The sequence below is a fragment of the Elaeis guineensis genome, chromosome 5 (assembly GCF_000442705.2).
Source record: "Elaeis guineensis isolate ETL-2024a chromosome 5, EG11, whole genome shotgun sequence".
Taxonomy (NCBI): Eukaryota; Viridiplantae; Streptophyta; class Magnoliopsida; order Arecales; family Arecaceae; genus Elaeis; species Elaeis guineensis.
In genome coordinates, this window is record NC_025997.2 from 13,167,843 (window position 1) to 13,239,574 (window position 71,732).

The following is a 71,732-nucleotide window of genomic DNA, read 5'->3' on the forward strand; positions in this document are numbered from 1 at the left end:
ATATTATAAAAATAAATATTTTATAAAGTATATAATAAAATAAGTTATAAGCTCATCATACATGCATAAATCATGTATATTTCACAAACATGAATCATAAATTATTTTTGTCATGTATTCGTGTCATGTTTCAAAATATTGCTCACAGATATTCGTGCTAAGATCACTATTATACCCATGGCAGGGTCATGTTTCTTAATCGACAGAGTTCTTGTTTCATGTACCAACTTTATACCCATTAACGGGGTCATGTTTCGTATGGATGCTAGCTCCGGATGTCGATCTTTTTGAAGGGATTCGTTCATAGTTATCTGAGAGCCTTTGCAATCCTTACATCTTTTTCTTAAAACATATATATACATAAATAAAAAAAATAATGAAATTCATGCTTCATAATCATACTATTTTCATAAAATGTATTCATGAAATCAATACTCATAATAAAATATACTTTTTCATATCATATATGCTGATCCTTATTTTATAAAAAATATGATTTCATTAATAATAGTTCGTTGCATAAAAAATATGATTATTTAAAAATAAATAAGGAGAATAAGATCCACTTACCTCAATCATCCTAGACCTTTTAATCTTCTTTAAATGAGTCAGATAACCCTATTAAAAATATTAAATCATGATTAAATTTCATTCCATAATAAAAGAAGATGACTGACTTAATGATCAGTCCAATAAATCCCCCCCCTCGGACTCTAAATTGATTCGAGGTCATAGATCTTTAGGGGTGGAAAAGATGACCTCCTACGAGATCCATAGGTCTTCTTAGAAAGAAAAGAAAAGAAGAATTATAGAGAAAAAAAGTAGAGAGAGAAAGTTCAATTCTAGAGAGAGAAAATAATGGTTTAGACCAGAGAGAAAGAGAAGAGAGAGACTCTCTCTTCTTTTTTTTTCTTTTCATTTTCTTTTTTCATTTTCTTTTTCATTTTCTTTTCTTTTCTTTTCTTTTTCTTCCTTCTTCTTCCTGTGGTCTTCTTTGGCAAAACAGGGGACCGAACGGTCCCCCCTCCTTTTTGACCTGTCGATCAAGGCCGTAGCCGACACGACGGTGGCTGACGGCTAGAGGACGACCCACTCGAGGGTCGGAGGGACCAAGACCGGCGGTCAGTGGTGACCGCCGATGCCGGAAAATCGAAGAAAAGAGAGGGGTGGAACAAAGGACTTTTTCCCCGACAAAATCCGACAACACTAATCCCCGGCAATCGTGCTCACAGGTATGGAAAGAAAGGGAGAGAAGAGAGGAAGAGAAATTGTGCTTACCTCGAGCTCCAGTGATCTCTCCGATGAGAAATCGAAGCAAGCACGATAAAAGGAGGCTGCGGCTTCAATCGAAAAAAAATCGAGGAGAAGAAGAACGAGGAAGCCGGTGGAAGATCTTAGGGAGGAGGAAGGCCAATTTATAGAGTGCTTTGGGATCTCCGATGGTCCTAGAACTCCTAATCTCCTAATCCGAGCGGTCTCGTCGGAGAAGAAGACTCTTATCGGGAGTCTTCTTTTTTTTTTTTTTTTTTCGTTGGGCTTCTGGGCTAGGCTTAAGGCCCATGGACCGGATATTACACCATGGCACGTGGAACCAAGCCTTTTCACAACCTAAAAAGTGTACTTCATGTGTCTGGTCTGTGATCTTTGGCAATGTATATTACGACTGTTCATGATGTAGACCAAACACATCCAAGTTGCTGCCCATTTTGCTTTTCTTATAGTAACAGTGTCCATGTTCTTTCAAAATACTACTCTGTCCATTGATGTAGGCTTCACAATGGGGCATCACTTTTCCTTTGGACATGATGCCACACAAGAGCAGACAGAATGTTACACCTTAATACTGTGGATAATGGGCCACTCAAGAGCTGGCATGGAAAATATAATTCTGAACACTAAATCATGTACACTTTATCAACAGGTAGGTATGATGGTGTTTTCAAGGCAGGCTGTAAGCTGCAAATCCTCGTTCTTGTCTAATCATGACTAATTAGTAGGTTTGAGTACCAGCTGCTTCTTGGATCATTGACAAAGAAAGGTTAGCTGGTACTTAATGTTGCAAATTGCACACAGTTGCATAATGGGCATGGGAATCTTACACACTGTTGCCTATCTTCATTTGATAGAAAATTGTTATGAGGCCCAAAAGTTGGCACCAGAAGAAAATCTGCTCAGAACTAACCAACCATGCAACATGAGAAATTTAGCCTTCTTTGCGGCGATTGCATAATTTAGTATCGCATGGATCTCATGAATTGCACCAATCTCCTAATGCCATGTGGCCGACCAGAGGTGCAACATTCTTTTTTTGGTGCCAGGTCTGGGTGTGGTTGCATGGCTCTTCATACTTGCGCCAAATATTCCTGTGTACGCATCACTATGCGCATAAAGTTTGGTTTGCAAATCTAGATGCACCAATGAGCAGAAGGTAAGCCATTGTCCAAGAGAAGCAGTCTATGTCCAAGAATGGCCCTTGAGGTGACATGGCCAGCTGGCCTTCTTTGAAAGAGAACTTTTAAAATAACGAGCAACCGGCACGGACAATCCATCCAGAACAGGCTTACCGTCTAAAAAACTGTTGTGTAACCATGTTTATCAATGGTTTTGGGGGATTGTTTGTTTGTTTACAATTATTCTGTAAATACTTGCTTGGCACACCATTATGGAATTAGGGATCGTATCATTTTAATGAGATTCTCTATAGTTAGAATTTTGCACTTCAAAATATGGTACCATCGTGGATAGCCGCTACGTCATGCATCTTGGAGACAGACGGCCCTTATTCATCTTTGCAATATGATGTGTATCATATTCAGAAGTGCCATCTCTTCGGAATAAACGAGAGCCATCTGTCTTCGAAATGAATGACATGACAGTTATCCACGATGGTACCGAAATCTACAATATAAAAATTGCATCAAAAAGAATCCGTACTCTACACTTACGCATAGCAACACCAAAAATCACAACTTCCTACATAATCGATCTACCCATTCAATGTCGCACCTTTCTCTGCTTTGTGATGAAGAACCGCAGAACACATAGCACATGTGGTGTAATGCAAGAGCTAACAAGCTTGCAAGACCGAAAACCCTAAATTGCATCCAAAGTTTCTGAATCACTCGGCTATTTAATTTCCTTTCCCCAAGCCAGTAACAGAATGAGATTGGGCCATGCCAAGTCCAATTGCTAGGTTAATTAGTGTCAATAACACTAGTGGTCATTAGAGGACAACCATCAGCGTTGGCTCACTCCATCCATCCATCCATCTCAACAGAGCTAGTGGGATTCAATGTATGGGCACACCACACCACATAGTTGGCCGGAGATTCGTTTCTTCCACTGGACTGCACATGGGTTAGCCAAGTGGGTCGGCGTCAATATGGCCCATGTGTGCTCTTGCAAATAGTCTCGTGTCAGAGTGGAAGATAAGAATATGAAAAGAGTGGCCGGTGGTAGAAAAATACCGAGCATGGGATGGAATATAGTTTTGGGGGGAGACTGGAGAGAGAAGTCAAAGAACTGCAATCCGGAAGAAGAATAAGTTAGTGGGCTATGCTTTCCTTTTCGAACTGCTCTCATCTTTACCAAGTTGCCATGTGATCCCATGTGCAGCCTCTCTTGGACTGAGGCCGCTTCTGTTTTTTTATTAATGCTCATGGATAGATCGGTTTTCTTGGGCTTATTCATATCCAGAAGAACCATGCATCGAAAATATTCTATACGTTGGAAGTTAGTGTAACATGCAATACTTTCATGCGTGAGAACCACCAGTTCAGTATTCTTGGAACTTGGGACTAGATGATAAGGAATCTACAATTCATCATTCAAATAATATGAAATAACCACCGACTAAATTGTTGTTAGAAGACAAAAGGAAAAGAAGACACGCAACTATCATTGATGGTCTAAATTTTACACATATGCATCAGATCAGATTCTGTAGTCTTTCAGATCTTAGAATTAATATAGGGGGTAATGGAGAAGAATTCATATCTAATATCAGTGGTAAAAGGCTAAAAAGATTCCAAAGAAGATTTTATAGATCATAGTTGGACTATGCTATAGACATTAGAAGTGTCCCAACATATCAGATGGATGTGAAAGAAATGAAAATGGAAAGACAATATGTCGTCAAACAACAAAACAAATTGAGTAAATAACTATATTAAGAAAGAAATTACACTTAGGCACTGATGACACTGTGAAAAATGCACGAGACAATGTATATGCTATAAAGATCTCAGAAGACTCAGTTAAGTATTCGAGGCTCAAAATAAAAATTAAAAAAAAAAAAAAGAGAGAGAGAGAGATTACTGATAAAGAAGATCCAAATAACATGAATGATAGATAGCTGATACTGACAAAAGATGTAGTCTTTAGTAATAAAATTTGTTGGTTCAAATTATGGCATTCATATGTGTTCGGAATTATCACCTTTCTAAACTCAATGTTTCAACTAAAACCCTTGTACAGTAAGTATAAGTTAATTTCAACAATGTAATCTTAAAATTATTAGCAGCGGAGAATCGGGCATAAGTTGCTCACACTAAAGAATTGCACCGCCATCTCCCCTGCAAACTGTGGGTGACTCTTGGACTGGTTCTCTGATCATGACATTAATGAGCAATACTATTTATTATGTGATAGTAGAGATTGGTATTTATCTTAATCTCTAGTAACCTTCTGACCAAATGTTGGCATTTGAATGGTGGGTGACAACCAAGATTTGTTTATTTTTTGAACGGTTGTTATGGAAGTTGAACGGAGAAAGGTCTAAGTTTCTATTTAATATCTTCACCTTGGGAAAGGGAAGGAATCGCCCAAAACATGGTAACAGAGAAAAAGATATTAGAAGCTACGTAAATCATACATTGTGATATGAGCCAAAACTCAAAGCCCAATAAGAAATCCTAAATTAATATGATAAAGAAATGTCATCAAGAACTTTTGCAAAATGGTCAGTTAGATCACAAGGTCCTCAGTACTTAGGGTTCAATAAGCTGTAAAGTCTAAAGCTCCTACATACTTAATGTATCTGCTTCATGAACACGCACAGGATAATGAGAAGGATACAGCTAAGAGTTCAGAAAAAGAGAGGCACTAAATTGCCAAGAGAAGGGGAGGAGGAATTGTATGAGAAGCTATATCAAAAGGCTAGTTCTATTCTATTCCTTTTAATGGAACTTGGTTTGCCACATGCAGCACACTCAAATCAAACTTTTTAGATCCTGAATTTGAGCTTAGGAGGTTGTCTAATGATAATTTTTAAATTCTTAGCATGATTTTTTATTCCAGCAGTAGGTTCTAAAAGTCAAGACATCAATTCTCAACAGGGATGGCCTAAGGAACATAAATTAGGACTTGACATCAAAGTAGAAGCCTACAACCCATGTGCATGGAAGCATCAGATGGATATTAAATAAGAAGGCCCCCAAAGAAGTTTAATAGATAAAGCTAAATAGAATAGTTTCATACACAAACCGCGTACTTGTAAAGCTAGAAGCCAATTATTATGAACTACTGAACTGAGATTCTGTACTTAAATCAAAAGCCAAAACAGGATTGGGCATCATGGCTAACTGACTTTATAAGCCGTTCCTAATAAAGTTAAGAAAGTTTGGTATCATAACAATCAGTAAGCTGTCATCTTTTTGAAAGAGTTATAGGAAAAGATCAGAAAAATTCACCTTTTTTTTTTGACTTTTTATCATCTGACAAACAGCAGCCCAAAAAGAGGAATTACTAAGATGACTGCCTCTAGTCGGCTTTACACATTTTAAAGGTCTATGGTGTGCCAATGCTGTTCTCCAGAAGGTCCCCACAAGTGTTTGACAGCACCCAATTTTATCTGCAGAGGATAAGATTCATAGAATTTAGTTGGAAAAACGGAAAGGTTCAATTACTTTCTCTTATTTTATGTGTTACACTTTATCAACTCAATTAAATACAATTTAGTAAGTGAAGGACCTATTATTGTTCACCACTTTATTTACCCTCACACCAAATTTAGCTTAAAATGAACAGTAGATCATAGTCAGGATGGTGATGAAAGGCTACCTAAACAAGGCAAAAGAAATTTGTGTTTTCTATTATTGGAGTCTGAGCAATCTAGTTTCAGTTAGTTGTTAGGATACTGTTCTTCCACTGGTCAATTTGCTCTGCTTTATCTGTTCCTTTCCTTTCAGCTCCCTCCATCCATGTCTATAAATACACCTCTCCTTCCTCACACCTTCCTCATCCTCTCTCATTCTTTTCTTTTGGGAAGTTAGGCTCTCATTTCAACCCCTCTGTAAGCACAAGCTTCCACCCTGCTTTGCTCTAAAAGCCTCTACTTCTTTTAAATCCCCACTCATTTCTATGATGCCTTTTTTGCTGCAGGGAAATGGAGTTTATTGCCCTCTCCCTAGTTTCCCTTCTCACCATCTTCGGAGCCGTTCATGGATATGGTAGTGGGTGGTCTGATGCACATGCTACCTTTTATGGAGGTGGTGATGCTTCTGGGACAATGGGTAAGCGCAGAGTCCACCCAGTAAATTCCCAAATGCTATGACTACTTCTCTTCAACTCATTAACTCTTTCCTTTCCTCCAGGAGGGGCTTGTGGGTATGGAAATCTCTACAGTCAAGGATATGGGACAAACACAGCAGCATTGAGCACTGCTCTGTTCAACAGTGGACTGAGCTGTGGAGCTTGCTTCGAGATCAAATGTTCGAATGATGGGAGCTGGTGTCTCCCGGGATCTATAATTGTCACTGCAACAAACTTCTGCCCACCAAACAATGCTCTTCCAAACGATAATGGAGGGTGGTGCAACCCTCCCCTGCAGCACTTTGATCTCTCTCAGCCAGTTTTCCAGCGTATTGCTCAGTACAAAGCAGGCATTGTCCCTGTTCAATACAGAAGGTAAACACTTCCATCAGCAACTCGATCATCTTATAGCTCTGATTATACCGTTAAAAGTAACTCCTGGTGAAACGAAACAGGGGATTTATACTGCACCTTGGATCTGCAGACACATTATCCGTATTCCTCGTAGCTCTAGCTTCTTGCCTCCAATCTTTAGAAACTCCCACATCCAACAGAACCGGTTTCCTAAATATTTTTAAACTCAATACCACAAACTTTTCTAAGTTTGACTCCTTGCACCTAGAAGCCTTGTTCCCTTTGCTGCTCTTTCTCTGTCTTTTTTCTTTTAAAATGTTTTGATATCAGCTTGAATTACATAGCACAAATATGTTTTTCAATGGTTTCCTGCATCACTGGGACCCCAAAAGCAACTCGTAGAGAACCTTTCTGATTCCAGTAGCAGTGGCATCCAACTTAAGAGAACATTCAAAAGCAGAGGCTTGAAATGAAACATTATAATCTTCTTCCTTTTGAAAGAGATCCTTTATTAAAACAGAATCCCCTCTCCCTTTTCTTCAAACAAAAAGTCTTTATTTCATTATAGGCGAACACACTCCATATAAGTCACAAGCAACCTTCCTGTCGCTCTCTCTGGGATCTAAAATACTGAAGTTCTGAAACAAAAGGCAACCTTTTTTCATCTTGCAGGGTACCCTGTGTGAAGAACGGGGGAATCAGGTTCACCATTAATGGTCACTCTTACTTCAACCTGGTGCTGATCTCCAATGTAGGTGGGGCTGGGGACGTGACGGCAGTGTCTATAAAGGGATCCCAGACTGGGTGGCAGCCAATGAGCCGCAACTGGGGCCAGAACTGGCAGAGCAACAGCTACCTCAATGGCCAGTCCCTCTCCTTCCAAGTCACCACCAGCGATGGCCGCACTGTTACCTCCATGGACGTCGCCCCTAACAACTGGAGCTTCGGCCAGACCTACTCTGGTGGGCAGCTTTGAGCCTCTAATTAAGCCAACAACGAATTCCCTCTGACCTTAGTATCAGTCTGGTGGAGTGACTGAAGTCTACGTATACTATTGTCTCACGGTGGGGTTCTCTTTTGATATGGCCCTACTTTGTCCCGCTGAGTCTTTTCCTTTTTTATTTCTTGTTTTCTTATGATTGACCTTCTCTTCCTGGCCTTGTATATGGTGGCAGAGGAGGACACTATCCAAGGGGTGGTGTGAGAGGTCTTTCTAGCTCTTAGGGAGTCCCATGGGGTTGTGTTAATGGGGAGGACAAATGGCTGAGGTGAACCAAAGGTTGGTCACCCGCCCATGAATGCTTTTCTTTTCATGTACTTCTCTGTGACAGTGGGAAGCGAGATTGTAATCAGCTTTGCTGCTAAAATATTATAAGATATCGAATAGATATATAATTATATTTTGAAAGAGAGCTCATGAAATAGAGCACTATTACCAGATGAGGGATTTGAGAAGTTAATGTTTTATCGCCTTAGAAAAAGGTAGAAATCTCATGAAGAATAGAAAAAAATTCTACATGGCTTCAAATAAAGAGGTAACTTCCAACTCAGTACATGAAATCTATAAAACAGCATTGGCAGGATGAATCCAACCCACTACAAAGTACTAAAACAAGGAAATTTTGTATGGATCACTCTGACCCTCCCAGATCCTCCAGTGGCGGCAGCCTCATATACTTGGATACCTTTTTTTTAGTGGTTACTTGGCAGGTGGTTACTTGGCATATGCAAGAACTGTTCAAAGATATGGGGTGCCAAGGTTCCAATGCATAGGGCATTGAAAATCAAACATATAACACCTTTCTACACCAATCTCCTATACCATCATAGTAGTGTTTCTTTGCACTTTAGTCCTGGTACAAATCCTAGTGTGCCATATACGTTTATGCCAACTTCGGGGACTGCTTATTTCGTTGCAATAGTTTACATCATGCAAGACCTTCCATATTGCAACCAGCACTTTTAAAGGTAGATGCAATTTCTACAGGCTTGACTCGAGCTCCTATAAATCCAAAGAACATGAATTAAAGTCAAACATTAATGGAGGAATGAACAACCATTTACTTGGAAAACTAACATTGGTTCCTCTTTGCCACACAGCATCGAAGCCAAACAAGGGTCACCTGTGTTTGATACTAGTTTGCACATCTTCCTAATGTTGACAAATCAGTGGAACTCCCACTTAATTAGGAAGAAAAATGATTGAGGTTAGAAAAGCATGTGGCAATGAATGGTAATAAATGCAACAGATGATGTATGGCCTAAAAATAAAGCTAGTGCATACACAAAAAGATGTGAAATTTTTTGTTCCCTGTGGGAGGTGCACGGAAGGTGCAGAGTCGCATATACCATCCGTGATGATTGATTTCTACATGGAGCTGATGAAAAAAATATATATTTCTTTTGCACATCATATTCCAACTTCGCACATAAATCAATCACTACGAACGGTGCATGCGGTTTTGCATCACGGACAGTGCATAAAAAATTCTGCATAAAAAGATAAAGGTTCAAAAAAATATCAACTTAGAACGGAAAAATAAGTATGTATGATGTCACGACCATATATCCTTGCCATAGTCCACCAATGAAAGCCACTGATGATGTATGGATGTTAGACTATCGGTAGCTTTAGAAATGAAACATAAGAATCTAAGAAGCAGGAACTGTTCCATCACAAATCATGTAGAAATTTTAAGAATTAAGTGCCATCATCTTGCGTTTTACAAAAAAAAAAGAGTACATATTATATTTCTGACTCTCCATTTCTTTGGGACATGCAGATCCACATCCAGCTTCTTTACCCAGATTCAAAATAATCATACACTAAGATTCTATAAACATGGAAAGCTAAGCGAAGCTAGTATCACATTAGCAGTGGTGAAAATTGCAGTTACTCTCCATAGGCTTCATCAATTTAGATTGAATGATGCCACTACTTGTATGAAACAACAGGCAAACTGTGCTTTCCCAGCAGCCATAGAAATTACTGCAATCATCAAATGATACGACTGGAGGCCAAAATTCATTTTTAAGGAAGCATTAAGGATGTATACCACATACTTTCCAACAAAACAGTTAACTTTGGATGAGGAAACATAGCCATTACCTACAAAGATGAGAAGAAAGGATAATTAGTTTGCAAGCTTTCAGACACATTATGACCTACCTCTGGAAATCAATTTCCAGAAAACGTTAGCAGAATCAACAGATCCTGCATTAATCAAACTACCCTTAATTTAGTTAAAGAGATCCAAATTGGAAAATATTTATATCATTTCTATCTATTATAACGTGAAGAACAAGAAACCAAGAATGAACTTCTGGTAATGTAAAAATCATATATATACACTGAAACTGTGGAAAAAGAAACCAATCAATTCACATGTAAACATGCATTGAAATTGTTGAAAACTCTCAGATAATTTTCTTGTCATAGCTTGTAAAGTCTCTCTTGCACAACATAATTTAAGAAAGATGAAAAGTAAGTTCTCTTTTGATATTTTCCAAGTTCATTCTATGCTGCATATTTTACTCTCTTTTTTTTGGGGGGGTAAGAGAGAGAGAGAGTGGCACACCATAATTTCATCTCCCCTAAGCAATATATTATAAAATTTCATTTATCCCTACCGAATCCTGTTCCCCAAGGCTCCACCCACTCCCATCTCCAGTACCACCATCTCATTCCTCTCTCGTCCCTCGCAACCTCCACCATCGTAATTCAAAATTCGGATGCCATTTGGAATTACGATGTGATATTTTGAAGTGTTCGTGCTGCCTAACCGTAACTTACGATGTGATATCTTGCAACATGTCCCGTATATGCAAATTCTTGAAAACAGTCCTCAACCATCCAAGATTTACAATTTCCCAGCACAAAGATATCAAAATGGCCGGATCTTCCAAAACTGATGTCATGTGACAAAGGGGTGTAGGCGAATCTTTGGGCACCAAGGCATATATACAAAATAACAGGGTTCCTATTAAATCACAAGCTCCATCTCAAGTAGTTGCCTCAAGTATTGGGATTCATGCCTCAGATATGGGAATGGGATGGTGGCCCAAATCAAATGGATATTGGTGCTCTTGACACATGCTAGGATCCTTTGTTTGGGCCAAACCAACGCGGCCCACGTGAGCAACATGTGCTACATCAGAATCAGTTTTGCCCATGGAATCTGGTCTAGTTAACAAACTTGATTAGGCAGCAACTTGCTTTCATGTGTCGGCCTATCATGAGGCCAATTTATAAAAAACCATACTCCGAATTAGGGCTGAAAATGGGCTGGACCCGGCCGGCCTACACTCCTACTAGAGACAGGCCTGAAATATTTTTTCGAGCTTCAAGCTGGGCTTCGGTCCGAAAATATTTTAAAATTTAAAATCCAAGCCTAAATTTAAGTTGGCTCAAACCTAATCGGGCCAGCTCAAGACCCAGCCTAAACCCCCTTCTTCTCCCTTTGTTTATCTCTCCTTCCTCTCTCACTCTCTCTCTCTCTTGAAACTTCCATAGCTCCATCTCTCTTTCAGGTCACCTAGAAGTTGCCGCCGTGGAGGGCGATGTCATAGGCGACATCAATCAAGGGGTTGTTGTTGATGGAGTTGATCTCCTGCTCGATCGAGTGGTTCACCATTCAAATTACTTTGATCTGCCACCACAGCTAATGTGGGGATTGGGGAGGTCCAGAGAGCATAGCGGTCTTGCTTCAGTTTCTTCAATGGTTCCCTCTCATGTCGGAGCCGGGCCTCCTTCATGTAGTCGTTGTCGTCAAGGAGGTACTCTATGATAGCTACCGACTCAATCTGGTCTGGATGGTGATTGAACTCATGGGTCAGCAAGTTAGCAATTTTCGACTTCCCTTGCATTGCCTCGTAAAATATAGCTGACAAAATTACTAAGAGTGCAGCCAAAATATTGGTATTATAGCACATCGTTGCTACCACCACCATCTCGATAGTAGTGCCATTAACGATATCAAGCCCCTCCTTCACCTAGAGATTGAATGGTCGATCGATGCCAACATGTTTCAACACTTCAATGACAGTAGTTAGGCGATCCTAAGCTTGCAATTGGGCTTGGACTCGGGCTCAGACTTGCAGTTGAGCTCGATCTAGGCCAATAATAGGCCTGAGCCCAGCCCAAAAATGAAATGAGCTCTATATTTGAGTCCACCCACTTTGTAAAGTATTCGGTCGCGGTAATGATCCATATGTGACCCAACTTAAAGGCTTATTTTTTCTCCGATTAGGTCCAATCCCCAACATTGGAATGGCCAATAAGGTTTAATGGGATGGTTTGGTCGGCACATGCGACAGATGCGAGTGTATCTGACAGATTGGACATTTCTTGATATATTGCATGCAAGCGGTGACCATAGATGGTCAGTAGTACCCGATTCTCAACAACTATTTAGATCCGATCTAATTTTAATGGGACCTAGTCCAAAGCCTGATCCACAGTTGGGCAAGCCCAAGCTCATTTCCAGCCTTACCCAAAATGGTATGATCAAGCCTAGTTTCTCTAACGATACAAAGGACCTGAATTCTCTATATCCTCATGTAATGATGGAGTATCAACAATGGAACACATAGGAAGATTTTCTGTCCAACAGGGAGAGGCTGACAGTAATGATTGTCTTAAGTTTGTTTGCAAATTCTCTTTTAGGCTGTGTCTTTATTTAGCATGTCAATCTACCACGAATTATATGCATTCTTGGCAAAAGTTAGAAAGCTAACATCATGCCCAATTTTATAGAATTGAACCTGAAGTGTCCATAGCCAATTTAGCTAAATTGACATGACAACCAAGTAAATTGATTGACAAATATATGATGAGGTTAAAAGGACACAGAGTAGATGCTATGAATCTTTAAAAGAGGATGAATATGTTCACATCATACAAAACGACCTTAATTTAGGGTTAAGGAAAAAAATTGCACATCAGAAATTTTTTGACCAATTTCAGCTAGCCACACAACCTGTCAATTATGAAACTATTTCAATAGAAGAAAAATAGAGAACAATGTCTAAGGAAACCAATTTGAGGGACCCTAGTTATGAAATTTCAGTACTTGATGCTGATTTAGATATTATGCCCATCAATGTGAAAGATATGAAAATCGGTGTGGCTGAGATTTTAATTTAATCGGTAAACATGTGTTTGCAGGACACTCTAATTCAGTCAAGATCGAATCATTCAGTGGTCTAAATCAAACTACTCTTAAGAATTAGACGATATCTCGGCGTCGTGGGTGAGGGCAACCTTTTCGTTGAGCGATCTAGCTGTTTTTTTTTTTTTTTTTTTTAACAAAAAACAAGGGAACCATAACTCAAATTTGATTTGTTCCGTTCATTGTTTTTGGACCGAATGATGTGATCATCACAAACTGGGTCTATCAGTACCATTCAGTAAATGTAGGCCGTTGGCATGCTCGAATTGACAGGTGTCGCATGTACACCATCTGATGTGATAGACATGAACAATCTTGCGACACAATTTGTAGCAGACACGTACGGGCCCTAGTTATTACAACCTAGCTGTAGAAATCAATTTCAAGTTGCACTTGAAATGATGGCATAATCATCAACAAACCCGGCATTAATCAAACTACTCTTAAATCAAACAGATTCGAATTGGAAAACATTTATATAATTTCTATCTATTATAACCTGAAGAACAATAAAAAAAAGAATGAACTTCTGGTGATGTAAAACTCAAATATAAGCATCCATTGAAATAGTGGAAAAAGAAGCCAAAGGATTCACATATAAACATGCACTGAAACTGTGGAAAGCTCCCATATAATTTGCTTGTCATGGCTTCTGAAGTCTCTCTTGCACGATAAAATACAAGAAACATGAAAAGTACCTTCCCTTTTGATATTTTCCAAATTCACTGTATCTTGCATAATTTAGTCTTGTTTTTTTTAGTAGGAGAGTGGCACACCATAATTTTATCTCCCCAAAACAATACATGATATTTTCTTAGGACTAAAACTGAATCAGATATGGATTGGATACCAGCATATCCATATCCATATTTATTTTATTTGATAAATATAAATACAGATATGAATATCATTCGGATACAAAAATTTATATTTATATTTATTTTAAACGAATACGGATACAATTCGAATACTGAAAGTATGGATATAATGACGGATATAATTTAGATAATTAAATTTTATGATTATAGAATCAAAGATATTACTAAATTGATGATATGCTGAGTTAATAGCATATTTATATGGTTGTATATTTTCTTTAAAAATTAATAGGTATTATATAAAATTATATGTAGATTCGGATATTTGGGTACGAATCCGATAGTTATCTATCCATATCCATATCCATTTTTTTTTATGGATATGGATACGAATATAGATATTAGTCGGATCTATAAATTTTTTTTCATATCCAGATTGATTTGAATATGAAAACATATTCGGACGGATAATTTCTATACTATTTTCACCTCTATATTTTCTAATTTTTCAGTTATCCCAACCTAATCCTCTTCCATGAGGCTCCACCCACTCCAATCTCAGGTACCACCATCTCATTCCTCTCTTATCCGTCGTAGCCTCCGGCATCGTAATTCAAAATTTGGATGCCATTTTAGCTTGAGGGCCTCTTTACACCCAGATCCCATCTGAAGTAAAGAACTGGGGGCATCTATATCTATATAATATAAGTAAAATAATCAGCAGATTTTAGATGTGAGATTTCATGTTGACACGTCAGATTGTGGAATAATCTCACAATATACCATGTGTTACATTTAGTTTTTTTTCCCAAGCTCGCTCGCCCGATCCTGTCTATTTTTTCCTAGGGCCGCTTGCCCGCTCCCACCTCCTTCGTCGAATCACGGATCTCCACCACACACTTCCCCCATGCCCACCAGCACGCCTTTTGCGGCATTGCCACCAGCTTTGAGAGGCTCGAGAACCTCCGTCCCATGCTCACCCACCTCCCTCGCCCCTTCCCACCGTCCACCTCACAGCCAGAGCCGATGGTAGAGCATAGGTTCTGGAGCCTCTTCACTTTCTCCGATTCAGTCCATCAGGGACTAGGGTCAGAGAAGAGAGAGTGCTGGGGGTGCGAAGGCATCCAAGCACTGGAGGGGAGGTGAGGATGGTCATCATCCTCGACGAAGGAGAGGAAAATTATAAAAAAAATAAAGGAAAAAGAGTTCAGGACTCGTGGCATCACCAGTCATTAGCCCCCGAAGCCTGGTCACCTATGGATTCGAATTTGGATCCTTACGATCTCCTCGATTGGTCCCTATCCTCGCCACCACCGTCGACTTGGAGACCACCAAGCTGTTAATAGCCACTGATCTTGATAGTCTCGACCGCGGACTTGGAGACACCGAGAGAGCCTCGAACAAAGTGATGTTGCTGAAGGAAGCCAGCAAAGAACGGCGAATGCATGCCTCTCTGCCCGTCTAGTCCCACCATACCTTCCATCCTGTATACCATACGTCACCATTTATTGCAATCAGATTTTGTCGATCTGGACCATTTGAACAAAGATCTTCCATTTACCAAAAAGAAAGGTTAAAATAAACCTTCTAATGCATATAATGCCTGTCCTGGATCTTTGGAAAGCTTATATTTTACCATCATACTTATTTTATTATCTTTTGGTTTTATGATCTCCCTTTTAGTTTAAAGAAATTGGGATGTGACAAAAAGCATGGAAGAAATGTATGGTTCCAATTTTATATGATTTCTCATAAATTTTTAATTTAGTTTTTTGATAGGATCACAGTAAAAGAAAAGAAAATCTCACAGTCATGACTGAATGCATAGGCTTAAGTGAAAGGTTTCTTCTTTTGCATGAACTCAGTGCTTTTAACCTATGAAAGTTTTTAAAGGAACGAATCAGAAATTCAAGTGGGTCTGTGGACAAATACAATATAATTGGGCTTTCATCTATAAGTATTATTGCGGTAGATCTCTGATCTTGATTGAGATGGTTGGAGTCAAGTAGGATCTGTGAGTGCAACAAGATCTGTAAGACATGATTTGATCGGAGTTGGCTCCGATGGGATCCTCCAATACTCAAGTTAGATCTCTGAAACAAATGAGAAGGAGCGTGCGGGAGAAAAAATATGCGTATCTTGGAGATTCCTTTGAGATCTTTATTTAAATATAGAGGTGAAGGCTGTTTAAAGGATGATTCATAGGCAAGTAACTGGTTCTCAATAAGTTATCTAAAATCATGAATTTTTTTTTTGAACTATGATTAATTTAGAAGGATCATCCTTTATTGCATACATTCAGTTCTAAAAATAAGTTATTGAACAAATGTGTTACACGAACAGTTTAGATAGTTTATGACATTGATTTGCTGATTAAACCTTACATCTTTCGACCTGTGAATAATTAATCCATGCCATCATTATGTTGGAATTCATGCCAATTATGTAACTAATTTGTATTAGTTAGATTAAATGTCATACTGATTAAGAACTAATCGTTATCAATTGTATCACAGAAAAAAGATTGCTATTGATGATAGTTAACTTTGATGTCTATTGTTTTATTTCATGTTTTAGTAATCAGATAAAATATATTCAAATCTCTTCATGCGAGGGAGTGGTGCATAATATTTCAACTCACTTCTTAAGTAGGAGTATAAGATTTGCTATTGTATTGCATCATGCTAAGACTGGACAAGTAGGACATGGTAGGCTTGGCAGTCTATAACCAATATAGAAGAATGATTGAGGCTTTAGGGAAATATAGAACTTTAATCATATTCACGGATAATTTCTTCTTTAAAGTCATCTTCCAATAAATTCAGTTGAGTAGTGTCAATAGCCATGTTGTATATGTATATGTTCTTTTTCTTTGAAATATGTCAAATTTAGTACTTCAAAAGCTATCATAGATCAAAGCCTGTTTCATTCTTTTCTTTATCTCTCTTTTTTTTACTAGACTGACTAACTTTCTATTTTCTATTTTTTTTTGAAGAGTTCTTATTTTTTTCTCCTCTTACTTCTAATTTTTATGCTGCAAATTCATGTGTTAGAATTGTCAAAATAAAATTCAAAAAAACCAAAGCTTTTCTCTTTTTTTTCAAATAATTTATATTTTATTTTTCACACTTATAGAATATATTCTATAAATCTATCTTATAGCATCCTTGATTTTTGGATTAACTAATATTAATAGCATAAAAGAATGATATTATTATTCTCAATTAAACCCCCGCATCATGGGGGTTGAGTGCTAGTAATAATATGTTGCGATCTAGTACCTCTCTGATACCAGCGGTGGATCGATATCTTACGTGAAACTTGAATGTTAATCCAAAAAAATAGAGAAAGGATCAAGAGAACATAGAAGCCCTGGATTAGAACATGGATGAGAATGTGAGAGAAAGAGAAGATGCGGCTAGAGAATTCAGAAGAAAAAGCTCTGTATTGATTCCTCTATTTGTCACCCCTTAGGGTTTACAATATATACATATATATACCTATATATATGGATCAAATCCTGAGCCCAAAAAACTCCGTAAGCTAACCCAATACATGAAAGCACTCATATCCTTTGGACTTGTTCCCCAGTCCAAATCTTTAGTTAGCCACCCTTGAAACTCATAAACCCAAGCCCCAAACTCTAGGATCAATGACCAATCCTAACCCAAACAGAAAACCCATGTACTATTGTTCCTGCAACTGAAGTCGACTCCACCAGGGCTCGAGTCGACTCTCCTGCGCTTCGATTCGACTCGATTAAACTCTGAATCGACTCAACTGCATGTCAGCAGCATGCCACTGAAATCTGCTCTTTATTTGTCTATTCGAGTCAGCTCTCTCAAAGTCTGAGTCGACTCGACCTTGATTCAAGTGACTCGTCTGAAGTCCAAGTTGATTCCTCTATTGGCAGAAGCAGATCTTAAGCCCTTTTCCTTGGTTTCTCACTCCACTTTGTATCCTTAGGTATCCGGAGCTCCAACCAAGCCCATTGAAGTCCTCATCACTGAACCTCAAGTCTGTGAAAGCTGTGCACCACCTTTATCCTAGGACAACTTCCGTTCTAGTTCTAGGACCCAAATTCGATTTTAGACACCTGCAGCCACCAACCCTGGCTCCTCCCGTGGCCTCCCAAGGCTTGGGAGCACCACACAAGTCTTACAATCTCCATCTTGGTGTGCCCAAGCCTTGGCACACTTAGTAATGTCCTCCTGCACCCCGCTATCAATGCTCACCCTAACAGTCCCTTGTGCGACCCTTGCCCTTGCCAATCCTCCTCAGCTCCTGAGCTCTTCTTGAGGTTTGTGGGATGACCGCCTTTATCGCTGAAGACCCTGTCTTGCTCCTTTGTACCATCTTGGAGAATGTTGTAGGCATCCTTCTACTCGATAACCGCATCAACTGTTGTCTTGGACTTTTTTGGAGAGCTCGCAACGTTCCAACATCAGCACTCGCTGCAACCGTATCCCTCTCCACCCATGAAGCCACCTCTGTCCGGTGCTCCACCTAAAACCGAAGTCCCCTTGATGCCGTAGAAGTCCTCGACTCTGTAACTAAGTCCCTCGAGGCCAACTATCCAATGCTGTCCTGCTAGGTCTGCCACTATATCTCGAACACCGTCGCTACCCCTTCGAACCCTCTGCACTCTGCAGACCCCTTTGAAGTCATCTCAGATACACTGCATCCCATGGACTCCTCTGAAACTACTAAGAGCTCATCCTACCCTTCTGATTCAGTGATTGATCCTATGAAATTTGAGTTGATCTTTTCTCCTCCTTTCTTCCTAAACGAATACTCCTTCTCAAAATATCCTGCTACACTACATCTGTAGCACTTCCTAGCCTCCTTGCTGCCTACCTGCTGAGACTGTCTCCATCCCACCTGTCCATCCTTCTTCTATCTTTTTTTGGACTGCTCTGATACCACAAGACCTTCCGAGAAGATCTCCCTCCTTATCATCCATTCTCACTGCTCATTGAATCTTAGCACTAATACGATCTTCTCGTACACTAGCATCTCCTTACCATACAGCAGCGTAGTCACCAACGGATCAAAACTCTCGAGAAGCGAACACAATAGCAACAAACTTTTATCCTCCTCTTCAAGTTCGACCCCAATATTGAGCAAATCCATGCTCATCCGGTCGAACCACTGAATATATCCCACAACATCCTCACCTTCCTACATCCGGAGGCTATACAGTTACTTCTTCAGCACCAACTTATTGCACATATTTTTTCTTATATGCAACTGATATAATGTCAACCATAAATTCTGAGGTGATTTCTCTTCCAACACACCATAAAGCACCTTATCCGCCAAACAAGCGCTAATCATGAAGCATGCCCTTTTCTCTGAGAATGCTTGCTGCTTGTCATCAATCTTCTCTGGCCTATCCTCCAAGGCCGAATCCAATCCCATCTATACCAACAGATCCTCCATCCTCACATTCCATATGGTAAAATTCCTATTTCTGTCAAACTTCTCAAATTTTATTTTCATCCCGCTGCTCTCCATGACCAAAAACCCAATCAAACACAGCACATAAGATGGATCCGAGAATTACCTGACTAGGGGATTGTGAACAACAGCCTCCAGATCTCTTCTTTCCTCACAAAATCTCGAAGAAAGCCCTAGACCTGATCCTCCTGCTATTTTTCTACTGCAAACACCTCCTTGATCTTCTCTTCTTCCTCCTCCATGCTCAATTGAGCTCTAATACCAATTATTGTAATCTGGTACCTCTCTGATACCAGCAGTTGATTGATATCTTACGTGGAACCTGGATGTTAATCTAGAAAAATAGAGAAGAGATCAAGAGAACGCGGAAGCCCTAGATTGGAATGTGGATGAGAACATGAGAGAGAGAGAAGAGGCGGTTAGAGAATTTAGGAGAAAAAGCTCTGTATTGATTCCTCTATTTGTCAACCCTTAGAGTTTATAATATACATATATATATATATACCTGTGTACATGGACTAAATTTCGAGTCCAAAAAACTTCCTAGGCTAACCCAATATATAAAAGTACTTACCGAGCCCTTGTCTTACATACTTTCATCCCTTGGACTTGTTTTTCAGTCCAAACCCTTGATTAGCCATCCTTAGAACTCATAAATCTAAGCCTCAAGCCCTAGGATCAATGACCAATCCTAGCCTAAATACAAAATTCATGTACTGCTATTCTCGCAACTGGAGTCGACTCCATCAGGACTTGAGTCGACTCTCCAATGCTTTGAGTCGACTCGACTGAACCCCGAGTCAACTCAACTGTGTGCCAGCAACGTGCCACTGAAATTTACTCTCTGTTTGTCTGGTCGAGTCAGCTCTCTCACAATCTAAGCCGACTCGATCCTAATCCAAGTCAATTCATTTGAAGCTCGAGTCGACTCCTTTGCTAGCAGAAGCAGATCTTAAGCCTTTTCTCTTGGTTTCTCGCTCCATCTTATGTCTCTAGATATTCGAAGCTCCAACCAAGCCCATCGAAATCCTCGTTACTGAACCTCAAGTCCGTAGAAGCTGTACACCACCTCCACCCTAAGACAACTTCCATCCTATTTCTAGGACCCAAACCCGATCTTAGACACCTAGAGCCACGAACCCCGGCTCCTCCCATAGCCTCCCAAAGCTTGGGAGCACCACACAAATCTTACATAATAGTAAAGCAATACATATCTATTGGAGCTGATATTCTGTGTTGACATATCAGACCATGGGCTAATCTCTCAATGCGCCACGTGTCTTCTAAAAATATGGGAGCACAGGCTTGTGATACGTGGTGTTGCACGATACGACAATCAAATAAACTTGACCCTCCTCGTAGGAGAAAGGATGGAGGGAAGAGGAAAGGAGCAGCTTTTAGGAAGAAAAGAGCGAGCAAGAGAGAGACAATGGAGGGAGAGGGTGATGGCGGTTGGAGAGAGGAGGTAGAGGAGGAACCATGTGATGCGCAGGTGGTGATGGAGCTCCTCCCATCGATGGGTGTGGGAGAAGGAGAGTACGAGCTCTGGGTGGTCCATCAGTACTTCTTGGAGCTGGGCTACTGCTATATCATCGACGTGCTCTCCAATGCCTAATTGGGAATGGAAAAAGAAGAAAGATTATAGGGTCGATCGTCTCCTCTTATCCTCCCATTCGGGCTTTCATGAATATGCTGGCGGCCTCATTGGATAAAAATGGCCGGACCTCCATCCTACCAGTGCCACCCACGCTAAGCCATCGGCAACCACAAAAAAAATAAAAAAAAAAAGATGAAGAACAGGTGGGAGGAGAGGAAAGAACTGTCAGATCCCGGTAAAATCGATGATTTTGCTCTCTCTCTCACAATAGTGGCTTAAAGGGTCTATCGTCCTCGATGCAATCGGTGGCCTGTCAATCAAGCTCTTTCGATAGTCCTCAACTGAGATTTAGAGGGGAGGAGTATCAGTTTTGGGCTCCTCCTTTTCCGTCAATCTCCCATCAAGAACAATCGCTCGTCATCGGCTCATAGGTGGTCATGATGGTGATCTCAGGCTGGCTGTCGATGATTGAGGACGGCCCCAAGCCTCATCGGCAGTAGATTTAGGAGGTTCATTGCTAGCCAAAAGGGTGTTTTGGGTGGTAATCGAGAAAGAAAGGAGGAAGAAGATGGATGGGGTTTTGGGTTTGGATTTTGGGTTTTGACACGGATCTATTAAGTACAAACCCACTAGCCCCTTAAGGCTAAATCAAGTTATCTATATCTATATCTATCTACATAATCTATATTTATATAATAATTGTAAAGCAATAGATATGTATTAAAGATGGTATTTCATATTGACACCTAAGATTATAGTATAATCTCACGTAACGCCACATATCATTTTTAATATATTTTATTTTTTTTTCATTTGGTCTTCTCTTTCTTCGAATCTCTCTCGAGTTGCTTCATTCCTCCCCCAATTCCTCCGTAGACTTCGAGCTTGGAGGCTTCGAGCGGTTGGAGCGAATGTATTCCAAATCCTCCTTTCATCCTTCCGAACACCTTTAACCAAATCATTGGAACGTCTAGCGGCTCTTCGATTTTCACTATCCCTTTCCTCTCAAAATCCTAGCTCCCATGGCGGCCCTCCTCTCCTCCCAGTCCCAATGCCATATCTACTCTGCCGCCTGAGATCCTCCGTATCAGGCAAGCGAAGCTACTTCGATAGGTACTGGAGGTAGGAAGAGGGGAGGAACAGGGGATGCCGGCTAATTTGTGGATGTTCGATAGCCATCGGAGGTAGGAAGAAGGGAGGAATAGGGGACATCGGCCGATGTGTGGGTGTTGGAGTGCACCATCATGGAAATGGCCAATGGGCGCGCGCCATGGCCGAAAATTTTTAATCCGATCATCACTCTCCACCATATTGCCTTCTCCACTGACGTGACAGAGCTATCCAGCTGGATCTCCGACGAGAGGAAGGACTTCTTGGACAAATGCTTAAGAAAAGATCCCAATGAGTGGTGGTCGGTGGAGCTGCTTCTCAAGCATTCATTCGTGGCATCATCAGCAAATTGCCTCTCGAACTCGAATTCTACTCACAAATGGATTTCTCCCAAGAGCACTCTCAATCAGGCCTTCTAGGAATCAATATCAGACAAAGAAAAAGAAGAGGAGGTCGACAAACTCAAAAACCCATCAAATGATCCATCATAGAGAATTCAACTTCTCACCGTTGTCGGCAACATTGACGATCCTGATTAGACATGGGATGATAGTTGGATGACCATTAGAATAGACGGCAAGAATGCGATATTATTACCTAGGTAGAGGAAGATAAGGTTCAGATTTCGACAGAAGAGAGCCCACGATCGATGGTGGCTTACCAATGAATTCGTCGGTCGTTACGAGTGGCCAAATTCTCATGACTAGCAGCAGTGGTGGAAGCGACAGTGAAGAATTCATGTTAAGCAATAATCACATAGGTGGAGAGAAGGATTATCTCTCCCGTTCACATAATCGAGTCACCTATCGAGATAGTTCAAATTAGTTTTAAATTTATAAAATGAGATTCAAAAAATATATAATAATATATTTATTAATACAGATATAAATATAATATAAAATATAATATTATATTAATATATTAATATAACTACCATATTAATAGTAATAAAAATATTATATTAGTATACATATTAATATGATATTAAATATAATAAATATTAATTTCAGTCTGAAAGATATTGTTGTCTTCAAATTTCAGCTTAAAATCAGTGCTCTGGATAATCTTAGATATCCGACCTAGAGGATGGACATTCCATCATTGGGTTAAACCTGATAATCAGATTTATTTCTATATTTTTTTTATTTTATTGATTTTAATTTTTTTCATATTTTCTTTATTTTTATTGATTTTTTAATATTTTTTTATTTTTTCTATAATTTTGTGTTGGATTTTTTTTTTTCTATTTTTTCGTTTTAAACACAATGCCTACTGTATTTCAAACATCATAAATTATTAATTTTTAGATAATTTTACTGTTCTAATTTATTTTGCTCTAAATTATTATTTTAAATATTTAATATATTTTTTTATTTTTTAATTAAATTATAAATAAATTATTATATTTATAATTTATTTTATATTGAAATTTATTATTATGATGATTATTTTTTTATATTTATAAAATTAATTAATAGATTCGGATATCGTCCGATTACTGTGCTAGTTTAGGTCCCACTGTCCAAATAATTAGAGCATTAGGTGGATTTAAAATTAATTAACTACATGCAGATTTTTGTATTTTCCACGCCAAAGGTCGAGCCCTGGAGTTTTTATTTTTCCAACAGCGGCAGCTCGTTTTTATTTTTCCTCTTAACCCTTCCCGAACCCTCGCGGACGCCCACCTCCTTCGCTCTCCTCGCCGTCACCTCTCGCCGGTCTCCGCCGTCTCCTTCCTCTCCATCATCACCGGCGTCGTTCTTCCCCCTCCAATCTCCCTCAGGTGCTTTCCTTCCCACAGATCTCCGAAAAAGAGAGGACGCCGACCTCCTCCCTGCTTTCCTCGCCACCATCTCCCTCCGGTCTCCGCCGTCGCCTTCCTCTCCATCGTCACCGGCGTCGGCCTTCCCTGTCGATCTCCCTCAGGTACTTTGCTTTCCACAGATCTCCGAAAAAGAGAGAAATGAAAAGAAAAAGAAGGGAAAAGGAAAAAATTGATCAATCTATAGGGGAGAAGGTCTTGTCTTTTAATTTTTCCACTTTCCTTTGTTTTCATTGGTTTTTCCTATGTTTCCTGGTTTTTCCTCTGCTTTTTCCATTCTCAGGAGTCTTAATTGGGTGGGAGGATCGGAGCGGCCGAATAGGGAAGTTTAGATCCGTTCTGGCGGAATAGGGAAGTTTAGACAATGGCTCTGGTTCTTCCTTTTCGAAGAATTTGTCCAATTAGACAAGAGTAGACGGGGTAGAAATGTTACATTGTCTGGATAAGAATTTAAGTTGTGATTAATTAAAGCTTTCATTTACTCACGCATACACACTTTGTATGAAGTATAACTTACATAATTCTTTAAACATAGTCAATTTTTTATTTTCTAGAAAAGCAAAAACTATGAATCTAAGGACAAAGATACATGGCGGTGAGATATTGAAAAAAATTGAAAAAATTTATATGTAAAAATTTATAGTTTAAATCAGCAAATTTTTTATTAGCAATCTCTTTGTTTGCTATATAATCATTATAATTATAATTGTATATATAAATATTGTTACATTAAATTATCATAAATAGGATGTAATGCTTCAATAGAAACTTGGTGGCCATGAAGAACATTTGAAAAAATTAGACAGATCCTTACTCAGAGTTCTAGCTCTTATATTAGTGACAATAGAATAATTATATAGTTAATGTGTAGAATATGTAAAATAAAAAATTAAAATAATTTTAAATTATTTAGTTATTTCCATACCAGATTTATGTCAAAGGACCATAGAATAATTCTATGATCGCTACATAAAAAATTGTAGAGAAAATTAACTTGGAGTCCTACACCAGCCATTTAGGTGTATGAAATTTAGATACTATATCCCAAAAATGGTTTGCAATACTTATACAAAATACAAGTTTTATGCAAATTTGATCAGAATTGACTAATTATATTGGGTGTATTTGATGTTGCTTCCGTTTTATAAAAAGAGGAGGCGCCAAAAGTTAAATTTTTTTTAGTTTCTTCTAAAAATATTTTCTATTTTATTTTTTTGTAAATGTTCTTTCGTATAATATCACCAATTGAAGGTTTTTCTGAAAAATGCTTTCTCCTTTAAAGCGACGAAAGCATTTTAAATAAATCTAGATATAATCTCGACAGAAGAATTGCCGACTTCACTAGTTTTATATACATATGCGCCCTCTTTCTAATATAGGAAATGCGCTAGTTGCTTTTGCTAGCCTCGACGCGGAGGGGAGAGAGGGGATGCAGCAACCCCACGTGGCGGTATCCGGTGCCACTCCGCCCCAGGATCCACCGGACTCTAGTGGTGCCACCACGGAAGCTCCTCCAAAGCAGGTGGCTCTAGCCATGGACCGACTGGCTCGCGCCGCCCGCCTCATCGCAGACATCCGGCTAGGGGCAGATCACCTCCTGGAGGCACTCTTCTTGGCCACAAACACCCCCCACCACTCCAACAAGACCATTGAGCTCATTCGCAAAGAAGAGGCCTCCATGCGCCAGCACTTCCAAGATCTCCGAGCACTCGGTAATCTCCTTTCTCACTTATCTCGTCGATTTCCTCCAATCCTTCTATTTCTAGGGTTCGGGTTTTTCAAATCTTTTGTGGCTTTTCAACTGATTCTTTGAGATGGAGCGAGAAATAGATGTAGAATTGAGTTCAGGGGTTGATAGTGGCACTGCTACAACTTTGAAACTTGACCTCTTTCTTGAATATAAGCAGCGAGGTTCATTTCATTTTGGAGGTAGTGGAGCTGTTACCCTCAGAGTCTTCGTAGGACAAGCATTGTTATTTCTTGTGTTTCTGCATCTAATACGAGCTCTTTTGTATCCATGAATTCCAGTTGGGAGTGGTAACTTTCAGAAACTGTTAACAGAATAAATATTTTTGATAGGAATAGGAATAGGAATATAAGGCATTGTGGATCTGATGTTGCACTTTGTCACTTGATGCTCAAGCTTTACTTTTCGGAAAATTAAATAGTGTCACTTTGCTAAACCTTGATTTTTTTCCTGCTTCAGTCAGTGGCCAATAGCTGTCAGCAAGGTTTTGTCGCAGATGAGGTATTGGTTGGTATTGTCAGTGGGCAACCTTTGAGTCAATATGTTTGATCATTGGATCTTATTATCTCTATGCTAATGTAATCTGATGTGTCTGAGATATCAACGATTGTGATATTGCAACATAGCCTGAGATTCTCCATTCTTCTTTTACCACTACAAATGGCTCTTTTGACATATGAATATGAAAATCGATGCCTTGAAATAGTTATTAATATTGATTTTACGATATCTACTGCAAGATCAAGATGTCAGTTCTTATATGTTATCCGAAATCTCAATGCTTTCCATAAATTCCCCACATTCCATCATGGTAGGTATGAAGATAAACGAAGATCTCAGTTCATCTCAATAACAGTCAGCCTGATGCTGTTATCTTAGCACCATTAAACTGTTTTTTGTCAGTTCCAAACTATGTAGTGTTGTCAAAAGATATGAGTTTCATAGCTTTCAACAAATCTTATGAAATTTATGTCGAGTGGCAAATTGTCATTTGACATTTCCTTAGAATAGGAGCATTTAAGTGATTGAGATTGTCAAGGAGCAAGGAATCCAAATTATGGCACAGATATTGTAATGAATTGGCAGGATAATGTTGCATAATTTCCAATATCCAGTTTTGGTTGGTTACTTTATGATTGGGAATCAAGGCTTTCCAAATGAGTGCATGGTTTACATTTTTAAAAACGTACATATGATGAAATGGATAATCGTACCATTTATCTTAGTTGCTGAATTTGAGAGCAGATGTGGGTGCAGAGAAGCAGATAACTTAGAAACACTTTTAGCGATAAAGTGCTTAGAAAGTGATTGCAGATTGAAGATTTTGGGAAGATATCTTGAGCATATATATTACCCTGAGCAGAATATTCCAGCTCTTAAGTGCTGTACGGTAGGGTATGCTTGTATCTGCATAATATATTAGGTATACTAGCCTTTAGCTAAGAAGATCCAATAAATCCTTTTAGTATGTATCCTTTAGCAAAAAAAAGCACTGTGATATGACATTTGAGTGAAAGAAAGCCTTGCTGACCTTATAGTGTTGGTGAATGAAAGGACAATCAAAATCTCAATTTGCATGATCTTGCTATTATATTTGAAATGGGTCAAACGTGACCAGCCCTTGAAAAGGAATAGGTTATCTCGTATTTGGTTAAATTTAATGCGGAATTTGTGGTGACTTTTACACAAGATTGAACCTTGCTGACATAAAATTGCAGGAGGTTGTATCTAGAAACCTGAACAATGTTCCGCACTGCCTTTCAGGTGGTGATGTACCTGTTATCTATAGAAAATAAAATTTCAAGATGTTCATATTCCAACTCTTTTACCAATACAGTTATGCAGCATTCACACTTCTACATAGAGGCAAACACTAAAAATGAAGTGCAAAAGGGGCAACTGAGAAATTCTGATTTTCCTTTATTGGTATCATCATGTGCCTTTTCGTCTGCTTAATCCCAAGTGTTGCTTGTGCAAACCTGTGTATGCATTTATAGTTTTAGTTGATTATATTTTGATCTCAGTGCATCTTTGGAATTTATAGGCACTAAAACGTCTTGAATGTCTGATTGCAATCTGAGCTGGTTTCAGATTGGAAGAGCTTCTCCAATAGATGAGCAGATAAGACATGGCAATTTAGTAGCTATGTTCTCTTAAAAATCATTTTGAAATCTGTGTGGAGGAAAGTGAATATTCATAGAAATATGGAGTAATGTTCTTCCCCCACATTTTTCACCTTTTCTTCATATCTTTCCTTCCTTTTTTCCCCTTAACCATGCACCTACTAGCCACGCAATATTCGCCATTGCTTTCCCCAGCTTCTGATACCTCTTCTTCCCTATCTTGACTTCAGTCCCCATCCCTTTACTCACCATTACTGAGTCCCAGAATCAGCTTACAGTGGGTGTCGAGGAGCTTGTTTACCTGGCAGTTGGATATCCCTCTTTTGAAGAGGTAGGCTGGGTTGGCAGAGACTGTCCTTGACTACCAAGGGCCTAAGGATCCTTCCACAAAATTCATTCCCAAAACTTAATTTCCTTCCCACTAAAATGAATTTCAGGGACCAGTGAAGTTTACTAGCCTTTTTAACCCTATCCAACTGTGCTTAATCATTGTGCTATTGTCCTATGACCCTCAACCTGGGCTACAAAGTTCACTGTTGATAAGGAAAATATTGTACTTGATTGAGCTGGGTGTGAAGGGAGTGATAGTGGAGCTAAGAGTTTAGAAGGCAGAATCCAAGAAAAGAAGGAAGAAAGCCGCTCACGGTGTTCTTCTTCGTAATTTATGATTTCCCTGCAGAAACTAACAAGTCAGAATATTTGACCTCCTCCAATTCCTTCTGAATAGCACTGGTGGGAAAGATATTAAAGCACTCTAAGGTTACTCATACCAGAAGAATTTCTGTAAAGAATATGCAAGTTAACAAATTTGGCCCTCATTACAGAGCAACTCTTCTTGAATTGCTTGTTTTGTTGAAATGGTCATTTTATGGTCCTCGTTAAAACCATTTACATGATTAGATTCTAAAAATTCTTAAGTATTTCACATATTTGCAATTTAGCCTTTTAAAATTCTCTCTCTTTTTTTTTTTTCTTGTTAGGAAAACAATTGGAAGATTCGGGAGTGTTAAATGGGTCTCTTAAATCACGAGGTAATTCTTGGGGTTTGCACATGCCCCTTGTTTGCCCAGATGGCGCTGTTGTTGCATATGCTTGGAAACGTCAACTTGCTGGACAAGCAGGTGCATCTGCTGTTGACAGAACCAGGTAGGCTCAGTTAATCTTGTAAGCAGCTGCTGGTGAAAGCTGCTTAAACTCTAGGAGACTAGTACTTTTCTCTGTTACGCATGAGAATGTTCCACTCTGAAACTGTTGTGTCAATGATTATCACTGTACTTTCATTCCATATGGCAATGGCCTGACAGATGTAATTTTATGTTGTCTAAAAAAATTGACTAGGAACTTAAATTTGAAGAGAGGGAATGTGACATTTTCTCTGTAGTTGTAGCTAACCGATTTTATTTGCTTCATTCAGTAGTCATTTCCTGTTTGATAATTTTGTTTCTATTGTCCAATATCTAATGTTCACAAGGTCTTTTTGTCTCTTGCTCCTCTCGTTCTTGGCTTCTTGCTGTCCCTTCTATGCATGTGTCTTTAACCGAAAAGTTAGCCCTGATCTGAATGGTCAATAACATTCAAGCTTCCTCGGATGGTTGGTTTCAAATTGAGATTTTTTATCAAAACATTGATGTCAAAAGGTGTCAAGCATTCCTGACTTGATAAAAATTGTCTAAAAAAAAATGTCCCACCACTACCAATATTTACAAATTAAGCCCTAAAAGTTGGCTATCACTTCCAAAGGAAAAGTTTTAAACCCTCTATGAAGTACTCAGATATATTAATTTTAGCAAATTAAGCCTCAAACATGGAGGTTTAAAATGGTTACGGTGCAAAAGGTACACATTGACATTGAATGGTCAGCTTAGTGTTATAATGCTAACCATGCCATTTAATGGTATAACCATTATGCATCTTTATGTTGGTAATCTTTTCAGAGGAGTATAACCTTCAAATTAAGGTGCTTTTCTCAGCTAAAATAAGCAATCTGGGTTCTGGAACGAACATTTGCCCATTTCAGCCTTATTGGCACACTATGGCTTGCAATCCTGTCAAACATTTTTTGTTTATCACAGTAGACATATGAGAGATATTAATTGCTTCATTGCCACAGCCTCAACTGAATTTGTGTTCTAGAACCAGTACACCATTTCTTTCATTGAACTGCTTGTCTTAATTCTTACAGGTCTCTTTCTTTCACAGACCAAATAGATTACAAAGTTCATTTCTTTTTCCAACACTTTTACCTGAATTTCTTGATGGTGGCTTCCAGCCCTATAGCATTCAAATGATCATATTTTTTTCATATTTGGTTCTTTCTTTTATATATCATTCAACGATTATATCATTTTATAGCTTGACCTTTTGTGGTAATTGACTGTTTTTTACATCAAAAAGACTATCATCTTGAGATAAACAGTTTCTTCTAAACTTCTTAAATTACTGTGCTATATAATTCTGATTGGTTAAGCAACCCAAATGGTTGTCAGTCCTTCAGTAACTAATGCCATGAAGCCTTATCCTTTTCATGTCATTCTTCTTACAGCCAACCTGGGCCACATTTTTGTATCTAGGCTTAGTATGAGCAATTTATGTGCACTATTGCCATGATCAAATCTGTATTGTTGCTCCAAAGAAAGATGATGACTTGTATAATGGATTGTTGAAAGCCTTCTTAGCATTAAATTGTTACATCTGGACTAGTTACTAAGGTACTTGTAAGCTGAACTATTGGTTATGCCAAGAAAAATGTTAATATTTTGAGCATACTTCATACTTTGTACGTAGAGGACTTATATATGTTGTTCGATTTATTTTTAAATGTGGGAATACTCCTGCATAATTATTCATGCAGAATACTCAGTATGGCTTTTAGAGCAATACTCTGAGTATCTTAGGATTCAAAACTGACTTGATAATCCTTTAGCAAAGGTACAGGCCTCTGAAAGAACTCCAGGAGATTGCAATGCATTGGTTTCTTTATTGCTTCACACAATTAAATAGCAAGAGAAAGAGTAAAATTTGGAACTCATGAAACTGATCTTATTTATATTCTTGTTTTATACTTATGATTTCTAGGTTGGCCCTCAAGGCATTTACTGACCAGAAGAGGCGGTTTTTCCCTCACCTGGAAGATGAACCATTTGGCCATTCTCATGATGGAGAGTTTGGGGTTGCAAAGAAACAAAGGACTTCCCAAGGATTGGTGACAAGTCACATAGAAGAGCTTAATGAAGTAAAAACTTTGTCTGATATACTTACGGATCTGGAAAATAAGGTACCCAACATGAAAATCTTCACATATCAGCGCCTAGATTGGTTGAAAAGAGCATCCTTGTTGTCGTCTTCTGCAAACGAAAATCCAGTGGATCCATCCAAGGAACAGAGCATGCATAATCCAAACAAACTAAGATCAGGTTCGGTTAATGCTGTTGCTGTGGATAAGGTTGCTGTCATTGAGTTGTTAGTGCCTTCTGTTTTCAGAGCTGTGGTATCACTGCATTCAGCAGGATCTATAAACCCTGATGCAGTGGCATTTTTTTCTCCTGATGAGGTACTTGTTTTCCGCCGGCCTTTGCTCATTATCTTGCAATTCAATTTCTGGTTATCATCATTAGGATTATGTGCCTTTATATCTTGTTTGGTTATTAGAGCATATGCAGTGGCATTTTTCTCTCCTGATGAGGTACTTGTTTTTCACAGGCCTTTCCTCATTATCTTGGCAATCAAATTTCTGGTTATCATCATTAGGATTATTTGCCTTTATATCTTGTTTGGTTATTAGAGCATTGTCTTCGGTCTTAACCAAGTTGGGCTACTATCTGTAGTTTATATTGTTACAGGCAATGATTTTAAGTCCCGGCAGGATGGGGGCTGTCCTGGCCATCCCATCCCGTTCCTTTGAGTTTCCGGCACTAGGGATGGGTACAGACCCCGAAATGCTTGTCCGGCCCCCATCCCGGCTATCTCGTCTTCATCCCAACCGGAACAGGTGTCGGTATGGCCGTCCCAATCGTGCCCTAGTTTTGACTTTCGTTGCCGGATGCCGATGATGAGGGAGAACGGCCCATTTGTCGCCAGGAAGGGGAGAAGAATGAAGGAGAAGATTGTGCTAACCTTCTCGGCTTCTCTTTTTTCCTCTGGTGCATCAGTGTTGGCATTGTCGTTGGAGGGAGAATGGCCTTCTCCCTTTCATTTTGGTTTTCTGATAGAAGAGCCAGAGCACGTCGAAGCGAGAACAACTCGGGATAGAGAAGGGAGGAGAGAGAGTAGAGAGGAGGGAGGCCGTTTTGAGTTTCCGAGGAGAAGCCAAGCCAACCAAGACGGAGGAGGGAGGAGGGAGGAGAGAGGAGCGAAGGGGAAGGAAAGAGGGCTTAGCCGCTTGGAGCGGAGAGGAAGGAAAGAGGCATCCCGTTCAAGCGTGATGTCTCTCGCGCGTGGCCATTTTGAGGCCGTTCGATCATCACACATAGATAGATAGCGGTCCGATTGCACCTGGTGCATGCGGCCTTCCTGCAGCCAGACAGCGAGCGTGACATAAAGCCTGTGTCCGTGAATGACTTTTGGTCTTCGTGCCTAGTAAAATACTCCGTTATTTAAAAAAAGAAAGAAATTGCTTTTGCAATGGGACATCAACGTACATCAATGTACAAAGCAGAGAGTTAAAAAAGAGATCATTGGGAATCATCTTGTCGGACAATTTCACATGACCGTCATGTGAAAGAGTTAAAAAAAATGATGGGACTCTCGCATGGCCAACACTCGACATCATTTGCAACATTCATGCGTGGCCAGGAGCTACTTTGGCTGGGATTGTTATTCTATAAATTTCATTAAATCAGGCAAATAATATTCAGTGCCTTACCTTAGAAGTGGAGGAAAGGAAGAAGACTTAGATGTTTATGAACATCATAGACATTCCATCTGGAATTAGTAGTAAATTTAATATATTTATCTTAAATTGATAAATCTATTTTGTGTAACATTTAAATTATTAGCATAGTTATATTTTGATATAGAAATGACTAAGCTTAAGTACTATGGATTGCAACTTTTTATCAAACTTCGATATTTTTACTTTATCAAGTAATCGTGCATGCATCAATTATGAGAGATCATTGCTTTGTAATCAAGAAAGGATCTTCAATCACCAGGAAGATCATAATACATCATAGTGTTAGTATTGAATAGAACCGATCTATTATAAATATATTACTTTTGAAGTTCAAATATGTTTAAACAATAAATAGAACAGTAAACTTCAAAATAAATTCAAAAAAAATTATATATATATATATATATATATATATATATATATATATATATATAGGTGTCCCAAGTGCGTATTGGGACATCCGACCGAGATGGCCTTCGGGCTGGGGCGGGGCACGGGGCATCCTATTTCAGACAAAATCTGGGACATCTTCATCTCATGGGATTTAAAACTTTGGTTACAGGCTTCATATCATGTTTGTGCAAAAAATTAATAGTTTTATTTTAAGAACAACAAATATTTTGGGTGTGTTCATGATCTTATGTGGTGAAGTTTTCTGTTTTCTTTTTTCCTTTTCTTTCAAACCTTGTGTCCATTGCTATGCTGCAGTCTGATCTTTTCAGTTGCATACTTTAATTGTTTGATTATTTATAAAGTTCATTTTATCAGCCCATATGCACATGCATGTATATGCTTCAATTTGGTAGCTCTTTTCTTTTATTGTTTATTCATTATCATTGCATATATGCACTCATGTGCATGAGAGAGAGAGAGAGAGAGTCATCTCTGTAGTAGATATTATGCTTAACCTATGCTTGTTAGCTCATGCATCCTAAATTCACACAGCAAGTTAATTTGCTAAACATTTAGTTGCTGACCAGTGCCTTTTTTAGGGAGGCAACTATGTTCATTCGAGAGGTTTATCAGTTCATTACATATTTAGACGTGTAACGGTAAATGATTCTAACTTCTAGTCTTCCTCTATATTTCTGTTTATTATTCATCTGCTCCATGAGGCTGTTTCTGCTTGATGTTAAATTGAGGTAAAGTGAAAATAGGGGCATGACTCCCATTTTGATTTCCTTTCTTTTAACTTTCTCAACATATTGAACATGGTATATTGAGAACTTTGTTTACAGTCTATTCATCTTTATTCTGCAGGAACATGCTGACAAGGCATTGCAGTATTTTCTTAGTGTGGATGCTAATACATCACTTTCTCTACTTCTGGTACTTCTACTTCCACCATCATATGCAAACACCTCTCTCTCTTTATAAAAGCAATGTCCAGTTTAACAGAATAAAATTGTGGTTTTTTGACATGCTTGTGTCATGAAAATAATTGTATTCATGTCTTCCCTTTTCACTAGCTTATTACCTTTTGGGTATTTAGAGTGTGTGACATGTAACTCTTTGTTACTAATGGCATAGAAGGATTCGTAAAGCTGAGACATATAATTAGCATCAGGCCTGTTGCTATTGGTCATGTTAATTCTGTGTAGATCACACTGACACCAGTTTTATTTTGTTACTAATTGTTAATTCTGCGTACAAGGATTCATAAAACTGAGACATGATTAGCATCAGGCCTGTTGCTATTGGTCATGTTAATTCTATGTAGATCATGCTGATATCAGTTTTATTGAACTTTTACATTTTTTGCAGCATTGGATCTACAGTTATCAAACACTATTTACAAAGGTTTGCAGGTAAGAAAATTGTCTTTTTAGGACATGATGTATGTATATGCTGCTATCTAGTTTAAAACCTACATTGTTTTTATATGCAGTAAATGTGGGCATCTTCTGATGATGGATAAATCTTTAGCATTGCTCTTGCCTCCTGTTCGCCGTCCCTACCGGCAAACTTGCACAACCAACTTTAACCAATCCCAATTGACACCATCAGCTAAGGTCCAGAATGTAGATCTTAACAGTGCATATCATATTGGGTGTTCAGATGAAGTCTAATGAAGCTTGTGTCTTTATCTCAACTTGTTATCTCATCTCCATGGTGGACTACATTTGTAGTTACGGAGGGCAGTATATTTTCTAACCAAATGGTAAGAACCCTTTTAACGACCTCTAATATCAAATTAAATGCATTTGGAGCTTTTGTGTAGCTCATATAAATCAAATATGGTTCAAAGTTCTCTTTTCTCCTGCTGTTACTGCTTATAATCTGCCATTATTTGATTCTTCAATCAGTTGTATAACTTTGCAATTTGGTCGCTTGACAATTCATTTGCTCATGTATGTGTGCTTTTGTTTTAGGTCACTTCAAATTTAGTTTATTTTGTTTTGTTCATGACAGCTTGAAATAATATGCTTCCTGAAATCTGGTAAGGGCAGATGAGTGTTAAAAAAAATGAGCACTTTCATGGTGCTGTCCTTGTAGACTAATAGAAAATCATCTATTTGTAGCATATTAAAAATCTTCCGTGTCCAATCCAGTTAGAGGATTGGCAGCCAACTTTGCTTGCAGTTGTTTTCTTGTGGTTTTGACTTGTGACTCATGGTTGAAGAAGCTAACGGTGAGCTATGCACTAGTATGAGGATATGATTGGTGGTTACAATTGTTTTCCCCTTAGGCTTCATCTTAATGCAAAGGATTTAGGAACCCATTGAACAGTGATTTTTGTATGCATAATGGAATGGTAGGAAAAGACAGCTAGATGCCTGATATACTTGAGCAAACACAAATTTCCTGCATGCTTCATTATGGCTTGATGTTGCATGTAAAGTTACACGGACAAGAGGTTTTGTGAATCTGGGATGCAAAAATTTGGTTTATGCATATTTTAATATAAATTCAAAAATAAAAAATAAAAAACATCAAGGCAGACATCTTCTATAATTTTTTTTTTTAAAAAAAAGCTAGCTGTTGTCATGGATATTACAACGTGATTATAAGCACTTTTTCTGGTGCCTTATTCTCAGTTTCTAGTGCTTTAGCATTGATGCAGGAGTTTGCATGTGAGACAATTGATTACTGGGTTTTTGAGGTCGTAGGAGTGCAATGCACGTGTTTCGGGTGCAGTGAAAGGGGAATGTGGAGGGTGCAGTCTGTTGGACCGTTTCTTTAGGAAAAGAGGGCGGAGATTTGAGGGTAAAAGAAATTACAGAGGATTCAAATGGGTGCTGCGCCCCTCATCAGAGGGGGCCAAGTGTGTTAACACCCCCTTGAGTTCCAATTGTACAATAGTAATTATATACAATTGTAATTTGTCATATTATAACTGAGAAAGGGGTTCATTCATCTACTGGTTCATGTTATCTGTATGCCCCTCGCACTTTTGTTTTGTTTAAGTGACGGGCGTTGCTTAAAATTTTAATTGTTGTTTCGACTTTCCTCTTATTTTATTTGTGTTATATACTTGCTAAAGCATCCAGTGATTCACCGAGCTGGCTCGCTTTGTTGCTGGATCAGCCCACAGAGAGAGTGAGCCGAGCTTGACCTCATTGGCTTAACGATAGGCTATGTATAACTGGATTTACAGGAAAGCATTTTAATCCTACAAGTTTGGTTGAAAGGTGAACCATGATATTATACATCCCAATGAATCATTTTAATTTGTTAGCCTTGATATCTCTTGAAGTACCATTCTCGCTTTGAAGATGGCTCAAGAAAATCAACATTAGTCTCCTACTTTTGTCTATTGTATTTTTGTGGCTTTCATTGTAATGGTCACGATCAAGTTACAGACATACCACTATTATTTGTTCTCTGGCACCTCAAGTGTTTTTCAACTGTGGCTGTGGTGTCTGCGCATCTTAGGAGGTGTAATTATTTTCTTTGCTCCATTCCATTCTCCAATAGCTTATGTAGTATGTGTTAGCCAACTTTATATGACAGCTTTCTCAACTTTCTAGTTCTTTTATGGACAACAGTGCTTAGAACATCATCAGTCATTTCTAAGAAATGATGCAAGTCCATGTCAAACACTTGCAGAAACACCTCCCTTTGTTTCAACATGGAACCTCTCCCATTTGGAGGTCTGGTGAAGCCACCGGGCTCAAGCCTAGTTTGCTAGCGACTTTCTAGATGAAAAATAACTAAGATCTGAAGGACTATCTAGATGTTGAGTATGGGGTTATTTATAAGAAATAGGGAAGACCCACCGGCATGCTTGTTTATGGATACTTATGTTGACCTTCAAGTGAAAGCTGGGTTCTGTTCGGAAACCCTAGTTAATTCCTATTCTCCAAATTTAGCAAAAGATGAGTTGATTTGGCGGTGCTATAATTCTGTAATTGACTCCTCTATAAACTTCTGGTTTATTTCGAACAAGATAGCTCGAAGAGTTGTTAGAGCCAACTGCCTAGGAATGTATATCCACGACTACGAGAATAAAAGCCGTCTGTTATCACTGGTGAGGTGGAGCCATATTTCCCTATTCAAACAAAATTTGGGAATTCACTACCTTCATAATATATGGTCATTTTAGAGTCAAGACTAAGTTTTATACCAGAAAAAAGGAGTCTATACTGATTTTTGTACCCAAGAAAAGTCTGTACTAATTCATGTTGAAGAATCTTAGAAATTAATGGTATAGGTAGTAATTTTATGCTACTCTGCAATTGAATTTGTCCTATAGCTTAACAGGTGGAATCAGGTGAGCCACAATTTCTTTTTCACCTAAGAGCAGTCTTTTCATTTATAGGATACTGAATTGAACTCTGACAGAATATGCAGTGTTCAGGTGATGTTGTCGAGAGAATAGTTGGAGATTCTTATGTCGAAGATTTGGTGTCTTCTCAATGCTAGACGTTTGAACAAAGTGCATCTGAAGCCACTTCCGATACTTGTCGAAGCTCACATAAGGTAGATAAAGTTGGAACGGTTGGACTATAGATATACTACAAGTCATTTTTGATGGTTTGAAACTGTGGTTGGTTAGTCTATTGTTTATATATCTTTTTGATCATGAAAGGATAGTCTTTGGTGATTGCAAGATGTGGTTCTGTAACATATGCTCCTTCAGATCATTATCCAAAGGCTTACAATTGATAGTGATGCTCTTTTGGATCATGCATATTTTGTTTATATGCATCATGCTTCGTCATCGCCATCAAAAGAATTCTATGCAAAATACTTGTTTATATCTGTGGTTGAATTGGCGTTGTCATGAATGCTGTCCTACCGGGCAAGGATCCTAGCACTTCCCTTAACCTTAAAATGCATGACGATGTAATAGAAATAGCATCTCCAGAATATCTTTTCAGAATTGCGTGGAACGAGCTTAGCTGCATCAATTTCCGCATCTCCTCATCCTTTTCATTTCGGGGGCTTCATCCTTGTGTATTAGCAATGCTTATGCCATCACCATCCTCTCCATCATTATCATGGTCGTTATCATCGCCACATCTTCATTGTTGTTCAGGCATGCTACATCGGAGTTTCTATTTCTAGTTTGCCAAGTTTCTGAGGAACAGGAAAGGTACGCTTGGCTGATCGCTGGTGATCCTGGCTTTGATGTCTACATCTAATGCATATATTATCATGCAATCATTCCTGAGTAAAATTTAACAATGCCCAATATCATGGCTAATAAAATACAATTATCAGTTCATTTGTATGATGCATGTTAAACAATGGCGTCATTGCTGTCTTCATCATGTCCTTGATACCTCTATTGAATTACTCTTCACCCCTGTAGGCGCCGCATTTGTATTTTAAATTGCATGGCAATTGTGATTTGGCCTTCTGTACAACCGCAAGTGGCCCCCAGGACCACCATCGTCTAAGATTATCAGCTTGTGTCATGCATGGGCAACGTTGATTGGGGTGACTGTTTTATTCTTTCCTTTTATTTTAGACTGATGTGATGAGGATCCAACAACTAAAAAAAAAAAAAAGGGAAAAAGAAAAGAAAAGAAAAGGCTTTAACAGCCCCTAGGAAGCGCACTTGTCTGATTTAATTTCGAGGCTCCTTCCTAACGGACCCACTTGTGTGATTTAATTCAGAGGCTGTTTGTTTATAATAATACAGAGATAGTTGGGAGCCGCCTAATCATGATTCCACATTTAAATTCATATGATACGGGACTTTCCAACCAACGGTATCCTTTGATGGCTTATTTAAACATAGCATACTAGTAACATGGCACAACAGAAAAAACCATGGTGGAGTCATCCATGTCTTTTAGGCTTCATGTGGGTGCTGGAAGGGGGACCAAGATTTAAAATATGGGACATGCCAAACTCTCCTTTGGCACTTGGACTGACAGAGTTCTAGCTAAGGACATAACTAACAATTTTAATGCTTCCTTAGGTAGGGTTAGGTTTATATACATATGGGGTTTAGCACAAAACAAAGTATTATTTAAACATGGCAGCCTTTTGAAGTCAACAATAGCAGCGCCTGTAACATGATTAGTGACTTGTGGCGAATGGATGATAAAGGAATGCTGACCTGCTTAACTTATAGCTGCCTAGGGTGGTTGATGACATTTGAACACATGGCTTGTGATGATCTTTAACTTTTTCTTTTGCCCGGAAAGAAGATCTTCTTCTTTTGAAAGAGCGGCTATGATGTTTGTGCTTTTGCATGGAAGACTAATTAATCCGAGGGAAGTTTTTTTTTTTTGATTGAAAAGGAAAGATAATAGGTAAACAAAAATAAAGCAATTCACATGTGGGGGGGTTTCTAATTTGCAATTAAAATCGGAATTAGAATAAAAATTAGAATGGATTGGAATCCGAAACAGAATCGGAATGACCAAATTCTTCAAAGCATTTGGTTCGTGACTAGAGCTAGAATTAGAATAGAAATTTGAATCCTTAGGAGATAAATAGGAATTGAGTTTTAGGTAGATTGGGCTATTCCCATTCTGCTCTGAAATCAAAATTGGAACGGGACTCCTCTCAACTAAACGATTGAAATGAGAGTCATCTATTCTCATTCCGATTTCAGACCCCAACTCCTCCCAACCAAACACTCTTATGAAGTTTTGGATCTAGGGTAAATTTACTCATCTTTCGATGGGCTATGGTTGAGCTAAGAAGGACAAATGCCTTATAGTTTTGAAATTTGGACACTAGTGGCTTAGTGAGTTCATAAGGATGATTGTGAATTTGAAGTATTAAACAAAGGTTGGCCAGCACTTTTTTAAAAGCAATTACAGTGAAAACAAGTTCACCGGTGTGAACTTTTGTAAGCTCTGATTTTAATAAAAATAGACTGGAGACTCAGCTATAGATCAAGTTACGATTCATTGACGCCTGCAAATGTTCTTAGAGTCATCTCTTGGCACGGCCTTTAAAATTCTACTTGGCACAACTTTGGCAGGAGAGAAGCCTGTCCAAAGACAGCTTGCAAGTCGGATCATGCCGTAGTGGTAATAATCCTTGCAAGTAGTAGCCACGCTCAATTCAAAGCACAAACTAAGTAATGTACTGTTTGATAGAGGTAGTTGTATCCCTTTTTTTTTTTTTTTAATGTTATATGCAAAATAACTAGCTCACAATGCATTCCCAAAATTGGTCTTCAAAAGATTTGGCCTTTTCAATTTTTTGTGTGCGCCAAGGAAAGATGTGAATATATATCCTTAATTTGAAATCTAAATCTTGGTAGATTTATTGGATGAGACATCAGCCGGTACTGTATCGACTACAATGCACTGGCTTTTCTGAGTTTTGAAGTTTAAATAGCTTGTTTCAGTAGTTACCTAAAAAAAAGATAGCTTGTTTCAGACAATGTATCCAATCTAGTGGGCAGTGGGCTCTCAACCATCATTCTTTCTTTATTTTTTTCGTCGTTTTGATCATACAACTGAAATTAAATATGACAATTTACCTCTCAGACATAAATATGCTGGACCCATTGATTCATTTTGGTTGACATGATGAGAATCCTTTCAAATAATAGTGCTCTTTCACTTCTTCTCCACAGACATAAAGGTAACATTTAAATATCTGCAGAGGTACGCAGTAAAAGAAAAGGGGGGCAAAAAAAAGGAAGCCTTTATGAATTATAACACCCTCTCTATATTTAATCTAAAGTCCTATGCTGTCATGCAACCCATTCAATTTTCCTTTCCTTTCCTTGGGGAGGCGAGTGTGGCTCAGGCATGACTGAGACCAGTACAAGTGGATCAGGCCCATCACCTGCCACATATAAAATAAGCTGCCAAAGAATGCACATGTTAAATTATGGACTACTATAATGCCTAATGGCCACGCTAACTACATATTAAAAATCTGGCACGCTACATTTTATACCAACTTAGTATTAACTTAAGCAGGAATAATTTGGCTTCACCTTTGATAGATAGATAGGTTGATGTACGCCAAGATTTGAAATTTCTACATGCATCAACTTAACGCACACATTTATGGGGTTCATCTGAACAACATTGGCTGTCTTTCTACTTGCCCAGTCAAGTCTCTGGAGGTCGAAATTTGGACTGATCCACAGAGGCCTGCAACCCTCGTCACGTTAAACGTAATAATAATGAGAAATACCAAGAATTGATGGAGGTGATATCACGATACATCACCCATGACCGGGTCTCATATATCTTGCCATATCAAAATTGTAATCTTCTAATGAACATAGAAGTTGATATCAGGATTTATCAGCTATATAAACTAATATATTTTTTCAACATTAATTGGTGCCGAGTGGTTCATCCATTCCGATGACACCAACATAAGTTTTCTTCAACATTGCGGCCAAGTGGTTCATCCATTCATTCATATGACACCAACATAAGGCTCAAAAAAGGGTACGTAAACCGTTGTGGGATTTGTTTTCTTCTCTCTTGACGGGCCAAGGTTATTACGTACATAGCTTTGTCTCAAGAGGGGCGTGGGAAGGGTGGCCGTAACCGATGGAAGGCTCCAAGTGGACCGTGTCCTCCCCCACTCCAAGGCTCTCACACAAGAAAGAACACGAAATCGTTAGCCTCAGCTGCTTCTCAAAACCGTTCCCTCCCTTGTCCTCCGCCAAACACTCGCCGCTCACCACCTACGTGAGCCCCAGGAGCCGTTTCCACGGTACCCCCAACTACCCCTAAAACAAGGGAAAAAGTTACCAAGTTTCTGAGTATTCTTTGGAAAGCTTTTTTGAGCTCAAGGGGAGGAGTTACCACCAAACACAAAACAAACGTTACTCCTGCCCTCCCAACGTCTTGCAGCCTCTCACACGTGCCACCAACCACTACTAGTAGCTTCTATCTCTTTGAGTCTATAATAATGTCATAAAGCTATCAAATCCTCTGATAGAAAAAGAGAGCTACGCCCCTTCTATAGCTATATTTATGAACCCCACGGGGCTCTGGCCTGGACCTCTGGTTTCCTTTGTCTCCTCTGTCGCCCTGTCAAGTCCCTTAAATGGTGTTTAGTTTGGTAACAAGTTCAAGGGCTCAAGGTGGAGCCAAACAAGTAACCATCATGGCTATTCATACAAAGCAAAGAAAAGTTACACTTGCATCAGAGAACTAAAGCAATAAACTTTTTAAAAATAAAAAAAAATAATAATAATTTTTTAAATGTTTTGTCCTTGGAGTAGATTTTGGCAGGAAGTATCTTTTCACCACCTTGTCAAAGTCTCTTCACTGCTTCTCTGCTTCCTAAAGCTTTCCAAGTCTTCAACCCTTATCGAGAGTTAACTGTTCACCACATGATTGCAGTGCGGTGAGTCAGTTTTCAGTACCTCTGGGGACCAATGCCGGCCCTCTAAGAGCAGGAAAACAAACAAAATAGGAGCCCTTTCCTTGCCAACCCCTCCTTTTCTCTCGCCAAATATGGGCAGGAGAATCATGCCTCCCACCTAGGATTTTGTGCTGGATCAGCTACAAACCACCCCCCACCCCCTACGAAGGGGTCCGTTACCACAAAAGGGTAGCCCCGTGGCCTGGTGACATGATGTTGAGTTGTTTACATGGGGAATCCACTGTTGGCTGGCTGGTTGTAGTTGACTACCTCCCACTGGGGCTCTGGGGGAATACTCTGCCTCCCCTTTTACCCTCCAGAAATTAGTGCTTCCCTTCCAAGGGAAGGGTGGGGAGTTGTCATTTCGGCAGCACTCGGGGGTAGTTGGGGAGGTGTGCCTTAAAAACATATCTGTTTTGATGCCTTGGAAAAGTTGCCCTTGGCTTCAACCCAACTGGGATTACTCCTGTTTAGATCATCAAACAAGGGAATTCATTTCAAACCTTTTTACAATAGATGCCATAGATGGTATACTCTGTAATTTTAATGAAGCATGAGATAATAGCTAGTAGAGGGTATGATGCCATTGTTAGCCGTTAGACAGGGTGCCACAACACCGAGGCATGAGTTATACTTAACCATGAAGTCTGAAAAATTTATTCGATGATTCGAATTAATGCCCATGGTTTTGTTTGATTTATTTTTTCATCACATTTAAGTAGTTATGCCAAACAGAAGTTATTTTGGATAAATGAAGACAGAATAGCATCAATTCGTCAGACTGTAGCCAAATGGAGATTGGATGATGGAGATCAACATCTAACAGGAGATTGGATAAGATCATTTCACAGTGTTCTAGCCAAATGGATTCCATTTTCACGCTAGATAACAGAAACTGTTGCACCATTCTAAAAGAAGTAACAATATCCGAGACTGGGAGCCTCGTATATTGGCCAAGACACTCAAAGAGCCTCCTAAATTCTCTCTACAACAGCGTGCACATTGAACCAAGTTTTAGTTATACCTATCATATTATTTATCAGAAGCATAACCATGTCCTTTGGATAAGCATTCAGGTAGCCGGACAATACTGTTGCTCTTATATATATATACATATATAATTTTTTTTGTTTCTAAAGGTTAGGATTTTTCAGCCCCTTTCTCGCATGTACAGAACTTTAGGATTGAGAAATTGAGAACTCCATTAATTAGTCATACCATCTCTATGCTCAGACCCTCAGATATAGAAAAATCATCAAGATTGCAGTCAATTGAAACCATCATAAACTATTGAAACTTGTGGACCAAGTAATTAATTATGGAGATAATTCTTGCTATACTTGGTACTTGGCAAAAAATGCTGATTCCGTGAATGTAACTAATCTCCAGATGCATGGAGAAACAAAACCAAAAAAAGGTAGATCCCTCCAGACTCCTTTAAGTCAAGCGGCTGAATTTTTCTTTAAGAAAAAAAAAAAAAGAATTTCTTAACCCCAACAAACTTCCAAATAGGCCTAATCCACCTAAATAATCTTCTACAAACAACTATTATCAATATGAAATAGGAAATATCATTTCATCCGTCCAATGAACCTTGAAATTTAAATGAGAAGTGAGCATTACATAGAATAGTCCTATGTTAGCGAAAAAGACTTATTTGAAATGAAATGAATTTACCAGGGAAACAGACAGCCAACAATGAATACGAAGACAAGACAAGCATGCATAAACAAAGCATCCAATCGCTTTGTTGTATACAACCATGACGATACGATTATCCTAGCATGAAGTCATAGAAAGTAGGAATCGAATTAGTAAATAATTATAAGAATATTCATTTGTAGGGAACAAAGATGTCCATGATCTAAAATGCATTCCAAATTTCGTACTAATTGACAAATCCCACCATCTATGTGACTGAAAAAATATATATCAGTGTTTCCTACTTTAGCTTAAGTCAATAGCTTACAAATATGAGGCTTAGAAAGCATGACTAAAAGCGCAAGAGATTACAGGCTACTGCAGCATCCCCTTTGTTCAGAAAATTGAAACAGATGTGTCATGGCATTAGTTTACTACTAATAACCTCATTGAGAAGAGTTAACAACATCGGATTAAGGTTTCCTGCAACAAAACTAAGATGCTGCTTTTAATGAGCCAAAAAAAAAAAAAAAAACTTCCCATTCTCACTCCTCCCCCTTTGTTTCTGCTTTTTAACCTTTCTCGCCCTCTTTTTTTTTTTTCCCCACTTTTTCTTCCACCCCCTTTATGGACTTTCTGTACATTAGACAGCAACCTCACTTTCTATGTTGCTCCTACTCCAAGGAAATCAAAGAAGGGCAGACTAATCTTCTCCCTCTTATTATCTGTTTCACCACGCAGCCAAGCACTGCTCCTGTGGTTGGCCACTGATTCAGTTGCCGAGGCCTCAGTGGTTGAATCAGATAATAAACCAGAATGATCAAAACAAGGAACCAGCATCATTGGAGCACCATGTGGGAAGCTACTCCCATGGTCACCAAATTTCTCATAGCATCCATTCCTCCCAGCCACCAGCTTTTCATCAGAACCTGCACAAAAAGCAAACAATAAGGAAAAGATGCCCTTGAGCAAAACACTGAAACATCCACCGAGAGCAAAGAGAAAAGAGTGAAAGATTCATTCATCAAAACTAGATGATACAAAGAAAAGTGGTTAAGTAGGCAGCTTTCAAGGGGGGCCCATGAGAAAAAAAACATCACATAACTAGCATCTCAGCTATATTATTGAGACAATCATTCACCCAGACAGAACAAGTGAGGGGGGAAAAAAAAGAAAAGAAAAGAAAAGAAAAGAAAAAAAAGGGAATTAGCTAGAAAGCACCATGATAAGAGAGGAGGAGCCACAGTAAACATTAAGGAAAATGACGAGGAGAAGGGGGGAGGAAAAAAGAACAGAACATACCCATGAGGAACTCATAGGGCTGTGGCTGCTGGGAACGGCTATATCTAGTGAAGAAGGTAGGAATGATCCCACTGGTGAAGGAACTGAGGGAGAGATCTGTGCAGGTGGAGGCAGACTCATCTCTAGTGGAGGTGATGGTGGACTCACCACTGCATGCATTATTGCTGGTGTTCACCTCCATCTTGTTGGGGAGGGCCTGAGAGGATGGAGGGTTAGGGGAGGAGGGGGAGGTCTTCCTCCTCCTGTAGGAACTGGATTGTTCCCTCTGTTTCCTGGCCATGATCACATGCCAATGGTTCTTCACTGCATTGTCTGTCCTGCCAGGGAAAAGCCTCGCAATCAGTGCCCATTTGTTGCCATAGAGCCTGTGGGCGGCCAGAAGCCTCTCCTCTTCCTCCTCACTAAAGGCCCTCCTGTTGATCCTTGGGTCCAGCTGGTTGAACCACCTCAGCCTGCAGCTCTTCCCTGTCCAAAACCAAATCCCAAACCCAAACACAGAGCATAAGTTAAAAGGAAAAAAAAAAAATCATTAGAATACATCAAAAATTCTATCAAAAAACATCATCTCACTTTTTTACTGAATAGAAATCTTTGTATGAGCTCCAACAAAAAAAAAAAAAAAAAATTGAGGAAACTTTTTTTATTTTATTTTAGTTTTATTTAGAGGGGAAAAAAAAAACTACAAGGAGAGAACTATTGTTTTGTCAAGGAGAGAGCTGTCTGTTTTCATGTGTAGTGGAGTGGGCTGATTACCTGATCTCCCTTCGAGCTTCTCAGCAATCAGATTCCAGTTCTGGGGGCCATATTGGGAGACAAGCTCCTTGAGCTTGGCATCCTCAGCTGGCCTCCAGTGGCCCCTGGCACAGAGCTTGGGCTGTTCATTCTCATGGCTACCACCTTCTCCGTCCTCACCCTGGTCCTCCTTCTCATCCCCATGATATCCTTTCTCCCCACTGAACCCCTGAAAGCCCCAGCCTTTGTTCTTCTCCCGCTCCATTGGAAAGCCTATCCCACCACTCCTGCATTCCATCCCTCCAGATGAAGAGCCCAAACCACCATGAAATGGAGGTGGTGGTGGTGGTGGTGGCGGAGGAGGATGGAAGAACCCCATCTCAGCTGTTGTTTTTAGATGCTTGGGTGCCATATCTCTTCAATACCAAAATGATTCAATCACGACTAACAACTTCTTCTAAACTAAATCAGGAAAAAAAAAAACTCAGAAGACAAGGAAACCGCAGAAAAAAAAAAAAAAGCAAGAAAGACCTATTAAAACGGCAGAAGGAAGAGGTTTTGTCACAAATTGAAGAGCTTTGGACCTTTTTTTTGACGGGTTTCTTGTAAATCCTCAATCCGAAAGCATTTAAAGAAGGAAGGAAGGATTTTTTCTATACGGTCGATGTTATTTTAAAGGGAAGTTCGAGGAAAACAGAGCTTTCAGAGCAGGAAGAAGAGGATGATGGAGAACCCAAAGAAGGAACTGTTTACGAAGAAAGAGAGACCAGAAAAATGAGAGAGAAACGGCCTCGGGTGGAAGAAAAACCACTGGGCTCTCTCTGTCTCTCCCTCTCTCTCCACCCAGACCTCTCTCTCTGTTTCCCTTACTTTGAGACTGATTGCACCTCTGAGGGTGTGGGCATTGGGGGTCGCATGAACAAGTTCAAAAGGGAACCGCTCGTGTGGGTGGGGAGTCCTCCCCACTCTTATACCAGAGCTGCCCCTGTCCCTCTCCGCCTTGACAAAACCACCAGAACTCTCTTGTCTCTTTGCACCCGACCCTCCCTAAGAAAAGATAGAAGAAGTAAAGGCAAATGAACAGCAAATATACTATTTATCCTAATTCTTTATTTATTTTTATTTTTTGTTTACAAAAAAAAAATTATCATATGATAAGATTCGCAGTTAAATCATTCTAGATCATACTGCTATTTTACATAATTTTTTAATAAAAATTATGGTATCTTAAGTTCATGATAAATTTGATCCATCTAATAATTTTTATTATTATTATATATATATATATATTTTAAAAAATATATATATTTTAAGGAGAATAAATTTTATTTTGGAAGGAGGTACGATGCCATTTTGTATCCAATAACTCAATTTCTCATGAATGGAATGGCCTCATGAATGCTAGCGTGTTCATTTGCTGTGCCATTTAAGTGAACTTTTCCCCATCCGGTTTCTTTATTTAAGATCTTATAGGTTATATTGGTACGGAGTTGTTGAAATTTAAGTACTTTAGCCAAGAGTCTATAAAGAGGTGAGGCATTATTAATGCTGGTTTAGAAGGTGAAGGGATTCTAGTTATTGGTTAGCTTACATAACAAGATCATTTAGGTGTTTAAGCTTCAAAGAATGGTATCTTGGTGAACTTGGTAGCTGACATTAAGGTCTCAAGAGTCCAGGAATTATAGCCTACTCACCTTGCGGGGGAGCTTTTTCTATTTATTTCATCTTTTTGGTTTTTATGGGGTTGAAATTGTCATTCTGGCAAGTTCGATGGGCACTATAAAATTTTCTTGGGCAGAAACAACAAGAAAATGACAGTTTGTTATATGGATGTCATGGAAATTGCTTGCAAGAATTTTATGAAAGATCCTATTAGCCTCAAAGATTCACCATACCTGTAGTTTTTGTAAAATATATAGCAATTTTAGCTGAAAGAGGTACATGTTTTCCTCTTTTTTTTTGGGGGGGGGGGGGGGGGGGGTGGTCAAGGTACATGTTTTCTTTTTCCCATCATCTTATTTTGCAACCTTTAGACTTCCGCATGCAGTATTTTGATACATAATAGTACTAGCACAATTATTTAGGTTGGGTTATATGACGAGAATCTTGGAAACTCTAGTTATGGAAAGATGAAAAAAAAAAAGAAGAAGAAGAAACTTATATTATGCACTCTATAATATATTGTATTGGATTTAGACAAGCACAACCACGCAGGTTCCAGGAAGGACAATCATTTTGTATTAAAAAAAATACCGAAGATAAACTCTATTCCTAGTCCATCCTATTTAGGATCCTGGATTGCTTAGATCATAACTAGGTAATGGAACCTCCCCCTTGAAGGAGAAGAGTGGCAACAAACCGACCTATGTTCTATTGGCATGAAATGATTCATCATCTTTTCCATTCTTTTTTCTTAATATTTTGATTTTATATTTTTCTCGGCCAATTAGTTAAGAGTAAAGTAGGAAGCTGCCCAATCTACATTATGATTTACAGCTGATCAATCTTATCAATATTTATCTTTTCTTATCTTTGTGGAAAAGTTCTGGTCCACTATATCTTATGATACATACTTGATGCCACATCAATATCTACTCTGGATTCCACGCTTATTCCTACCAATTTCTTTGTTTGTTAACTCAGCTTTGACAGCATCAACACGTTAAATCATAGCAAAATTCACGCAATGCTTTTGTGAGTCAACATTGACTGCTAAATTCACATCAACTTGCCTTTTGGCCCTACGTTTTCTGATAGACTTCTATCAAGTTGTCCTCTTCATCATCTTCTATTAAACTTTTTCTACAGATGATCTTCGCTTTGGTCAATAAAAATATATATACTGTCCCACGATTTTATTACCTTGACTTCACGTATCCGATTCCACTGGCAAAATACAGGGAATAAGATATTTTTTTAATGAACCGCATCTAGGGTAACATGTGGCATCTTAGTGATCACACCCAACATTGTGAATTTGTGATCTTGGATGGAGCCATCAGTGGAGTAGCACCTCACTTGTGATATATTGAAGGAATCCTATAATTTAGAGATATAGCTGCTTTTAGGGTTGGTGTGGGGCCGGGAGGAGGGGGGGCGTTGTTGTGTTGTGTGGAGTTTTGCATCTATTATATATATATATATATATATATATATATATATAGATTAATTGCAAACAAAAACGGTTCTACATGCATTTGTAGATAGACATTTCTTATTCTAGAAATTCTCAATAGGAATCCAACAAAATTTTTCATCAATCATAGCAAACAACCCTCTTTTTACTTGACCTTTGAAGCTTCTAACTACTTTGCTATCATTCTTCTCGATATCATTGCCCTCAAATTCCAGATATACAGAATAGTAGCGATAAGGATACCAAATCTAACAACATAGCATCAAAATACATGAATGGCTCACTAATTAGAAACTCAAAGAGCAAAGTAAAGAAAGATAGAAGAACAAAGCTCATAAATGTTCTTTTATGATTGATAGAAAGATATGTAGGGACCTTAAAACTAAAATCAGAGTATAAAAGAGATTTTAGGTTATAACATGTAAAGGAGAAGTCTTTACATATAATTAATCTAATAAGGAGATAGCTAATTAATATAAGTCGCCAAAGTAAATCTAGCTGGTAAATTGGATGGTGATGAAGTCCTATTGTTAAGAAGAAATTTGGAATGGAAAGGGATAAATATCTTTAGGATCTATTTGAGTATGAGATCTGTTTGTCTATATGATATTTTTCCATCAATTAGAAAAGCACTAAAAAAATAAAAATCCAAATAGGATGTTTGAGGGGTTGAGAGACCCTATTTTGCAAATTCAGATTTCTAATACCATAATCATCTTTTCTATAGAATATGTCATCTTAGAAAGGTCAGAATCTGGTCACTCTTATGGTGGACTTAACATGACCATTGAAGATCATTGTACTTGTGTATGCTGATGGTCTCACGAGGAGTCCATATTTCTCTCGTCCTTTCTTCTTTTTTTTTATCTCGACCTTGCAATTAAATTAATAAGATCATATTGTCAACTTGATGCCCAATCATTAAAGGCACATTGTGTTGCTTAATTGACTTCCAAAATACTTAGTAGTCTAAGATAATGGTTACACTACTAACTACTAGTAGGAATGTCTAACAGTCTTGGAGTTTGACTCCCAAGACCGAGTAAGATCTTTTCCATATGCATTTTCAAATTTAAATTATCAACCATGTTCTATGTATTGGTGCAAGAGTGGTCAAATTTGAAGTGTGATGCTTGCCAACTCATGCATGCTAAAAATGCAATATTTCTAAGGGCACAAGTGGTCTCTCTCTTTGACCAAAGAAAAAAAAAAACTTGTTCTAGTTTTTCATTGGTTGTCCACATTGTTGACTCTATGCTACAATATTTTATATTAAGTTCTTTTCCACTAAGTAAATCTTTAAATTTATCACCTCATGCATATATTTATTTCTTAAATTTAAAAAAGGTATGAACATGAGAGGGTTTCTACTATCATGAAGACAAAAATTTCCAATATAGTTTTCTTTTTTTTTTTCTTTCTCACCTTTAAGATAATAAAAAGTTTTGCTACGAGAGTATACAAGTGCATCATATATAAAAGGCCCAATAAATAGATGATATTTATTGTTCTATTTTTTATCATGATGTATTTGTCAGATTTTGATTTGATGTTGGAGAATCTTTATCAGAATCAATTTCGATCGAAATTATTTTACAGAAACACCGCTCTAGTGATCTTCCATTTGCTTCACCATTTTCGTATGGAATCATAAATCTTCTGGCATGCACCAATCTATTGTCTTAACCTTATCTATTTCATCAAAAATGTATTGCTGCTTCGAGTAAAACTAGTTATTTTTTCATTATCACCAGAAAATGTACGTGACAGTGATTTAGAGCAAAAAGTACAGCCGTATGTCCAAGCTTAATTGTACTTTATTTTCAAGCCTAATCCACACACAGCTAAGGGAAGCAACTAGCTCAGTTCCTTAATGCCACAAGACTGCCAACCAGCCCTTGTAACTTAAATGACTAGCTGTCCATCCCTATCGTACTATTTCATCCATAAACTGTGTAAACTTGTAGCAGTTGCATGTCATTTTCTAGTTATTCTCATTTAATTCATGTAGAACATTACTAAGTTGCTTCAAACAAGCATTGCTTATGGGGTCCCTCCAACTTTTGCTCCTCCCACTGTCCCACAGGTAACTTACTGAACCACCCTTAATTCTTTAGACCTCCAACAAAGATTTATTGGAAGTACCCAACCCCCCACTCTCTTTCTCTTCATCCAATAAATGTAAGTATATAAAAATCAGTAAGAACAGTTCACACACAGGCCGATTATTTTACCTTGTTTTTTTACCTCACGGACGGTTACATTCCTCGCCTCGCGCACGTAAATAACTTCGGACAACACTGGTCAACTCTACGCCCATTTCTCGAGCAGAGCGAGTTATTAATTAGGTGTGAGTCTGTCACACCATGGAGATAATGTGCCACTCATTCAAGGTTATCACGGCCCCACCACAAAAATAAGTTCAGGTGGGTCATGTTAGATCACGTGTATATTATTTTAGTCAAACTTCGGGTTTAGTGTGAGTGGGTTAAACCAAAGCCTAAAATGTTAGACCCACCTATGTATAAAGTATAGAGAAGTAATGGAATCTAGCTTTTCCAGTGTCTTGCTTAGACTTGAACCCAACCTGATCCGGATTCCAAGTCCAAGGATTTTTGGTTTCATTCGAATTCTAAGTATTTAACCTAATTTGGATGTTCAAGTACAACATGAAGCTTGAACTCAAGTAACATGGAACTAAGAGCTAGATCGATCAGTTTATATTAAATAAATTCTAATCACATTTTATGTCATCATAGGATATATTTTGACTAATCTAGACACATCGAGAATAAGGCTGCAAATGGATCGGATTGATCCATGATCCGATGCAACCCGATCTAGTTAGACCCAATCTGGACCCATTTAAAAGACCCATGGAGTTGGGTCGGATTCAAAAATTAGATTCGTTTCTTTTTCGGATCGAATTTAGATTTTTAAATTTGGATTTGATCCACCCGACCCGACTCGTGAAAATTTTGAGTTAATTTGGATCTTAAGATACATGACCCGATCCGATCTGATCCGAATCTAAAAATAAGACGCGAACCCAATTAAAGTGACTTATCCAAAAAGGGTTTGAGTTTGGGCCAAAATTTTTCAAATCCTTCGGTCTTCTCCATTTGATTCCAAACTAAAAATCTCCAAAATTAAAAATTTTTCAAACCCTTCATTTTTTTATTCTGACTGTTGTAACATCTATAACAATCAGATGAGAAAGATTGGATGGATTCTTAATAATTTAAATGAAGGACATCTCGATTACTTTTTTCTAAACTTTATGATTTATGTTTACTATGCTATGAGATACAAAAGTAAGAGGGCTTTTTGAATTCCAATTTATTTTTTGACTTTAAAAAATTTCAGAACATGCTATAATGTGCGTTGTGTCATTCAATATATGCAGTCTCATTTTTAATCATGTATAAGTATTCTTCTTGTATGATGTTTTAAATTAGATAATTATATCATTATATAAAATATTATATATATATATTTTATATATATTTTTATATTTTTTTTTGTGTGGTCTTCTGGAATCTTGATTTTTCTTAAAAACCACTTATTTCCTCTGCTATCCAATACAATTAATTATTAAAAATTACTGTCGGAGGATTGGAGGAAAAAAAAAAGACCTTTTTAGTTGTCATCCAGTATTATATTCATTATAGTAGGTTTCAAATAAATTAAACTTGTGATCCAATCCGATTCGATCCGAATCAGATCCGAACCAGATTACATTTCATGGATTAGGACCGGGTTATATATGGACCTGTTCCGACCCGAATGATTCAATGGGTTAATAAATTCATCATGGATCCGATCCGATCCGACCCGATTCGATTTTTTATCGGAATGGATATGAGTCCAATATCAAGATTCCGATCAAAAAATTAGATCGGATCAGGATCACTAAATTCGATCTGATCCGACCCATTTACAAGTCTAATCGAGAATATCATTAGGTCCCACCTCAAATATTTAAATCAAAAATCAAATTCTACTGTATGTAATTTGTCCAAAAAGGTGAGTCATTTTAATTAAGCATAGATTTCTATCCACAAATAATGCGAGCTATTTGTAATTTATGTAACGTTGTATTCGATCAACCATTATTGACAGTGAGATATATTTGTACACACAGCGGATTGGGATGTGATTCGATTATCAAGTCCATCTTTAGGAAATTATTCACATCATTGGGATGTGATTCGATTATCAAGTCCATCTTTAGGAAATTATTCACATCATCTAAATTAGTTGTTCAAACCAAACTTGACTAACAAACCAAACATCAGCATCAGCATTCATTTAGTGGGATCAAGACAACATCCAAATTAACAAGATACCGTCTTGATATTTATCAAAATTTATATATTTTAATTCTTATTAATCAAGATCAATTATTGTTGTACTTTCATAATCTTGGACAAAAGGACCAGACTCCATGCTTATCCTTAGTATGGTATGATGATGATGGCTACTTGTTTTTTTTTGGCAACATGATGACTACTTGTTTTTGCTGGATCATCGTGCTGCAGCTGTCAAGGGGACAGCGAAGCAAAATGTTTCCTCTCACCCCCTCCGACCACTCTTTTTTTTTTTTCTTTTACCCCCCATATTCTTCTAATTTTAGCTTACCATTACCAAACAAAAACCCTTTTAATTTTCATATTATTTTCTGTATTTGATTTCAAGCAAATAAATGGTTCGAACAGTGAAAAGACTGATGAGAGAAACGGAAAAAATCTCGTTTTCATTGCTGCGAATCTTCACCGCAGAGGAGAGAGAAAATATTAGGGAGAGAAGGAGCCAAAGACCATAACGCAAGGGAGGGGAGGGGAGGAGGACAAAGGAAACGGTAGCTTTCGACGCATGAAACGTGTGGCCACTTTCACCTCTAACGGAACCGTTTTACTGACTTTCTTCCGTTATTTATCTGTTCATATTTATTTAAGGCTTTTTTCCTCCCTCCGTGAACAAATTTGCCCCGTTGTAAGGCGTATTCCGTCATATCGGAGACGGACACTTGGTTTCGCTCGGGACGGGGGAGATGACAACACCTCGATCGCTGTCGTTCGGCCAAGGCCGGACACGTGCACGGCTGGCCGTAGGGTTGGGTGGGGGCGGTGGGTTTCAGAAATCGTAACAGATAAAGGATGTGGTGGAGTCTGGGTAAAGATTGCGGAATAATATCAGCCAGGGATACGGTGCCCTGTCCGGACGCTCCTCTCTCTCTCTCTCTCTATATTTTTTTTATTTAGCTTTTTTTTTTATCAAAATTTTGACTTAATTAATTTTAATCTCAGGCAATTTATCCTTTCTTTCTATTTTATCCTAAAATATTTGGATGTTACTGCAAATAAATCTTGTGTGTATTAGGAGCACAAACGAGCCGAATTGATCGGTGATCTAATTTATTCTGATCTATGTAAATCCAATTCAAATCATTTTAAAAGGCCCATAGAATCGGATCAGATTTTAAATTAGATCTATTCTATTTTTCAGATCATATCTAGATTTACTGAATTCTAATCCAATTCGATCTGTGAAGATTTTTAAATTGATTTAGATTTTAAGATAAATGATCTGATCTGATTAAATTTGATCTGAACCCAATATGGGACTCGAACACTCATCCAAACTATGATATCTCCTAATGCAACCCAAATCTTTTGGGACTTCTTATAATTTTATATTTTATTATTGAATTATGATCAATATCATTGAAATAATAATATCACCAGTAATTTATATATACCAACATATCAAGCATTATCTAAAAACAGCAAGTGTTATGTCAGTACATAATACTGAGCCTCGAACTATTAGAGTAAGATAATTTTTCAAAAATTTTAGATAAAAAATGAGTAATCAAAATGTATAATTACCAACATAATAATCAACTACACACAATAAGTTAATAACATCTCTTATTTATTTCCACTTCTATTTATTAATTTATATGTCTATAATTGCCACCCTAAGGTAGTTCTCATAATTGCTGGAAATGATTATATTCTTAAGGTACTTATACTCAGTTATCCCAATCTAACTTAGTAAGGCAATTAAATTTTGACATGTCGCATTTTATAGTCATGCCATCCAAATTTCAAGAAAACTCGATCAATCCATTTCAACTCTTTCTATTCACACCATTATGAGTCATCATCATTTTCAATTGGCTCTTGAGCCTCCACTCATTTTTTGTAATGTACAAGATCATTGCCCTTGATCCACATATTGCCGCCACAAAATTAGCCTTATACTTCCTTTTCTTGAAAAGGACAAATCTCAATAAAACTAATAATCATCCAATTTGGTAATCCTGCGATGCTAATCAATTAGGAGAATCATATCTTCTATTTTCAAAATTTTTCTTATACCAAAATTTAGATATAAGTACGATAGTGGCTGGAATCCATTCTGAATTGGAGGCACTGGAGTGGGGCGACATCCAATGCGTTGACGGTGATCGGACCTATAAAAAAATCTTCATCGAAAATGGCTCCGGCGGGGATCCTCCAACGCTCAAGTCAGATTTTTCACAGCAGGTGAAAAAGAGTGAGTGTTCATAAGAAAAAGATGAGGCGTACCTAGAGGGTCTCTGTTTATCTCTTTATATAGGTGAGGTAGAAGTTTTGAGGAGAAAAGAGATGCCATAAAAGATCTTTTTATCCCTAATTATGTCTCTGAGTGGTGCTGTGTCTGGTCTTTTGATTTTTTTGAGTATTGTCACTTCATAGCACGTGTAGGGCCACAGTAGTTAGAGGCAAAAACCATCTGACAGGGCTCTGAAAGCAGCATGGGCTTCTTAGGGATGATGTGATCCGATGGGATAGCGTGGCGGCCATATTTGAGGTTCAATTGCTTGACTGATGCCCGTGCCCTGGGATCCCAGTGCACAAGCGGAGATCATGGTCGATGGGAGGATGAGAGCTCGGAGTTGAGTCTGGGTCCGACGTGGGTCAGAGGAAGAAGACCTAGAAGTCAGCTAAATGAGCCTGTCGAGTGGTGCCACATCGTCATCAATTCAGGTCAGCCGCTAACCGAAGTGAGATGAAGGAGATCGGAAGCAAATCAAGGTGAGCGTTTCGCTTACTAGCAGTTCTGAAGCAGGTCGATCATGGGTTGATACTATGTGTCCAGATAATGTTAAGGTCGCACTTATGACGAGCCCGATCTCTTAATGAGATCGACATTCTGATGACCTCGATCTTCTGATAAGGTTGGCTTTCTGATGACCTTGATCTTCTGATGAGGTCGACCTCCCGATGAGGTCGGCTTTCTGATGACTTTGGCTTTCTAATGAGGTCAGCCTTCTGATGAGATCGATTTTCTAATGACTTCAATCTTCTGGTGAGGTCGATCTTCTGATGAGGTCGACTTTTTAATGACCTCTATCTTCTGTTGAGAACGAAATCCCGATGAGGTCATCTAAACGATAAAGATCTACCCCAATAAGTATCGAGCTAAAATTCTCATGAAAAAGAAATGATTGAGACTTATACTGAGCTAAAAAAATTGCTGCTACTATTAAGATAACTCTATGTTGATCTAAATCTGATTTGGATTCGATTTGATTCTGAATTTGAACGGATCCACATTTCATGGATTGGAGCTGGTTTATATATGATCTCGATCCGATCTAAATGATCCATTGGGTCAAGAATTTTGATAATGGATCAAATCCGATCTTATATCAAGCTAGATTTAGGTTCAATATTTAGATCCGATCAAGAAATTGGATTATGTCGAAGTCACTCATGATTCGATCCGACCCATTTGTATCCCTATCTATATAGCAATTGAGGACTGGTGCAATATGCAAGGGATAAAATAATTGTCATCTTAGAGTTCAACTATTTATCAAACATCTTGATATGCTAAAGTATAGAGTGGTGTAAGGTAGCATTTTCCACCTGTATGTGAATGATTATAATTATTTTGTAAATTTAATTAGCGGATGGAAGAAGAGAATTTGAATTTTAAGAGGCACTTTGTTAATTTATTTTTACTTTTTTTGTTTAAAATGGTGTTTGTGAGTAGGATGTTGCAATTGTGGTTTATAGAAAACCAATTTTACCTATTTTTAAAATTAAATTATAAAAGCCAAGCAATACTAGTTTGAGACATAAATCTAATGCTATATTTAAAACTGATATAAAATATTTTCTAGAATTCTTTCTTCAAGTAGTAGAGTGTTTACATCAAAAATAAGATGCACAATGGAGAAGTGTTAAGATAATTTGACATGATTTCTTTTATTTCCATATATTATCTTTGTTAACAAAGCGAAAATAGATACATAAAGAAGCTTGGTTTTTTGTAAAGTTGGTTTTGACAGCATATTTTTTTCTTAAAACTACTTTTTAAGTTGTATGACTTATTAAATTTGTCAAAATAGATTTATGGAAAAAAAAAATCAAGCAAGCATTTTTATGAAACTCTGCAGTTTTACTGAAAAATAATAGCAAAATAGTTTTTTAAATATAAGCTATGTTTTACACTATTCTGTAAGGATTTTTAGACTAAACAAGTTAGTATAAAAATAATATATACATACTGATCTGAGTTAATGAAAATTGTGTATATATTAGACCAAAATTGGTGTTTATAAAACATGATTTTATATAAAACAACCTTCATACAAAAGATAGAGAACTTGTTGTATATAAAACTAATTTTTTTTGAATTTCCTCCACCAATATTTTCACCCAAAAAAAAAAAGAACATTTGATTTTGTAAAATCCATTTATTTTATTTCTTTTAGTCAATTTGTTTTGATAAAATCTAACAACTAAGGAGCCGAATATTCAGGCTATATATCAAGGAACCTTCACATGTGCTCACACGTTGAATGGGACATTCCTGCGAGTGTGTTTGCTTATCCACAATGTATTCAGTGCATCTCGTTCAAAAAGGGGCCATTTTGCATGTCCCCTAAAGACCCAACTCATCAATACGTGATTCCACACGTGTGGCAGAGCCAACCGCCGGAAAAAGAAAAGAAAAGAAAAAAAAAAAGGTCATGCCTCCATGCTTGCCTTGCGTGGGAGAATTTGCTTCTTGTTTGTTTTTTTTTCCTTTTTTTTTATCCCTCCTAAATGGACTTTTCATTCAGCAAAACAAACCTAACAACTGAATAGCTTTTCAAACAAAATAAATCCTCCAAAGTCCATCTCCAACAGCCATCCCTATTTCCTTATCCAGTGTCACTTTACTTTGTCCATGTCATTTTTGAAAATATAAATTCACACTAAATGCAAGTGCTCTCAACTCTAACCATCCTTTCTTACTAAATCACGAGATCTGTAGGGAGTTATAGTATTTTTAATTTTCTTCGATAGCATCCCCCAAGATATTATAAGCTTTGCTAATTAATTAGCACATATGGATGTTTAGCTTTTTCTCTCGAGCATAAGAATTATAATTGTTATGGTCAAAAATTTATAGTTCGATATGTGAGGTATTATCCACTTTAGTTTATGAGCCTCACAAATTTTATCTTTTTAAAGATGTCTCATAGGGGAAGGATGATTCCTTCCTATATAAATTACCACAGATTAATGTACGGATGAAAAGAGCTCTACAGTTGTAGGGGTGGTCCCTAGCGATGCTCCGCTATTGTGGTCAAGGACTCATGTTTCGACACGTGAGGTATTGTTTGCTTTGATCCATGGACCTCATAATTTTATCTTTTTAAAAATTTTTGACGTCGAAAGGACGATCCCTTTCTATATAATTTAAATTCTTCTTAACTCGCAACCAATATAGGACTAATGATGTCCTTCCTTTCTATACCACAACAGTATTATGCTATATGATCCTAACTGCTTTGATACTTGGAAGCAAATCCTAAAATTCAAAACTCAGAACTCTTGATTTTTTTTTTTTTACGTAATACAAATAATATTAACATGAGTCACAAATACTTCTTTGGCGCTGAAGTTTGTAACTAAAACATGGTCTGTGATCTAAAGCAGGTTGTTTAGTGTTGAGTACGTGTTTATCTTCCTTTAAGCTTTCAATATTCCTTTTTCTTCTATAGATACTGCTATGTATCATGCAGACAAAGGGGCAGTACTACAAGTATAAGTTTATACTCTCTATTTGTCATTAAAAAAGAAAAAAAAATGGATATATATATATATATATATATAAATAGGAAATGAGTATGAAACTTAATTACTGATGAGTAATTAGAAACCTCTAACTTCCACTGTCCATGCTGAGAATCATTATCCAAAGAATTGTGAGCTTCAATTTCTGTGACCAATCCATAATCTAGCTCATGTTATTATGTGCCACGAAGCTACTTCATGTCCACTTGATTTAATTTGTAAAGGAAAATACAAATCAGACCCATAACGGGCCGTCCCATGAGTCAATTCAGACCACGGGGACGGCATAACTAAAGCACAAAGATGATGACCCAACCGTCGTGGGGTACTTTTCGTCGGCACCACCCTCACTTACAAAACATGATGTTAAGGGTGGAGAGATCCAAAATCTCCCCTAGGATTCTCCTGATCTTGTTAGTTGGGATTGTCCCTTCTCTCTTTGCCTGCAGCAATAATAAGACATCCAAGGCAGCCTTTGTTGAAATAGAGGGCCACCCCCAGTGACCATCCATCCATATCCTCCCAACTCCCACCACACCCCTAAAACCAACATCTAGTAGAACTGCTTTACCTGACCTAGCTTTAGGAAAGGGCACCAAGAAAGAAAGATACAAGGACCCCACACCTCAAACAACAACAACCGACTTTATCATCTCTTCCACCACCACAACACCAAAGCCTTGTTTTTTTATGCTTCACATGTAAACTTGTCTTCCAAAAGGGACCCCTTATTATCAAAAGCACATGCCCCTCATTACCTAGGTTTATCTTGCCTACTCTCTGTCCTCTGCTCTACTTAACCCTTCACTTTGGGCTCATAGGAGACACCTTAAGGACAATAAATCCAAGCCGTTCTGCACAAAAGTAGCTACTTCCAACCCCCCACATTGACTAAATAATCATGGAATCTTAGTTGTTGCATATGGGGTTTGTTATGGGGAATGAGGTCATGCCCATTAAGATGAAATGTGCATCAAAAAAGTTTTAAAAGGTGATTGTGGGACTGAGGATGTCCCCATCACCATGAAAGAGTTCATGGGATTTTTCCACACACACCTTCCCTCGCTTCCAGATTGTCTGGCCATTGGGTCCACATTTGAGTTGCCTCATTTCCATGCACGTTTTTGGAGCCGCCCCATGAAATATGGCCAATTGAGTCCCAATCCTGGCTGGCTGGCCCGGTCGCATTCGAGCTGAAGTGTTGGATCGGTTGGGTGAGCATTTTGTCCATAGTGGTTGATCACTTGCACCATAAAATTCTATCTTTGACATTAAATTGTCACTTGCCCAGTGCACGAGGAACATGAGTGCACGAATGTTTATTTATGAAGAATAAGAGGCAAAAAATGTGCTATTTTATCTAGATGATCATGTGAATATACTTCGATGCGGATAACTTCGATGTATGCTTGAGATAGAAACAAGTCTTAAAAATAGTGACCATTGAAACAATTTAGGAGCTTATATGATCATAAAAATCTAATAATGTATCTTATTTAATCGTCTTATTCTTCAGTGATAATTGTTGTGTAATATGAATATCGGCATGTAGTTGACATTTTGAGCATTTATTAGAATAAAAAAATAATAATTATATTCAAATCCCTATTGCTCGCCAAGCAAAAGAAAAAATAATTTTATTTAGTAAATCAGGTCTCTTTTCCTTATAATAAAAATAATGACCATTTCATAATCATATTATTTATGTTTAAAAACTTAAAAATTGGTTGAACTAAGCAAATAACATTTGTTATTTTATTATAATGATAAATAATAATCTCGGATGGCTCTATTATTTGGTGATAATGGATGTTATTCAAACTTTGAACAAAACGAAGAGCCACGAATTCTTGATGGGGTGTCCAATATTATTCCTTTTGTCTGATTAATTTGAACCAGAGGTAGAGATATATAATAATACGTGAGGAATAACATATTTGTAGATCAAACATCCAATAGTATATAAAAATACTCTATGTTAGCTTCAACAGTTTAAATAACTATAATATCTTTGGATAGGACATGTTATTAAAAAGTGAGAGTTGGGATAAATTACTAATGACTCTCAAAAAGAGGGAATGTTGACAGAGTTGTCCTACGGCCCAAAACAGAAGCAAAGGGAATCAAGCAATGTGATTTACTTAGTGCCCCACAAAGACTCCCCGGTCCTTGTCGATTCAACCTCATCCCATCACTCCTTTTGCTTTACTTCGTTCAATGTAGGCTTAGGGTTAGCTAACAACCATTAATTTGTCCATTTCTTAAATCGGTCTTATTGATAAACCCCCCACAATTACATTTCCAAGAATCCAAACTTCCATACCCTCCATCCTACTGGACAAAGCAAGTGAACCAAACTTTGAAATCTAGGAAAGGCCATAGCAACTACATCTTGAGAAAAACTATGTCCATTCCCCACATGCCAAACCTTCGCTCTCCAATCAAGAGGTCAGCGTAGATACCTATAGCATCACGGGCATTATTTCCTAAGAGACATGGCTTGCTAACAAGGTGTGCAAAAATTGTCCATCTCCTCGCAAAATCTATATCTAAATCATCCCATTTCTCAATAATACCGCTCGAATTGTCCAATTAATAATACTCATCGGCCCGATACCCTACATCAATGTGCGGAATAGTCCTTGGTCTCTATCACGACGGTCGTCGATGCTGCATCGATCAACACCGACATCTCGACACCGATGAATATAAACATTGACTTGTATCATTGATAATGAGGACCCATGGGAGGCCTTATCGGTCTTCTTTGGGTGAACTAACTCTTTAGGACCATATAATATGAGATTCTCTCTTGTCACGGGGGGAATGGGAGTTTGGAAGATTGCATGGAGCCTTGTCATGTTGGACATGGACCTTTCGGTGGATGAGATTTTATAGTGCTGCTCTTTTAACATTTGTGTACCAAATTAGTGTTGCTTGAGGACTGCCTGATTGTTTTGCACCCTGCGCCTCATATCTAACGTTAGGTTTCAGAGGTACTTTTGTTCGTTTGCAGCCGTGATTGATGTGGGGGGAAATTTATAGCTAAAACAACAAGGGGTCGGTGGAAAGGACAATGTTGAGGTGGTTGGAAACTTTGTGATGTGGCCTGGTCACCGACCACATCACAAGTTAGAAACAGATGCAATCTCTTGGTACGGGGATGAGAGCATGCAATTAATTCTCGAGGAGATATGATGGTCCAAAAGAAGAATTTGGACCCATCATGAGATGGTGCATTTTGTGTTGCATTTTCTCCTTTCTCCCTTCATTTTGCTTTGTGTTTGCTGTTGGGTATGGTGTAGATGAAACATTTAAATTTGAATCATCATGTATATATGTGCGCTTTGAGGAAATTACAGCTGTAGAACATCTAATTAACCTGAAATTTATCTTGGTATATATAAGGAGTAAAACGAGTTCAATGAGTTTATCCATTGCTTACAAGGATGCAAATGGTTCGGCTTGCACACCAATTTTTATATTATTTTTTTGATAAATTTTATATCATTCGGGTAGGATAATTATTTAGGTTCTATTGAATATTTTTGGCCAAAAACAGCTCATTGATTTTCCCATGCCAACTTGAAGGCTATTTAAATTAGAAACTAATCTTTATTGTTGTTGTTGTTTGTGATGGTGGTGGGGGTGGTGGGAGCATTATCAAATAGAAATATTAGAGTTAAATGTTGGAAAAACACTTTTTGGAGTTTGAATCCAGAATCGGTGCAATTTTAGGATACACCCAAATTTGCAAGATGTTAAACAAATTTGTAATAATAAATTATGTGCCTTTGTGAAACATAAGTATCGAAGAAGAAGGACGTATATTTTTTGAGGGCCTATTTGGCCATACAAGCAAGATTATGATGCCAAATTCATGATTTGGATAGCTGATTTGGTATGCTTATACCATCCTAACATCTATTTTCTCGAATCTAGCAAGAGGAGGAAGGAGAACTGCTTGCGTCTTATTTCTCTTTCTATGATTTTCAAAGACCTCTCCCCTCATCATCATTGATCCTCCGCTCTCTCCTTCTCCTTCCTTATTCCTTTTCTCTTATGCCCCCTCTCTCTTTCCAATTTCTAAAAAAATACCCTTCTCTCTCCTCTAAAGAATAACCATGTAGGCCTCAAAATTCAAGTTTGTCGATAACCTTAAAGCATCTTTATATACGTGTGCTTTCTTTTCTCACGTATGCATTGCACTCTCACATCCTCCCTTTTTCTAAATTTTATGATGGAAGGGTTCCTTAACCATAAATGTGGTTGGAAACTCCACAATTTGGGCTCCATCAATTCTAGGCTAATCACTGCACCACTTGGGCTTGCTGGTCATAGACTAAGATTCATGCCTATCCATGGACAAAATCGGGATTGCTAGCCCATGGACTCATATGCAAAAGTTTGTGAATGTGCTTAATCATCTTATCCCTTTACTTTGGAACCATCTCCACTAGCATTACTGCATGGTGCTTTTTGCACAAATATCAATATGATAGTTCATTAATATGATATCTACCAAATGAAGATTAGTCATCTAAAGGTATCTCTATTTTATTTTATGATCGAATGAATACTAATCTTTTGAAAGCGCATGATTCAATATTTCCAGATCTATCTTTGGCTAGGATTACATGCTTTGCACTCCTTATTTTGGTATTCAATACCTTCTTCCTTATTGCAGCACAAATTCATAGTCGGGAATCTATTTACAATTATAACAAAAACTCTTTCTCGCAGTTCTAAAAGTCTATTAGCAAAAGGAGATGGGAGCGAGGAGAGACGATTGCTTCGATGATTTCTCTCATTTCTAATCAGAAGGGTGGTTGAAATGGTTTGTAGGAGTTGTGATAACTAGTCGGGGTAGTTGCTACTACATAATAACTTCCACTTGAACCTAACATAGGCATGCTCTCTTGGGCGCCCAACCCTTATTCCTTGTATGGAATATTCAAAGACACAATATAACACATACAATCTCAGCTGGCATTGGCATGCCAAGCATAAAGTAATTATCCTATTAAAAACTCAATCTTAATCCATGGTGACATAAAACATAGATGAAAAAGATTGGTAGAAGTGCAATTAATACCTCATAACTATATCATATAACTCTCACTTTGATGGTAACATTAACGCAGCATCTTGACTGAGCCAAGTGACACAGTCTTCCTAGTTGGGTAACAGCTGGGACTCAAACAGTCTGTATCCTTTTAAACAAACTGCCAATATTGAGAGCCCCTTTCAGACAGCTATACTGCATCTAAAGGTACAGCTCTACCGTCTCATGCTTGACCCATAATAACGCATGCACGTAGCTGTTGATTTGAATTATCTAATACTTGTCGGATGCACATAATAAAACTCCATTCTATATATGTACTTTTCCTTTAGCAAATTCTGTCACAACTCCCTGGGCATGCATTAAAACATCATTTATGTTTTGTCCAGGACCTGGTTGACTGAGCCCATTTCATAGCGTTGAGTCAACAGTTTAAATAGGCTCATATTAAACTCTGGTTCCGTTTGTGGAGATTTTGTTTGGGATTGTAATGGTTTGTGAGTAAATCCTGAAACGTAGCTAAATTCATGTTAATTTGTCGTAAGATTTTGTTTTTTTTGGTCCTTTTGAACGTGAACCCCTTTGCTTTTGTAACCATGCAACATCAATGGCTACACCCATCTTTTGGGCCAACGGTTTTGTTCTCAATGTCGGGACCAAAACGAGCCCATTTATAAATATTGAATCTATTTTATAATAAAATATTGAATGGATCATTTTTTTTTTTCATAAAAAAAATATAAAAAGATAGCAAGAATGAAAGAAGGTCATAATCTGGGCCAGGCCTATTATGGGCCCAAGCATACTTGGATGGGGATCAGGCAGCCTCAGAACAGGACGTAAAAGTAGTATTAGTGCGAAGAGAAATTCTTTGTGCACCGCGGGCGGACGGTGTAGAACCCGTGCACCATCCGGAGTAATGAGCTCATGCACGGGGCCGGGGTGTGGTGGTGAAAAAAAAATTTTTTTTCTTCCAAACACCACACATCAGTCAATCATCATGGACGGTGCGTGCGGTTTTGCACTACCCATGGCGCACAAAAAATTTCTAATCAAGTCCAGAACAACTAGTGGTCCAGCCCAAGTAACTTAGTACGTATGAGTTTGAGCAAGTAGATGTCTACGGACTACGGAATCATGCTAATGGTGAGGCAACGATTGTCTATACATAAAATAGATGGTCTGTAAGCAAGAGAGCGTGTGTGTGTGTGTACGTATATATTGACGGCAAATATTTCATAACACCTTTCTCTGATTTTGTGTGTTCAAAACTGGTCACGCCAAAATTTACAAGTCTAAAACTTAACCAGGTAGGCTATGAATATTTTTGTTGCATATAGCAAACCTATCTTATTTGTTGCATGGTAGCTTCATAATGCCACAGATGAACGTTTTTCTCAAGATGGCAATTGGCAGGATGAGTATTAGGGGTCATGTTGAGGTCATATATCAAAGCCTGTGAGACTTATCTGAACCTGACCTGCATGCAACCCGCTGAATCACATTTGACCCGTTAACCTGATACGGACGGGATAAAGGGATGAGGATATTCTTTGAAGTGCGACGAAGCATATGGTGAAACTTCGTTGTGTTCGGGTGGATATCGCGGATCCGTTGGAAGCGGGTATCCAAGTTGTTGGCAGGCTTTGGTTGGCAAATGACCAATTTGTCTCGAAATTTTTATGTTGATTATATGATTTTAGGATATTATTGTGAAGAAAACAGATTACGAAAAAAAAAAAAGACGTGTGAAAAAATTACTCTAAGAATCTGATTCACCTTTTAAGTATGGATTTGCGGCAATCTCGTCTCCAAGGTGCAATAATTCAACTCAATTCAATCTTCCTCCAACGAGCACGATTGCGAGAAGATTTGACCTCAAAAACTTTCTTCGGATGTCCAAACAAGAAATGAAGAAGTGAAAAAAAAGAAGAAAGAGGAACAACGGGTCTCTGCCTTGGAAGAAAAAAAATTAATTTCTCGGATAGAGTACTAGAAAGTAGAGAGAACAAGAGACTAGTGTAGTGTTCAGATATCTCAAGCCAAGAGGATCCAAAGTCTATTTATGGACTTTATGCAAGTGGCCAAGGAGATACTGCGGTGCGATGTTTCGAAAACATTGTAACCTATTAGAAACTGACGTCCTCTTCCAAAAAATCATAACTCTCTGAAAAGAGGCATCGAAATAAATAATATTTTAAAACTTTAGACAAATAAAATTCGGAGGATAAATATTGGTTTTATTTTGTAAAATCTAAAACATTTATAAATTAAAAAAATTAATAATCCCCTACAAAAGATTTAAATTTTAAAAAATATAAAAAAAATATATGACATCTTATACTCTGCAATAGTTGAGATGTCTACTAGATTTGAATCTCACTTACTATTTGTGGTATCTATCAAAAGAAATCATAGTAGATTAGACCTTGAATTAAGTCTTTTAACTCAGGCTTTAACTTATTACTCATAGTATGGATCAAATAAATCTTCATATATTAGCTTCATTTAAAAGTCTGGCATTTTATACCTTGATTTTTTTTGAGAATTTTACTATAATTAGCCCAAACCTCTAATCATGGCTATACGATAATTCTCACATAGATAAGTCCTCTAAAGATATTTGTAACCTAATACCCCACAAATGTCTTATCTTGGACCCATTAAGAATATAACTTATTATTTTTAATTTTACTTTGCCGTTGATAAGAACACTTATCATAAAGATGGGAGAAAATATACTCTAAAAATATGCTTTGATATGATCATTCAATCAACTTCATTTTTACTGCATTGAATCTCATTCATGAGAGCTCTGATCACAAAAGTTAAGCATCTATTGTCAGTCCACTCGATGATTCTAAAACTTCATACCTAAACAAATCCTTCATTAATTGACTATCAAGTTTTTCTCAGACTTGACAAATTCTAAAAAATGATGATACTCTTTTTGAGTTGTTTAGTTAATTATGAATAATTAAATAATTATATCAAAAAATATAACAAGTAAAATAATTTTATAATTTTTGCATGCTTTTTAAAGTAGCAGCAATAGTTAATCTAAAGAAACTAACAATATACATAGTTTTTAAAGTCTACATAGTTTTTTAATATGCAAAAAAATTTTACACAGATTTTAAAGATACAAAAAAAATTCTACACAAAATTTAAAGCCTACAGCAATTAATTTGCATAGAAATTAAAATTAAAGAAAATTTTTTCATAGATTTTAAATTATAGTAAACTTCTACATATATTTTAAAGATGCAGAAAATTTCTGCATGAGTTCTAAAGTTACTGAAAAAATTCTGCGCGCAAAAAATTTAGTTTACGCAACACTTAGAGCCCAAAAATTTGTGCATAGATTTTAAAGCTATAATAAATTTCTACACATAGTTTGGAGATGTAGAAAATTTCTGCACTGATTAAAGTTGCTAAAAAATTTTGTACAGACTTTAAAGCTTGTAGACAGTTGATTTACACATCATTTAGAGGTTAGAAAACTTGTGAATGGATTTTAAAGCTATAGTAAATTTCTACATAGAAAATTTCTACACGTCTTAAAGTTGCAAAAAAATTCTTCTAAGATTTTAAAACTGCAAAAAAGTTTCTGTAATATTTCAAAAATCATAGAAAATCAGATTGCACTATTTTCAGGGCAATATGAATTTCTTAAAAGGCTGATTTTTGAAAAAAAAAAAACTTTTAAATGATAAAATGTTCAAATTGTATAGAAGCAAAGTAAATTTAGTCCTATGTAATCAAATTAAAATTGATAAATAACTAATAGCAATTTCTAGTATAATCACAACTCACATTTTTAGATTGTTGGAAAATAATCAACTTGTTTAAACATTTCTACGTTGCTTATATGATTTTAAGAAATTATTATAGAGAAATAAACTACTAAAAAGAAAATAGAAGATTGAAAGGAGCCTGTTTGGATCAAGGCATGGAAAAATATTGACCTAATAATATGATTCGCCTCTTGCATACGGATCTATGTGATTTCGTCTCCAAGGTACAGCAATACGGCTCAGCCGATCCTCCTCTAACATATATGATAGTTAGGAGGTCTGACCCAAAAGACTTATTTAAGATGCCTAAATAAGAAAAAATAAAAGTGAAAAAAGTAGAAAAAGAAAAGACAAGGTCTTTATCTCAAAACGAAAGAGTTTCTCCAATAGAATACTGAGAGTAATAGAAGAAGAGATCAGCATAGTATTCAAAAATCTCAAGCCAGACTAATTTAGAGTTTGTTTATGGACTCTATCTAGGTGATCAGGAAGATATTACGATTTCGGACGATACGAAGTTTTGAAAATATCAGTCTTTCCAAAACAAACATTCTCCGCGAAGAGTCGTAACTCTTCGAAAAGAGACATCAAATTAAAATATATTTTAAAGCTTTTAAATAACTAAAATTTGAGAATAAAGATTGATTTTACTTTTAAAAATTTAAATTTTTTATAAATTAGAAAATTCCAACACTTTCCGGTATGAGACCTCCGGAGGTTATTTTGGCATTTGCACAAAACTTTTAGGGTTTCTTGCTTTTATTTTGACTCCTCTTTTGACAATAATATATATCTTCACTACCAGTAGCTCTAATTAAAAAATTTCCTAAATTTAAATAAGTAAGAGGATTCAATATACATGTTGTTCAATCATGTTTATTTTTCTTCACAGTTTTCTTAAAACAAAAGGAAGCCCCAAATAAAACCGCGTCCGATGTATTTAGAACAGGTTACGCATCATTTGGAAGGCCACATAAGGTCATGCTTTGCGGTTGCTTAACATCAAAGCATGAACTAAACCACGAACACAAGACTCAAGGAACGGTAATTAAGCAAAGCAAACAGCTAAACTGCGAATTCTAACAATTTCTTGAACTCTTTGAAATTAATCTTACCGTCCCCATCTTCATCATAAGCCCTCAACATCTTCCTGCAATCCTCTAATTCCTTTCCTTCTTCGAATCCCAACTTCTGCATGACACTCCGCAGCTCCTTTGCAGATATCAAACCATCACCATTCTCGTCAAAAACTGCAAAAGCCTCCTTCAACTCCTCCAAATCCGCTTCTTTCTCCTCCAACAAGATGTAGGCTTCATCCATCAGCATGCAATCTTTACACTTTCCACCGCACTCTTTGTCGTCATCAATCTCCTCCTCCTCAGAATTCCACAAGCCAAGCCTCTTCACCACCATCTCAACATCATGAGCACCGCACGCAACTCGTTCACTAATGAAAGATATCAGCTTGTTACATGACTTGCAAGCATTAGCTTCTACATTTTGATCCACCATGTTCGGATTTGAAGGCTCGTTTGAAGCCACCAACTTGATTTGGTTTTGCATGCAATCGATGAAACTTATGCAGTGGCAGTGGAATTTCACAAAGAGATGGCCCAAACTGTGCAAAAACTCCATTGCAGTGCGAAAGAGTGGGGTTGTTATAATATTGAAGACCTACAGCTCGGCAAGCTTTTGTACTTCTGCTTGCAAAAGAAGTAATGTGGTTTACATCCAAGGAGTCAAAAAGGAAAAAAAAAAATGCAATGTGGTTGCAGTGTTTGGTGGTGGGATGAGGCGATTGGGAAGAAGAGCATATGCTCTATATAAAGAAGATTGGGTTACGTGGAGTCGCCCAATAAATAATGTTCAAGTAGTTTCACCGAAGTGGCATGAACTTTACACTCAAAATGAAAAAAAAAAAAAATTTACAATGACTTCATCAGAATATGAGATGATTATAAATTTTTTTAATTTAATATTTTAAAATATATATTTTATATTTAATTTTTACTATATGCATGACATGTAATACCCATTAATATCTTTTCGTCAATAAACTAATAATTTTACTGACATCATTACTATCTAACCTATTTGAATTTTAAAATATTTTTTTTTTATTTTTATATTTAATCATGAGGTTATATGTATATTTTTGAACATTGAGTAGGATCGTATAATTATCATAGATCTCGTGAGTAGTGGATAATTTATTAAAAAAAAATTGGTGGCATCAATTTTTTATTTTATTTTTTTTGATAAAGGAGGTAGCGTGAACTTTCATGGAGGCGTGTAGAATGAATCAATGAATTGTCCATCGCTTTCCCTTGACCAACCGAATGGAGAAAAAGACAAGAACATACGGCTCCAGTTGACTTGACTCAGGTCTCCTTTGACTCTGGTCGTGTATCCCTTTGTTGGTTTCTAAGGCATTTTAAAGGTTTGTTTTTAGGGATTTGTAGCCTAACTATATATTTTTGTTGGATTGTTTATAGAACCCAAGCAACACAAGAGTCCACTCTAAGTCATCAAGATGCAATTCAAAGTGAATTTCATGTCACAAAGGTCCACATCGACGTCCTGCTCCAACGTATTTATTTTTTTTTTCAGAGCAAAAAAATGCCACATCCGTTGCTGTTTTATTTCATAGATAGTAAAAAAAAAAAAAAAAACAAACGAGTATCCAACTTAATTATAAAGAGGTGTTCCGAGACAAAACTGAAATACATATAACATGTAATTTGTCCAATTTTGCAAAATGATTTAGTTCGAAGCATACACTGCAGTGCATGATTCAGGTTCCTTTTGCCTCGCTATTCTTTTATCCATCACGCTGCCGCATGTGACTTTTAAAAATGATTATTATTCTTCGATTTTTGGATCATTTTATCTTTATTTTTATATATATACAGTATAAGTAAAAAATTCTTTTATTACTTATATTGTGTAGTTTTATCTTAAAAGAAAAAAAAAAAAAAAAACTTATATTGTGTGGTAAATGCACTTGTGCATTTAGCTGATATACTTTATAAAATGGATACAAGAGAGAGCCGATAGAAAGAAAGATGGTAAAAGAGATGAGAGAGCCCTTACCAAAAAAAAAAGAGAGAGGTGAGAGAGCGAGAAGCATATGGCCAATAAATTGTGAGAGAGAGAGTGAAAGAGAAATTAAACAAAATGTGGGAAAGTAAGCATGTAGAAGCCCACACGTATCCGCCATCACCCACATGTAATTTTCTCTTCCTAGGATTGGATAACTGATTAAAAGAAACTGGCATTGAGAAAGATTGTGTTGCATTAGATTCAAAAATGAAGGCAGTTTTGCTGGAAATGAAAAACATATCTATTAGCAAATTTCAGTAAGTAAGAAACCATTATGTAATACATAAAATATTCAAATGTAAATGCAATTCTTGCTGGGATTATGAAAATGCTCTTAATTTTATTGACTCTTAAAGTAAGACCATCAAGATGTGACCCTTTATTTTCTATGGTTAGGTTGGAAAGATAACCATCTGGGCAAAAAAAAGTAGAACAAGAAGACTTTCAAGTCAAA

The 71,732-nt window shown here is 37.6% G+C and overlaps 5 protein-coding genes across 16 annotated transcripts; 2 read left to right on the forward strand and 3 right to left on the reverse strand.

Annotated features, from left to right (window-relative positions):
• Positions 1–6,154: 6,154 nt before the first annotated feature.
• LOC105044913 (expansin-A10) lies at positions 6,155–8,300 on the forward strand. Its single transcript, XM_010923000.4, has 4 exons — positions 6,155–6,292; positions 6,382–6,512; positions 6,594–6,906; positions 7,558–8,300. Exons 2-4 carry the CDS (start codon positions 6,386–6,388, stop codon positions 7,859–7,861), a joined length of 744 nt encoding a protein of 247 aa, XP_010921302.2. The 5' UTR covers positions 6,155–6,292; positions 6,382–6,385; the 3' UTR covers positions 7,862–8,300.
• Positions 8,301–8,813: 513 nt separating this feature from the next.
• On the reverse strand, positions 8,814–11,835 carry LOC140857934 (phenylalanine ammonia-lyase class 1-like). Its single transcript, XM_073257346.1, has 3 exons — positions 11,529–11,835; positions 10,055–10,099; positions 8,814–8,887 (listed from the first exon to the last, which is right to left on the reverse strand). Exons 1-3 carry the CDS (start codon positions 11,833–11,835, stop codon positions 8,814–8,816), a joined length of 426 nt encoding a protein of 141 aa, XP_073113447.1.
• Positions 11,836–23,658: 11,823 nt separating this feature from the next.
• On the forward strand, positions 23,659–37,782 carry LOC105044914 (mediator of RNA polymerase II transcription subunit 27). Of its 8 annotated transcripts, none has more exons than XM_010923006.4 (9): positions 23,659–23,966; positions 25,267–25,574; positions 28,713–28,878; positions 30,808–31,282; positions 33,616–33,675; positions 33,884–33,952; positions 34,388–34,431; positions 34,512–34,784; positions 35,677–36,079. In XM_010923006.4, exons 2-8 carry the CDS (start codon positions 25,292–25,294, stop codon positions 34,690–34,692), a joined length of 1,278 nt encoding a protein of 425 aa, XP_010921308.1. In that variant the 5' UTR covers positions 23,659–23,966; positions 25,267–25,291; the 3' UTR covers positions 34,693–34,784; positions 35,677–36,079. The 8 variants fall into 8 exon arrangements, with proteins under 8 accessions (XP_010921308.1, XP_010921309.1, XP_010921306.1 ...); XM_010923007.4 differs by lacking the exon at positions 35,677–36,079 and adding an exon at positions 37,409–37,782 and having other exon boundaries at positions 23,660–23,966; positions 25,242–25,574; XM_010923004.4 differs by lacking the exon at positions 35,677–36,079 and adding an exon at positions 37,418–37,782 and having other exon boundaries at positions 23,660–23,966; positions 25,242–25,574.
• A 6,489-nt stretch (positions 37,783–44,271) lies between these two features.
• Positions 44,272–47,012, reverse strand: LOC105044915 (transcription factor MYB105). 5 transcript variants are annotated; one of them, XM_010923012.3, is made up of 4 exons: positions 46,639–47,012; positions 46,076–46,470; positions 45,323–45,787; positions 44,272–44,949 (listed from the first exon to the last, which is right to left on the reverse strand). In XM_010923012.3, exons 2-4 carry the CDS (start codon positions 46,464–46,466, stop codon positions 44,684–44,686), a joined length of 1,122 nt encoding a protein of 373 aa, XP_010921314.1. In that variant the 5' UTR covers positions 46,467–46,470; positions 46,639–47,012; the 3' UTR covers positions 44,272–44,683. The 5 variants fall into 5 exon arrangements, with proteins under 5 accessions (XP_010921314.1, XP_073113675.1, XP_010921312.1 ...); XM_073257574.1 differs by having other exon boundaries at positions 46,076–46,511; positions 46,639–47,011; XM_010923010.3 differs by having other exon boundaries at positions 46,076–46,516; positions 46,639–47,011.
• A 22,086-nt stretch (positions 47,013–69,098) lies between these two features.
• On the reverse strand, positions 69,099–69,930 carry LOC105045103 (uncharacterized). The gene has a single exon (XM_010923263.4). It carries the CDS (start codon positions 69,809–69,811, stop codon positions 69,242–69,244), a length of 570 nt encoding a protein of 189 aa, XP_010921565.1. The 5' UTR covers positions 69,812–69,930; the 3' UTR covers positions 69,099–69,241.
• Between the last annotated feature and the right edge of the window lie 1,802 nt (positions 69,931–71,732).

Bases quoted from the DNA above. Each gene is read 5' to 3' on its own strand.
- LOC105044913 (XM_010923000.4), top strand. From the start codon at position 6,386: ATGGAGTTTATTGCCCTCTCCCTAGTTTCCCTTCTCACCATCTTCGGA. The intron at 6,513-6,593 runs GTAAGCGCAGAG...CCTTTCCTCCAG, and splicing joins TGATGCTTCTGGGACAATGG to GAGGGGCTTGTGGGTATGGA. The intron at 6,907-7,557 runs GTAAACACTTCC...TTCATCTTGCAG, and splicing joins GTCCCTGTTCAATACAGAAG to GGTACCCTGTGTGAAGAACG.
- LOC140857934 (XM_073257346.1), bottom strand. From the start codon at position 11,835: ATGGTGGTGGTAGCAACGATGTGCTATAATACCAATATTTTGGCTGCA. The intron at 10,100-11,528 runs GTAATTTGAATG...TGATTAATGCAG, and splicing joins AGCTGTGGTGGCAGATCAAA to GATCTGTTGATTCTGCTAAC. The intron at 8,888-10,054 runs GTAGGTCATAAT...TTGGATTTATAG, and splicing joins CTGGAAATTGATTTCCAGAG to GAGCTCGAGTCAAGCCTGTA.
- LOC105044914 (XM_010923006.4), top strand. From the start codon at position 25,292: ATGCAGCAACCCCACGTGGCGGTATCCGGTGCCACTCCGCCCCAGGAT. The intron at 28,879-30,807 runs GTAGGCTCAGTT...TATGATTTCTAG, and splicing joins TCTGCTGTTGACAGAACCAG to GTTGGCCCTCAAGGCATTTA. The intron at 31,283-33,615 runs GTACTTGTTTTC...TGCCTTTTTTAG, and splicing joins CATTTTTTTCTCCTGATGAG to GGAGGCAACTATGTTCATTC.
- LOC105044915 (XM_010923012.3), bottom strand. From the start codon at position 46,466: ATGGCACCCAAGCATCTAAAAACAACAGCTGAGATGGGGTTCTTCCAT. The intron at 45,788-46,075 runs GTAATCAGCCCA...GGTTTTGGACAG, and splicing joins GAAGCTCGAAGGGAGATCAG to GGAAGAGCTGCAGGCTGAGG. The intron at 44,950-45,322 runs GTATGTTCTGTT...CTTTTTGTGCAG, and splicing joins GCCCTATGAGTTCCTCATGG to GTTCTGATGAAAAGCTGGTG.
- LOC105045103 (XM_010923263.4), bottom strand. From the start codon at position 69,811: ATGGAGTTTTTGCACAGTTTGGGCCATCTCTTTGTGAAATTCCACTGC.